The 69,246-nt window shown below is 41.8% G+C and overlaps 7 protein-coding genes across 9 annotated transcripts in view; 4 read left to right on the top strand and 3 right to left on the bottom strand.

The window, feature by feature from the left end:
- The window catches only part of LOC122821041, a 1,706-nt gene extending 32 nt beyond the window's left edge, over positions 1–1,674 (bottom strand). The window contains exons 1-2 of the mRNA XM_044098875.1: positions 1,030–1,674; positions 1–299 (exon numbers count right to left, since the gene is read on the bottom strand). The exon at positions 1–299 is cut by the window's left edge and continues 32 nt beyond it. Of these exons, the coding sequence (XP_043954810.1) occupies positions 76–299; positions 1,030–1,633 (828 nt within the window). The 5' untranslated portion in view covers positions 1,634–1,674 and the 3' untranslated portion in view covers positions 1–75. The remainder of the gene's footprint in view (positions 300–1,029) is intronic.
- A 2,268-nt stretch (positions 1,675–3,942) lies between these two features.
- LOC122821036 lies at positions 3,943–8,236 on the bottom strand. Its single transcript, XM_044098871.1, has 2 exons — positions 8,150–8,236; positions 3,943–7,448 (listed from the first exon to the last, which is right to left on the bottom strand). The coding sequence occupies exon 2, from the start codon at positions 5,039–5,041 to the stop codon at positions 4,154–4,156; it is 888 nt and encodes a 295-aa protein (XP_043954806.1). The 5' UTR covers positions 5,042–7,448; positions 8,150–8,236; the 3' UTR covers positions 3,943–4,153.
- Positions 8,237–11,528: 3,292 nt separating this feature from the next.
- LOC122821038 lies at positions 11,529–13,484 on the bottom strand. Its single transcript, XM_044098873.1, has 2 exons — positions 13,413–13,484; positions 11,529–12,662 (listed from the first exon to the last, which is right to left on the bottom strand). Exon 2 carries the CDS (start codon positions 12,633–12,635, stop codon positions 11,763–11,765), a length of 873 nt encoding a protein of 290 aa, XP_043954808.1. The 5' UTR covers positions 12,636–12,662; positions 13,413–13,484; the 3' UTR covers positions 11,529–11,762.
- A 2,644-nt stretch (positions 13,485–16,128) lies between these two features.
- On the top strand, positions 16,129–38,416 carry lratb.1 (lecithin retinol acyltransferase b, tandem duplicate 1). 2 transcript variants are annotated; one of them, XM_044098689.1, is made up of 21 exons: positions 16,129–16,563; positions 17,133–17,233; positions 17,815–17,884; positions 17,962–18,092; positions 18,176–18,264; positions 18,485–18,584; positions 19,505–19,548; positions 19,911–19,988; positions 20,465–20,661; positions 22,946–23,010; positions 23,104–23,210; positions 23,316–23,418; positions 24,171–24,270; positions 26,264–26,303; positions 26,381–26,432; positions 26,559–26,676; positions 27,389–27,472; positions 29,439–29,556; positions 31,207–31,297; positions 34,288–34,389; positions 36,319–38,414. In XM_044098689.1, the coding sequence occupies exons 1-20, from the start codon at positions 16,341–16,343 to the stop codon at positions 34,360–34,362; spliced, it is 1,986 nt and encodes a 661-aa protein (XP_043954624.1). In that variant the 5' UTR covers positions 16,129–16,340; the 3' UTR covers positions 34,363–34,389; positions 36,319–38,414. The 2 variants fall into 2 exon arrangements, with proteins under 2 accessions (XP_043954624.1, XP_043954623.1); XM_044098688.1 differs by having other exon boundaries at positions 34,288–38,416.
- A 4,140-nt stretch (positions 38,417–42,556) lies between these two features.
- Positions 42,557–48,141, top strand: LOC122821042 (lecithin retinol acyltransferase-like). The gene is made up of 2 exons (XM_044098876.1): positions 42,557–43,269; positions 47,397–48,141. Exons 1-2 carry the CDS (start codon positions 42,607–42,609, stop codon positions 47,547–47,549), a joined length of 816 nt encoding a protein of 271 aa, XP_043954811.1. The 5' UTR covers positions 42,557–42,606; the 3' UTR covers positions 47,550–48,141.
- Positions 48,142–48,888: 747 nt separating this feature from the next.
- lratb.2 (lecithin retinol acyltransferase b, tandem duplicate 2) lies at positions 48,889–52,534 on the top strand. Of its 2 annotated transcripts, XM_044098923.1 has the most exons (7): positions 48,889–49,025; positions 49,366–49,557; positions 49,665–49,886; positions 50,233–50,338; positions 50,812–50,886; positions 51,139–51,291; positions 52,250–52,534. In XM_044098923.1, exons 3-7 carry the CDS (start codon positions 49,693–49,695, stop codon positions 52,403–52,405), a joined length of 684 nt encoding a protein of 227 aa, XP_043954858.1. In that variant the 5' UTR covers positions 48,889–49,025; positions 49,366–49,557; positions 49,665–49,692; the 3' UTR covers positions 52,406–52,534. The 2 variants fall into 2 exon arrangements, with proteins under 2 accessions (XP_043954858.1, XP_043954857.1); XM_044098922.1 differs by having other exon boundaries at positions 49,366–49,886.
- A 988-nt stretch (positions 52,535–53,522) lies between these two features.
- On the top strand, positions 53,523–67,503 carry rbm46 (RNA binding motif protein 46). Its single transcript, XM_044098730.1, has 11 exons — positions 53,523–53,647; positions 55,309–55,491; positions 56,154–56,334; positions 56,412–56,568; positions 56,874–57,003; positions 57,907–58,004; positions 58,533–58,893; positions 62,578–62,777; positions 63,189–63,291; positions 65,974–66,229; positions 66,885–67,503. The coding sequence occupies exons 1-10, from the start codon at positions 53,629–53,631 to the stop codon at positions 66,225–66,227; spliced, it is 1,686 nt and encodes a 561-aa protein (XP_043954665.1). The 5' UTR covers positions 53,523–53,628; the 3' UTR covers positions 66,228–66,229; positions 66,885–67,503.
- The last annotated feature ends 1,743 nt before the right edge of the window (positions 67,504–69,246 follow it).

Genomic DNA, 69,246 nt, shown 5'->3' with positions numbered 1-69,246 from the left:
CTGGACTCTGAAGCGGCAGAGTCCGGCCCGCAGCAGAGACAGAGAGCAGGCGGACCAGTCAAAGCTCAGAGTGTTTTACACCATCCTGCTCATCCTGGCGGTGCTGCTGCAGAGTTTAGGCGGCTTGTCGGTCTGTGAAGCCGTTAAAAGGTCCGTGGTTAATGATGGAAACGCTGATTGCTTCTCGGCGCAGTGTGCAGAGCTGATGTCGCTGCCCAGCAGTTTTGTTCTTCCGCTCCTGTTTCTGCACCGAGAAGGAAAACTACCGAGCTGCAGGAACCGGAGCGACAAGCGAAGCCCTGAAACAGCACAGAACCAAAAGTCATTTTAACCAGTCAGACAACGTGAGTAAGGACAAGTAGACGTAGAAACTACTTTATCATTTTAGCAGTAATTACTGATCCAAACCAAAAATAATGATACTGTTATGGTCTTTGGAGCTGTGGGTCTCATAAATGTTTTTAAATGTGGCTCATAGACACATGGGATCGAACATCCGAAGTTTCCAACACATTTAACCTTTTAATGAACTGTAGAAACAGTGATTTATTCTCCCAGTCTGACTCTAAACCAGATTTGATCAAAATTTGATTTATTTGTTAAATGCCAGAAGAATTTAAGACTTTTTAACACTAACATGCTGTTTAAGGAACCTACATTCCTTACAGTCTGATTTGAGTCAAATGTTTTTCTTCCACAGAATTTTCCTCAGTTTGTCAGAGTTTTCTCCCCCAGACAGAACCGGTGAAACAAAGTCGGGTTTCTGGACCTGTTTGCTCACAGACTCCTTTATGCTTTATGGTCTCGTCTCAATAAATGGTTTTGTTGTCTTTAGGCCACTTTGTTGGTAATTTGGTGCCATCATTTCTGTCATTGACCAACTGGTGATGTTTATTTCTTGTTAATTTTACATCTATGTTATGAAGTGTGAAAGTTCCTCCTGCTGAGTTTTACAGGATTTACTGCAGGATGACAGAGCTGTGGTTTACTGTAATTTAATTTTAACACGTCAGACGTTTGTAACTCGACCTGCTGGGACTTTTCCGTCAGCCTCGCTCTTCTTCTGCCTCTCTTCGTCGCCGTGGTCGCTCTGGGCTGCCGGCGGCGGCCGGAGGTTTCGTCCGGTCAGTCGGACGTCTTCACGTACCACATGGTTGCCATGGAGATGGTTCAGGTCCTGGGGTGTGTCTACATAAGTATCGGCCAGCACGCTGACGTCCCCTGGGTAATATTTGAGGTCGTCACGATCTTCTTTTCCACGTTTTGTGTGAAAATCCAGTTCCACATGCTGACCTGCATGGAGCTGTTCGTCCCTGTGGTCCATCCGGTCGTTTACCTCGGGCTCAAATCCTCGGGCGGAGCCACGATCAGAAACCTTTCTGCAGCTGCTGTCTGGCTGCTCTACGTCATTATGGCGGTTCCGCTGTTGCTGGAGCAGCGAGACCTGCTGGTGGTTCTGTATTTCTTCCTCATAGTTCGCCCTGCTGGTTGTTTCCATCTGCTGCCTCTCGGTTCTCTGGACTCTGAAGCGTCCGGCGACGGGACGGCAAACCCGCGTGGACCAGTCAAAGCTCAGGGCCTTCCTCAGCATTGCAGCCATTATGGCGGCTCTGTGGTTGAGTTTGGGCGGCATTTTGGTTTGTGACGCGGTAGTGGCCTCAGCTGCTGAATGGACATGGTGGGTGCGTGTTGACCCAATAATCAATAATCTTCTTGCTATATTTAGCAACATATCAGAAAAAATTTGGTACCGGCCAAAAACATCAGGTTTTTTAAAGATCATCATCGCAGATCGGCCAGAAAACCTGGAATATTAAGGAATTATTGACTAAAAACCAGATAATGTATCTAGTTAGTTGTTTACAGTGTACTATCTGCACAGGAAACTGTCACACAAAGAATTCAGATTTTGTTTTTTGCAGTGAATGTAACATATCAGGATCATGACTGTTTCTCATTTGATCAATAAACTCCATTAAATACTAAAACAAAATGGCTGCCATTTTTACCAAGAGCTTCTTGTTAGCTTAGCATCAGTCCTGGGTTCAGAGAAACGCGACCAGCAGCCGTTTGGGTTGGAAATGATGTTTCATTTTTCCCAGGTTTATTTTAGAAATGCAGATTTTTCTTGTTCCTGTTTTTCTCTTCTTGTTGCTGCACAACTTGAATTTTATAAAACCTTTTGAAGAAACAAAACTGCAGTTCAGTCAAAAATTATTCAAGCTTTTGCACATTTGGGTTGGAAAATATATTTATTTCAACAAATGTGAATAAATTAAATGAAACATCAATCAAAACATTAGTAAAACACAAAAGGTGAATAAAAATGTATATTTTTAATTCACTATGGGATTAATCAAATTTAATTTTAGTTTTAATTTACATTGTGTGGCATCATTTATACCCTTCTTAATAATCAGTGTTAGATTTTTTTTTATTGTAATTATGGAAATCAAATTAATTAATAAAACCACCAAGCAGCTTTCTGGATGTTTTCTGATATTTTAACAATTTATCTTTGGTGAGCCTCTTTGCCATCACCCTAATTTCTAGCTTCCTCCAGATTCTCTATAAATAAATACATTTATATTCTTCCAGTCAGAATTAGCAGGTTTGTAAAATTAAAAGATTACTTTCAACATAAATCTGCAGCGTATGAATAATCTGGGCTTAAATGTTCATTTCTTCAGCACATTTAAATATATTAATCATATTTATTGCTTTATTTTCAGAAAAACCACAACCAAAGTAGAAACAAATCAGGTGTCGCTTCGCTTCGAAATGAAAAATGACTGAGATGTTTTTGCATTTTAAATTTGCATCAGACAGCTGCAGAGTGACAGAATGTGTAAATCTGCTGCTTTATGTGATAAATGACAACATAAAGAAATAAAACACTTTGTTTTTTCTTCTTATTTCTCAGTTATTGGATGTGTGGAATAAAATGTCATGAGATTTTATTTAATCTGATCAAGAGAGGCTGAAAACTTCTACATTATTGACAACAAAAATAAATAAATACATTTCAAATACATCATCAAACTCCATGTATGTGAATAAATGGATGATTATAACAATAATAATAATAAGACTAGCAGAATGCAACACACTGACTTTAAATCTTATATTTACTGATATATATTGTATTATTAGACCAAAACGCAGAATAAATACGGAGAGTTTGTTGGCGCAGTGTAAAGTGTAAAGGTCATGGGGTCGTTTGGTTTTCATTCCTGTTTCTGTTTCCTTGAATTTGTTCTAAATGTCTTGCCATAGTTTGGCTCTTTGTGTTCATTATCGTCACTAAGGTGTTGCCACATTCATTCATCCTTTGTGTTCAGGTTTTAGTTCATTCTTTTGTTCTGCTCCATTTCTTTCAGTTCAGTGTTTTTCACTTGATTTGTGGTTAATTAGTTAATTTGTGATTGCTAGTTTTCCTGTTAATTTCTCTCAGTTTCCTGTTGGTTTTCTCTCAGTTTCCTGTTAGTTTCTCTCAGTTTCCTGTTGGTTTTCTCTGAGTTTCCTGTTGGTTTTCTCTGAGTTTCCTGTTGGTTTTCTCTGAGTTTCCTGTTGGTTTTCTCTCAGTTTCCTGTTGGTTTTCTCTGAGTTTCCTGTTGGTTTTCTCTCAGTTTCCTGTTGGTTTTCTCTCAGTTTCCTGTTGGTTTTCTCTGAGTTTCCTGTTGGTTTTCTCTGAGTTTCCTGTTGGTTTTCTCTCAGTTTCCTGTTGGTTTTCTCTGAGTTTCCTGTTGGTTTTCTCTGAGTTTCCTGTTAGTTTCTCTCAGTTTCCTGTTGGTTTTCTCTCAGTTTCCTGTTAGTTTTCTCTCGGCTCTTTCTCATCTTAGTTCCTGGCCAACAGAAGGACTCCAAGGACATTCCCAAAATCTACTCATATTCACAGCAGAATAGATGTATAAATAAATATTGAAGTTACTAACTCTACTCTTTAATGTTTCTTCTACGTCACACAAACGATAATCTCTGGAACCAATTAGAGAAACAGAACTGAACTTTTCCTCTGTTTCTCTGTTGTTTTGTACATCTCCAGATTAAATAAAGTAAAATCATGATATTGAAGCTGAATGTCTGAGCAGAGCTGCTGCTCATGATGATGTTATTCTTACAGACACAGCAGACAACAACATTAGTTTTTGAATCATCCAGACTCATTGGTCTGGTTGCTGCAGGTCAGTTTTCCAGCTCTGCGCAAAAACAGCAATGGGAGAACCAGACTGCTGGGAACCGTCAGCCATATTCCCAAATCCACGAAGATGCAGAGAATGTTTGTGTCAAAAGTTTCGAGATCTACGACGCCCAACCAGAACAGGAGGCCGACGGAGCGTAAAATCAGCGCGCCTGTGATCGCCACCACCATTTGGAAAGCTCTCTTCTTGGATTGGTCGACGTTCTGCTGCTTGCCGCCTTCCTGGCCCGGGCCGGGCCGAACCAGCGCGCGGAGGACCGACACGCAGCAGAGCAGCATGACGAATATCGCCACACAGAGGAGGGAAAACATGGGAACAACGGGGTAGTCAGGGTAATACTGCCAAGCTACGCCCAAACCGCCGAAGGAAAACAGCCAGACAACAACAGAGCTGAAGTTCCTGATTCGCACCCGGACCGCGTCTCTCACATGCATGTATGCGATGGGGTGAACGACGGCCAGGTGGCGCTCCAGGCAGGTCAGCAGGTGAAGCAGAACCAGACCGAACATCGGAGGAGCAGACAAAACCACACCCAGCATCAGCGCTGGCTCTCCGGTGAAAAGGTTTCCTATGGTATACACGGCGGCGCCGAGGACGCCAAGCAGCTCCACAGCCACCACGTTGTAGGTGAAGAAGTCGGTGTTGCTCATCGCCGTCGCTGCAGGCGAGAGGCGCTGGAAACCCAGGATGAGGATCAGAGCGCAGAGCGGGCCGAGGATGACGATGACGAACGCGGTGTAGAGGCCGAAGAGGACGGTACTGCCAACCGACAGCTGGCACAGTTCGTACAGAGAGGACGAATAATTAGAGAGGGAAACTTCAGAGGAATTATCAGCCATGATCTGTCAAAAAAAACCAGAGGAAACCTTTAAATCTGCAACAGCTGATGGTCTCTGAGCCAGAAAAGTCCCTGAGTCACGCTTTATGCTGATGATGTTCATGTTTTCAGTGAAAGCTTGTTGGTTCTTCTGAATGAACTTTGGCCAAATGTATTTAACAGAACCGCTTTTATTCAGTCAAATATTCCCCGTGTCAGTTTTAATGTTTCAGTGTTAAAATAATACAATCAACCAGTTTTTTATAGACTCAACCAATTTAATCTTCTTCTGGGTTCAGTTGATGTTTCAACTGAACAATGAAACAAAACCCATAAAACTGCTTTCATCTTTACAGTCAAAACGACCAAAAACTTACATTTTTCTGCTGATTTACTCTGAAGTTTTAATTTTCTGAGAACAAGTCTGACTATTTCCACAAACTCAGAGCAATACTTTCTGAAAATAAGCACTTCAGTACATTTCTTATTGTTATTAAATGATGTTAAACCTGCTTTAAGTACCTTTACAGACGATTCCTCTGCGTATTCAAATTGATGATTGTGTTCCCGGTTTCCTCCTGACAGTGACTGATGAGCCTCCTGTCAGGACGCGTCATGTTAACATGCGAGGTTCTGGACTTAAACAAACATCTTTGCATGTTTGCACCAACAAAACACAAATCTGAACCCAGGGCTGGTCAGAACTGAGGGCCGGCTCGCTGCGGCTCCTTTCTGTTGTTTTAGTTTCCATTAAATGTTATCAGAGAGTCTGAACATCAGCAGGGAAATGAGACACACGTACAATAAACCTCTCATCTTTTTCAGCAACTCCTGAGAAAAGATTTTGGAAAATTTAAAACTAAAGGAGAAGTTAAACCTTTTCTGTGTCAATTTGACCATTTGGTTTGGAGATTCTCTGCCAGCAGCAGGTTCTGCAAAGTTGATGTTTCATTAAATTTCATCATTATGACCACAGTTGGGTGGTAACTATACATTTACTCAGCTACATTTATTTTAGTAACTTTTTTGAAGAAATGTACTTTTAAGACTATTTTTACTACATTAAACATTAATTAATTGTATTATGAAGTATTTTTACTCTTACTTGGGTAAAATTTCTGAATTTCTACCCACTGAATGAAAAACAAACATGTTTAAACCAAAAGTTCAACAGACAGACTCACACCTGCAGTTTCTGTTAAAGTTTCATCAGATTTTTACTGAAAGAAATGGATTTGAAAAAAAAAAAATATTTTGTCTAATTTTATTATTTGTTACTAATATGAAACATTTTGATCCAACTTTTCCACTTAACTTTATATTTTTGTCTGTCTGATTAGGTCATTTTAAAGTATTGATATTCTGATCAGTTAATGTTTTAACAAATACTTTTAACTTGAGTAGAAACATGTCGAAGTAGTGCTGCTCTCACTTCACTATAGCTTTTGTAGATTTTGCTCAGCTCTGATTCTAACGGTTTACTGGGTGTATATTTGTTTTTTGAGTCTTATTTTATAACATTTGAACCTCTCAGTCATTCTCAGAAACTCTCTAACTCTGGTGTTTTACTCTGCAGGTTTGATTCTGCTGCATGTCAGTTTTCCTGTCCTGTGCAGAAACAGCAGCGGTAAAACCAGACTGCTGGGGATCGTGAGCCACATTCCTGAGTCCATCACCGCACACAGATCCCCGCGCTCCATGGGAACCAGCTCACTCAGACCCAGACACACGGACAGGCCGCCGACCCGCAGCAGGAGCGCGCCTGTTATGGCCACTATCATGTGGAAAGCCTTCTGCTTTGACTGGTCCGCCTGCTGCTCGCCAGGTTTTGACCCAGTTAGAGCGCGAAGAACAGACAGGCAGCAAAACACCATAGCAGCAACGCAGAGGCCCAGCACAGAGAAGAAGGGGATTGTGGGAAATGAAGGACTGTACCACGCCGTGACTCCGGCCCAGCCGAAGCCCAGCAGCCAAACACAACCGGTGCTGAAGTTTCTGACTCTGAGTCCGAATGATTCTCTGAGGCGCATGTAGGTGACGGGGTGAACGACCGCCAGGTGGCGCTCCACGCTGGTCAGGACGTGAAACAGCGTCTGCGTCGGTAACGTGATGCTGAACAGATACAACCCCAGCATGAAGGTGGTGAAACTGTCGATGTACAGGCTGCAGGTGTTGAGCACCGATCCCAGCACATAGAAAACCTCCAGGATGATCATGTTGTGGGTGAAGAAGTCGGTGTGGCTCATCCTGAGGCGGCGCCTCCATCGCTGGAAGCCCCTGCAGAGGATGAGGATGTAGAGCGGCAGCAGGAGGAAGATGCTGAGGAGAGAGTACATGGTGTTGGTGGCTTTGCTTCCTGTGGAGTTCTGGCAGGCCAAATAAATCAGAATTTCAGAGGAGCTGGAGGAAGACGGGTCCGTAGACATGACCTGCAGAAAACAACAGCAGGAGGAACTTTACAGAGTTTCTCTGCTTGAGGATTTTGCAACATGTTTTGTTGGACAGATGGACTAATAAATATCTTTGTCATTGTTACCGGCACCAGATCTAAAGAACCTGAGCCGGTACCAAGTGGAGCACAGGCAGATGAATCCTGAGCTACCAAGACCTGTGGATCACAAGTAATGATCATTTTTTCAATTAAAGAAAAACAAATAATCAAATAACTAAAATTTATTTAGTTGTATTAAAATTCAATCAACAACAGCCAGAGTTTCCACAAAGAAATAAAACAAAACAAAATTCACAAATAAAATAACAGTAGCAAAAAAAAAAAAACAAAAAAAAAAAAGATTAAGAAAGAGTAATCTTAAATTAACATAACCAAACTGAACAAAACATTCATCTACAAAACACAGGAAACACCAACCTTGGGAAAGATCAAGCCAATCACAAATAAATACACTTTTATGAGAAATTAAAATATTACAACACTACAAAATATAAACACAACTTTGACTAATCAAACGATTTAAATAAATCCAAAATCCCGAGGCAACAAAAAGCAGCAGATCAACGCTAATATAAAACTGTCCAAATTACACACATAAGTTATACAAAACACTAAAAACTAATCTTTATATATTTACAGAACATTTTAAAACCGTATAAAAGTTTCCTTTTATCCTACCTGTGGATCTCAGAGGAACCAAGTTGAAGCAAATGTTACTCTGCCAAGAGCTCGTTTACTCTGAGCCGCGCATGCGCAGAGCCAGGAAACTCGTTCTCCCTGTTAGACCCACAGCGGCACGAGAGCGCCCCCTCTGGCAAGAAGATGCATGCACACAACAAACACAAACATGCACCTGCTTTTGATGCATCACTTTCTAAAAAAACTTGTAACTAACTTTACAGATACAGGAGATTGTTTTAAATCTATAATTTCTGACCATTGATGCAGTTCTTGCTCCACTGGTGGATTATTTCATATTAAGATGTTTTTCTCGTGTTTTAAGTGGAATATTCTGCCAGTGATATTAGTAAGACTTAGCGAAGGTCTTTGCAGCAAGACTTGATGTTTTTAAGGTCTTTCTCTGCTAAAAAACAACTTTAGAATGGATTAATGCACAAATATGGAAAATAAATGCTTTAACAGAACAATAATGGTATTATCTGGATTTTTCAGAAATGATTTAACCAAATCACCTGAAATATAAAACAGAATTTATCGAAGTAAAATAACATCACACATTTCCAATTAACTTCAACTAAACCTTTGGTGCTACTAGTGTAATTTTAAACTACGAATAAAACTATGAAGTGTTAAAAAACAAGATTTATGAAAATCAATAATGTTTAAATCATGTTTATGAATGTAGAGGAGAACAGAAATATCTATATATATTTACACACACATTGAAGCATTAAACTACAGAATGAGGTTAGAATCTTCTTATTTGTGGGTTTCTCATTCCCTTTTCTTCTAAAATGCTCAAAACTAGTTTGGATTCGAGTCCTGCTGTTCTGTTCCTTCTCATCCTGAAACTACAACTTTCCTGCTCTGTGCAGAAACAGCAGCGGTAAAACCAGATTGCTGGGCACCAGCAGCCAAACCCCCGAGTCCATCAGCATACACAGATATTCTGCATCAACTAAAATTAAATTCTTAACCCCGGCACAAAGCAGAATACCCAGCATCCTCAGGGCCAGAGTGACGGTTATGGCTAAAATCATGTTGAAGGCTCTTTTCTTTGACTGGTCGGGGTTCTGCTGGTTCCCACTAGCGCCCCCTGGCTTCGGACGCCTCAGGAAATGCAGGACAGACAAACAGCAGAACGACGTAACAATGAGGCAAATGGCCAAACAAGGCAGCAGAATGTTTGTTGCGATGTTTAGATACATCGTCATTAAAGCAGACAACCCAGAACTTGTCAGCCACACGGCCGCCGTGCTGATGTTCCTGACTCTCACTTTGACCGACTCCCTCAGGTTCATGTAGGCGATGGCATGAACCACGGCTGCGTAGCGCTCCACGCAGGTCAGGATGTGGGAAATGGTCTGATTGGGAAAAACGAAGCTTAGCAGATACACTCCCATCAGGAATGTTGTCTGGGATTCCAGGTAGTCTCCCAAAACGACCAGAGCTGATCCGAAGACATCAAAAATCCCAATGATCATCATCTGGTAGGTGAAGAAGTCGGAGTGGCTGATTGCTGCGCCTGCAGCAGCTGATGGCTGACGCCGCCATCGCTGGAAACCCAGGCAGAGGATGAAGACGTAGAGCAGGAGGAGCAGCAGGTTGGCGAAGGCGTACGCCCCGTAGATGACCTTGAATCCTTCATAAGACTTACATCCTGGCGAAAAGTGATTGACGGAGACATTGGACATGTTGAAGAGAGGAGGGACGACTGAATGGACAGACATAAAGATGAGGGACATGGTCTGTAAAAAAAATGGGAAAATAAACAGAAATAAAACAACAGAAATGTGGAAAAGACTTTTAATCAACAGTAAAAACCTCCAAGTTTGGTCCAAACCCAACAGGAAACTGGGTTGTATCTTAACACTGAGAATTAGACGTTAGAGACACAAATATTAATGTTACACATTAATGTTGATTACAGCGCTGTAAATTTAAACGAACTGCACGGTGACCTTCAGGGAGTCGAGTTGACCTCATAAACAAAACTCAGCAGGAGAAACCGACTCCTGATCCTCCAGCTGAGCTTCACTGAATGCAGAACAACATCGTTTCATCCAACAATTCACACGATTCATGAGTTTTATCTTCAAAGAAACTGAGTGGGAATCATCTTTCTTTTGCCTGAATTATTATTATTATTAGTTAATTTCCTATTTGTCTTTAAAACACCAATATTAATGTAATTGTTTCAAACCTACCCTGCAGTAAAACGTCCAATCAGATGAAAACCAATCTCTGCTCAGTCTGGCATGGTCTCGTTTCCTTCCTAACATTTATTGATAAAACAGGTTCAGCGACAAACAAAATCCTGGTTTTGCATGAAAACCACAAATGACCAACTCCTCAGCTGAGGTCTGAGTTTCTGAAGAGAAGATTTGAATATGGAGCAGAACCTCATTTCATTACTGCTGACCTGATAAATGTCAGAAATGTGGTTCCGTCTCCAGATTTAAATCTGGAGATTTAATCTAGTTAAATCTGGATCGGGTGAAGTTGATTTTTACTCGTCTCAGGCCGGATTGAGTCGGAAACTGGAAGCTGCTGACGACCAAAACATTTGAAGAAAGTGAAACGTGTGAAGCAGCTTCTGTCCACAGGGATGTCAAAGGATTATTGATGATGGATTTATGTTTGTGCAAAACATACAAGACATTTGCTTCTTTGCATGTTCCAATCATCTAATGGACAGAGACAGATTGACCTGCTTCTGATGCTATGAACTGATATTATTGTTATTCAAGAGTTCATCTCTGAAAATGAGGATTAAAACTCAGTAAAGTCTAATATTTAATAAAGATCCTGGCATGGAGGAGTAAAGATCTGCAGGACGTTGCAGGGAACGAGGGAACAGTCTGTGGATACGATTGGCTGTGCTGGTTGCTGAGCAACCGGATGAAGTTAGGATCTTTTAAGGCTGCAGTTTAATAAACAAACCGCTCACATCATGTTGACTGATGAGGAGAATGCAAAGCTAATGGCTAATAGCGATGTGATGAATGTTAGGCAGCTGGTTTACCTAATGAGTCTGAATGATGCTAAGGACAACCTGAAGCTGTGAGAGCAATTTACACTGAAGTTATAATCCTGTAAGAGGAGGGGCTGTTTGACGGGTTTGATCAATTTATCAAAAATTAACACGTTTTTTCCTTTTTCATCCCGATAAAAGAACAATGTTTCACTTTCTTCCAAAATGTCTCCTGCATTGTGGTTGTTTTCCAGCTCAGCTAGATTTACGCTTCCATTAAAGCTCACAGAAACTGTTTTAAAATCACTTTTTAAACAAGTTTTGAAGTTTCTATCTAATGAATGCAAACATGCGGATATTTGAAAAGTGTTAAGAAGTAATCCAGACAGTTTTATCCAGGTTGGCTTTATTTTCAAAGAAAAATAACAAACACAAAACATTGGCTGTTTCAGTCCTGCATTTATCCACCTCTCACATTCTGATCACTAACATTTGATTAGTAAAATAGGATTCATCCATCTACATTTCAATCTTTGCTTAATCATCTATTACAGACAAACCTGACATTATTTCTATGTTTATGCATAATTGTACAGAAGGACTCAGATTCCAGGGATTCGTTTCTTGAGACGTGACTCAAGGTCTGACGTTACATTCCTGACACGTTAGCTTCCCATTCCTGTGCAGAAACAGCAGCGGTGCAACCAGACTGCTTGGCAAACACAACCAGAACCCGATTAGAAATATTTCACAATAATTTTCTGCTATGTGGTTTGGATGCAGAATGGCCATGGATGCGCTCTGCCCAGATAACCTCAGCACCAGCGTGGCGGTTATGGCCAGGATGGTGTGGAAAATCCTCCATTTTGTCTGATCCGACTTCAGTCCAGAGCAGATCAGGACACAGAAGACAGCCAGGCTGCAGAAACTCACAGTCATGACAATGAAGGCGAAGCTGGAGAAGTACGCTATGGTGGGGAAGTGTGGGTAAAACATGGAAACTGAAATAAACATCCCGAAGCACAGCAGCCAGCCAAGAGCGATGCAGACGTTTCTGACTCTGGCTCCCTGTGACTTCTTCAGCTTCATGTAGATTATGGGGTGAACCACAGCCAGATAGCGCTCCACGCAGGTCAGGCAGTGAAACACAGTCTGTGCAGGCGCACCAAAGGAGACTAAGAAATAACCATACGTCATGATGGCGGTTCTGCAGGTTCCAATGCCGTAACTGAAAGTTAAAAACCCAAAAGAAGAGAGACCCTCTGTTACAGCCATCCAGTAGGTGAGGACGTCTGTGTGGCTGTTCTGTCCTGCAGCTGGCTTGTTGGAGCGCCATCTCTGGAAACCCATCCAGAGGATGAAGAGGTAGAGAGGGAGGATGAGGAGGAGGTCGACGAGGGTGAAGCAGTAGTAATGGATGAGATGGTTGATGTTGCTGAAGCAGGAAAAGGTGACAGGATGGAGGGAGGTGTTAAAGGAGCAGATGCTGGAAGAGGAGTTGGTCAGCATGGCGGAGGAAGAGAAGAAGTTTCCACCCTGGAGATAAAACAATAACGAGTTTTATTGACCCTTTGCACGTGACGTCACTCTCTCCAAAACTTAGTCTAAAACCAGACAGTCTAATATCGTTTTTATTTAGTAGACTTCACTTTAAAATGGTCGTAAGATGCTGCGCTGCGCTGCCAGAAACAGACCAGGATGAAAACCAAACCTGTGATTTTATTTTATAACTTTTATTGCGGAAAGATGCGGCGGCGATGGATATCAGCCGTCAATCACTATGACTGTCACCTCGGTTTAAACGTGGATGAACAGCGAACAAGGAAAGATTAATGTTAATATTCTTTATAAGCAAGTATGAAGATGATATCCAATATCGCATGATGGAGAAGGTACGCGTCTAACCATTGGTAACCATGGAGACAGTGCCGCACCGTCATGTAGCCTCTCATCTCGTCTTTTGTTCGGTTTTAATGCTGCTCGGGTTTAAGGGGAAACGCTGTTTAAGACATATTAATATAAATCAAGTGGCGTGAATTCAGGCAAAGTCGGTGATTTTATCAACTCCTAACGTGTCCTAACGACCCGTTTCTAGCTTGGAAACGGGTCAGTTTCTAAGCTAGCTGTTTCCAACTTTTGTAAATCCCGCCGTCTATGAGCCAACCAGATGTGTTACCTACACAGACAAATTAGCTCACCTCCGACAAGTAAAAGCCATTAATAAACTGGCAAAAACAACTTAGGAAAACAATTTCAGTCGCTCTGTTCAATACTCCCATCACTCACTTCCGACGTCCATCGTGGCGCCTCGAGTGATTCAGTGACGCAGTTGCAAAGGGTCAATATTTTTAAAATGCACTTTGGCAGAAGGAAGTAGTTTCAGTTGGGAGAAACAGAAAATATTTCTCCAGAGAGTAAAACCCTCGGTAATTTTCAAAGAAAAGTCCTGCCGTTCTATACATTATATAAATACATGGATTAAACAGACTGACCTGGTGAGCAGTGTTTGATTCCTTGCTGCTGGCTCAGTTCAGCAGACGTCCCGGTTGAATAACATGTTTAAGTTCATCAACAGGTTTTAACTAATGGGAGGGAAACTGACAGCTTATTTGCATGATGCAAACTTTGTGATTTATTGTAGCTTTTCTACGTATGTTTTTTCCAGGAATCATAAAAAGCACTGGTGAGTTATGAATTTGATTTATGTCTGTTTCTGGGCTTTATTTCATACCAACCTGTCAGGATGTTTGTCCATATGACGCTGTAAAAACAGCCTTAAATATGGCATGAAACGTGACTTTCTCTGAACTATAGCTTCATGAAGAATTACTTCCACAGTTTTTAGGTTTATCTTTACATTTACATCTTTACAATATCTATGAAGTTACTGATATAAAGTCACATCAAAACATTTATTACAGAAGTTATTATTAATAACTTTTCATAATAGAGTTTTTTTGCTGTGATAAACCAGATTAAGATGTACAACTTCATCAATGTGAGTGATGAAGTGAATTTCAGCATTAGTGAGGTAATCTCTTCTCTTCCCTGCCGCCCACAGGACATCCAGTAAAAAGTGATGAGCTTTAGGTTTTTGAAAGTCCAAAATAAACAGAAACTTTGCTGTTTATTGTATGCAAATTAGCAAAGATCCTCCATTTTGTTTTCAGTTCTGGAAAATCACTAGCCAAGATTAATTTAAGTTTGACATTAGTTTTTATGTTCTGTAACATTCTTAGATATTGTATTTATTTTTACAGCTGACTCTTAGACAAGACATGACTTGTATTCTCCACATTAGTGATATTCAATACCGTTGATTTCCTTTCTGATCCAATACTGAGTAGAGTTGAAGCTGGTATCAGCAGGAACTGTCTGATACTGATACAAAACTTTAGATCTTGCCTAAATGAGTCTCTTTTTAAGCTCTTGTTTAGTTATTTATTCAAGAATTGATCTTACAGGTCTGGTATCTGAAGTACCGATATTTCAGTATCAATCCGGACCTCACTGCGGTACATTCTTCCAGTTCCTCCTGAAACATGGCATCTTCCCGGCCTTGTGCAGGAACAGCAGAGGTAAAACCAAACTGCTGGGGACCGTCAGCCACAGCCCTGAACCCATAAACTGCACAGATGTTCTGGATCTATTGAAATCATGTCACCGAAAGACACAACATATCCAACTATTCTCAACAACAGTGTCACATTTATGGCCAGTATCATGTTGAAGGCCCGGAGCTTTGACTGGTCCACTCGCTCCCTCGGCCCGGGGCGCCAGGCAGCAGAGCGAGGTGATGAAAGGCAGGAAGGGCAGCAGAGGAGCGGAGGGGAATCAGGCAGGTAGAGCTTCAGTAAACCCAACCACCCGAAGCACAGCAGCCAGACGGACGTTCCTGACTCTGACTTTGATGGATTTGCTCCACTGGACGTACATGACAGTATGAACGACGGCCAGGTAGCGCTCCACAAAGGTCAGGACATGGAAGGAGCTCCGGCCGGGAAAAATGACGCAGAACAGAAACACCCCTAACTGGACCATTGCCTCATTCTCCATGTGGGTTCCCACAACATAAACCATGGAGCCCAGAACGCCAGTAACCTCCACCGCTGCCATCTGGAAGGCGAAGAAGTCGGAGTGGCCTGACGGCGCCAGGCGCTGACGCCTCCACTGCTGGAAACCCAAGAAGAGGACGAAGGCGGGAGGAAGGAAACGTTGATGAAGATGGTCATCCTCTCAGGAGAGATCAGGCACGCGACGCAGAAATCCTCAGCGGAGGAGTTGAAGGAGGCGAAGAGCCGAAGAACGACTGAATGGAGCGATGAAGAGTTGATGAACATCACCTCTGGAGGAAAAACTGAAAACATGGAAGGATTTAGTTCAATGTGGAAACAAAAAACTGCTAAGAAATATCAAAGTGTTTGGTATTTAAACCAAATTCATGCCTGAACAGCCTTTATAATTTCATAAGTTTCTAATTGTTTACAAACCCAGAAAATTCCCTTGAAACATAAAATAGCTTTAATTACCATCAGAAACATGTTTATGATGAAGATGGATCAAAATCTACAATATAAGGATCATGCTCAAAAAGGAAATAATGAAATTAAGAGAAAACAGTCATATTATGAGAATAAATTCACAATATTTTAATGATAAATTCAAAATATTACAAGAACAAAGTCGTACAGGAATATTGTCGTAATATTATCAGAATAAAATCATAATAGTAACAGAATAAGGTTGAAATATTACCATAATAAGGTCACCAAATTTGAGAATGAAGTCATTATATAATGAGAATAAAGTTGTAATATTTACCTTATTCTAGTAACATTATAACTTTATTCAGGTAATTTTATTTTTTATTGTCTTAGCATGGCTCTAATAATAATCAGCTCTGTCTGTAAAAGGAGTCTGGACTGGCCAGACATTGGTTTAGGACTATCTCATATTTTCCATTCATAAAGAAAGCAGCCAAGAGGTTTTAAGTGCATAACCGTTAGTTGTTGTGAAAAATCGCTTTTCTCCTGATAAAAAGGTCAGAATTATTGAAATAATATGAATCTACTCGGGAACGGAACCTTCGTGGTGCGTTTCCAATGGGACTGTTTTTGTTGACGCACCAGCGCACCTTGAACTCGTAGAGAGGCAGAAGTTTGGTCTTTTCTTCTGTTTTCTCGTCCCATGCTAAGCTAAGCCGTTTTCTGAAGCATGTCTGGGCTTCCTCGGTTCCTCCGCTTTTCGCCCTCAAACTCGGAGCGGTTATGGCGCAGAGGAAGCGCGGAGAAGTGCGTCAGTTTGTCTTCCAGAGCCAACTTTCTGCGCCCCGGTGTAGCCCACCCGGACGGCAGAGGCGGGTCCAGATGGTACAGCAGCTGCAAGCCGGTCCGGATCGGCTGCGCCTCCGGGTTCTGGGGGGACACGGCCACGTCGAGTAAGAACTGGGGGGATTTTACACCAGCGGAGGGTTCGGTGCCGCGGAACCGCTCAGCTGCGGGACATTTCCGGTTGATTTATAAACAGCAACCTGCTTTCTAATGGGTTCACAGAGCTCCAGTATAGCGGGTTCTTTAAGGATGCTTTCTGGTTTTTTGATGCTTTGCAGAAGTATTCATACCCTTGAACACAGTGGTTTACTGGGACTCTGTGACAAATTGATTTACTTTGACTAGGCCACCATAATGTATCTTCCATCAGCTCTGCTTTCCGGTAAAGGGAAAGCAGAGCTTTCCTCCTGTTTTCCTCCAGATAAAATCAAGCCAACGGATTCTTCCACCTGACCTCTGGATCTCTGCTTTTGGCTTCTGACCTCTTGTTGCCATGGCAACAGAGGCTTTGGGCCTGACACACGTACCAGCCTTCAAACAGCTCCTTTTTCACGTCTTGGTCCCTGTGACAGCATTTTAAAAAGCTCACAGCCGGAGCCAGTATGGCTGCCAGTGTTAACGTCCAGTGGTTCTGCTCGATCTGGACCCGCTGATCGGTTTCTCGTTCTGTTTTCAGCCCCTCAGCTGATCTACGGCGGGAAGCTGGACTTCCTGGTGTTCGACTACCTCAGTGAGATCACCATGTCTCTGCTCACCGCCGCCAGGACCAAGACGCCTGTGAGTCTCACCTGTTCAACACTCACACCTGACTCACACAAATATTTGTTTTATTATTAATATTATTAATGATGTTTGTATTTTCATACACTATAGATTTAATTAAAATGTATTAATTTCAGTATTTTAAATTTTTTTACTTTTCCTGAACAATTCTTAAAAAATTTTTATTCATTTTTTATTTTATTTTCTTTATAATTTTTGTATTCCTTGACATAATTTCAACTTTCAAAGTTATAAATTTGAGATACAGTCATAGTTATGAGATAGTCGGTTATTTGATTGAAAGTCATAATTTCAAAATTATAAGTAATAATTAAATTCAGTCATAATTTAAAAATGGAAATACATAATTTTTATTTTCTATTTCATAATTAGAACTTTTATTGCCACTTCAAAACTTTAATTTATAACTTCCTGTGGGGCTTTTATTTGTTTTTCATGGCAGTAATGAGTTCCTAAACTGAGCTCTGTAAAAATAGATCAACAGATGGAGCATGATTTTTATCTGCAGTTGCAGCTCGGCGCCTGCAGGTGGAGCTGTTGTCCCTGCTTTAAAACTGGTTCCCTCCTTCCTGCAGAACCTGGGCTTTGCTCCGGACTTCGTCCAGGTGGCTTTGGCTCCGTTCATCAACGACATCCACAGGAAAGGTGAGTCCGCCACCCAGCAGCGGCAGCCGGCCTCCGTCTCCATGGCAACGGCCAACGCAGGCCTCTCTGCTCGTCAGGTATCCGTGTCGTCAGCAACGCGGGCGGCGTGAACCCGCTGGCCTGCGCCGAGGCCATACAGGAAGTCATCAAAAAAGCGGGGCTGGACCTCAAGGTTGCCGTGGTGACCGGTGATGACCTCATGCCCAGTGTACGACCCCTCCTCTGATCTGACTACATGACCTCTGAGTTTTAAGTTGATCTGAGCTGATCTCCTTCTCTGGTTTCCTGCAGAGGAGCCTCCTGTCTGAAGTAAAGATGGCCGACGGCGGCAGCAGGCGGCCGCTGCCTAAAACGCTGCACAGCATGAACGCCTACCTGGGGTACGAACATGTAAATATACATATAAAGATGAACTGATATGTTAAAGTAAGAAAAATTTTACTTCTCTTTATTAATGTATTTTATTTATAGAATATTTTATTTTTGAATAAAAAGCCAATCAGCACAGAACAAAACTTGATTGAAATCATATAATTTTTTAACCATCAATGCCTTCAATTTACCGTAAATATCCTAATATGATCCCCTTCCTGTGTTCAGGGCCGAGCCGATACGCCGCTGCCTGGACCTGGGAGCCGACGTCGTGGTAACGGGGCGCTGCGTGGACAGCGCCGTGGCTCTGGGACCGCTCCTGCACACGGTACAGCTGACTGGCAGCATCTGTCCCTGCTGCTGCTGTCGAGGGGCTCAAACCTACAGATAGAGGATTTCTGCAGATGTTCAGGCTTTGGGAAGCGCAGAGAGCAACTAAAGAAAACCTGAGTCATGAAAACCATATGCAGAAAGATCAAAGGTCGGGATTTGAACCCAGGACCTGCTTGCTGCTAGGCAACTGTGCTAACAACTCCAGGTTTCCAGCACTGAGCTCCAGTTGTAGCTCATGTTTCTTTAACTGTTAGATCTCATAACTCAAAATGCTCTAGCATAGCATAGCATAGCACATCATAGCTGCAGTATATTGTAGCATAGCATGTGGTAGCATATAATTCTGTAGCACAACACATTCTAGCATTCTGTGGTATAGCATGTTGTAGCCTGGCATGCTGTAGCATAGCATTGCACTTTATAGCATGCTAAGTAGGATATTATAGCATAGCATGTTGTAGCCTATCACTCTGTAGCTTAGCATAGCACATCATAACATCAGTACATAGCTGAACATATTACATAGTATTTAGAAAATATTTCATTTATTTGTATAACATAGCATAGAATAACATCATGTTCCTAATCACACCCTAGCATAGCTTAGCATACTGTAGCATAACAAACAAGCAGGACATGATGTAACATAGCAGCATTACAAACAGCATTTTTTTAATGAAAATGTTGTTTTTTCACAGAAAATTTTAAAAACTGAGAAAAGCTTTTGGTGCTAAAAATGTAGACTTAGATGACTCAGTTGTTTTTCCAAAGTTTGGTTTCAAGTTGCCTCTGAACTATTTGTGGCTAAAAATTTATGTTGATGAGCTAAAATTGATTGGTTTCCATCGCAGGATATTATGGTTGTTTTAATCTGAACTTTCTTCACATGCAACTTAAAGTCTGTTTGTGTTGCAGTTTGGTTGGAAGAGAGACGATTACGACTTGCTTGCAGCAGGAAGGTAAAAAAAACACAAACACACTAAAAAACCAGCAAAATTTAAAAATAAATATATATTCTGTCTATATAAGTTTTTATTTCTTGCTGTGTAAATGCAGGTGGGTTTTTTGTACAGCTTAAAGCAACGAATAAATAAGATCAGACCAAAAACAATAAAAACAATCTTATGTTGCAAATGTTGCATTTTTGTTGTTGTTGTTTTTTGTTTTCAGAAGAACATTTAGAAATTTTAACTCATTAAACTGGTGGAAAAATTTTGAAAAAAACAATTGAAATGTCAATAACAGCATAAAATAACTGCTGAACCACAGAATGTTTTTGAAGCTCTCGTTGTTGTTGTTGTTGTTGTTGTTTGTGTTTCAGCCTTGCAGGTCATCTGATTGAGTGTGGAGCTCAGAGCACCGGAGGAATCTTCACCGACTGGCACCAAGTTCCCGACTGGTGAGTTTCAACGGATCACTAAAAACCTGATTTTCATTCATTGATTTCCTCTGAACTCAGAGCCAAGAGCTGAACTACAAACCTTAACAGGTTGATATGTTGGCTCCTGCTACCTACCTGGATCTGGAAAGGACTATTTAGCCAACCAAATATTTTTTCATAGCTACAGAATTTCTCGTCTTGTGAGAATAAAAAGGTTACTAGCAGTTAGTGCAATTTAAATTTGAACCTGCTAAATTGATTAAGTGTCGTTTGGCTTTAATTAGCTGCTATAGTTCCTGTAAGTAGTCATTAATCTGATTAGCTTTTAGCTGACTCGTTGTAATAGTTAGCTTGTCTCTTTGAATCTGTTAGCCTAGCTTGCTTTAGAGAACACAAACCTGTTTTCATTAGAATAGTAACGGTGTTTTGAGGAATCTTGTTTCCAGAGTAACGTTTGGCCCTTTGGTCACAGCTGCTCTCTGCTCCCCTGTCAGGGACAACATGGGCTTCCCGGTGGTTGAATGTTCCTCCGACGGATCCTTCGTTCTCTCCAAGCCTCCAAAAACCGGCGGCCTGGTTTCCTTCGGAACCGTCGCTGAGCAGCTGGTGTACGAGATCGGCGACCCGCGGAGATACCTGCTGCCGGACGTCATCTGTGATTTCAGCCAGGTGGCGATCCAGGAACTACCCGGTACCCACACACACACACACACACACACACACACACAGTCCTGAGGACATGACCACAGTTTGAACTGCTGACTGTTTTCATAACCCTGAAAAACTCCTAAACAAATGCATCTGGAGCTTCGTTTGGCCCCCTGACTGAACCCTTCACCCTCCTCTGAACCTCCATTAAACTCTCTATCAGCTATCAGTCACAGATTTTCCTTTTATAAACCTAAACATGGATCCATCAGCCCCTGCCTGAACCTTTGGGCAGCAGCGTCTAACCTTCCCTTGAACTCCAGAAACCTTCTGCTGAGCTCCTCCTCGCTGATAAAACGCCTCGTTTTCTGCCTGTTTGGTCATTAATTCAGGACTTTCTTGATTGATAGAGAGAAACTTCACTACTGTTGCCAGATTTCTGAAATTCCACCCTCAGGTCTCCCTCCCTCTGCTCAGCCTGAGTAAATAAGAGCTGTGTGTGCATTTTGGTTTCAGTACATCCAGAATATTTCACACATGTCTGTCAATGACCCAGTTACATTTCTGCAGATAAAAAACATGATTGTTTTAAAGAAATCTGTACATTTTATCCCTCAAAAGCAACAAGGTCCTGATGTCTGAATTTATACAGAGAAAAAATGTCCTGAAAGCTCAAGAGTCACAGAAGAAGTTTTCATTTCACGCCTGTAAATCAAAGTGGAACAGCGTTTCTGTTTCAGGCTGAGGACCATTTGCCCCTTTAACAAATTTGAAATTGCCCCTGAAATATCACAAGATCTTAATATATCCAACCTGAAATGAGAATATTAGTCTGTTAGCTCATCGTTTTTGTTCCTCCTCATGTGAAACGTGGCGTTGTTTTGTAAATGTGACGGGTCACAATAGAACCATGAACAAGTCGATTCTGGAAAAGCTTTCAGTTATTTATAGATTCTGAAAATAACTTTCCAATCATTGACAACATATGGAAACCAAAAACATGTCGTCTGCAATAATAATGTTTTAGGGCTGTTTGTGATTTAGAATATGAGTTGCTTTAGAAAAAACAAACATTTTCTTTCAGCCAGTAGATTTTGCAATATAATTTTATTTTAGGCGTTAAGATGCAGTTAGTCGGCGTGCGGCGCAGTGCTGCTCACCGCCCATTCAGCATGAGCGCATGCTGCATGCTATGTATCTTAATAATGTTCATAAACAAAAGTTCTGCAACTCTCCCTGAGAAACTTTCAGCCAGTATCTTCAGATTTTCTCCCTCGTTTTATTCATTTATCCATTATTATTAACACAAAACTTTGGTAAGCTAACTGTAGCATTGCACTTTGAGCTCACGTCAGCAAATAAACAGTTGTTTACATGCAGTACATTGTGGACCAGTAGAGGCGCCTGCGGACCACCGCTGGTCCGGGGACCACAGTTTGAGAAACGCTGATCTAAAAGGTAAAGAATAATAAAAGGTGGGAAGGATTTCCCTCCAGATGATGTCACCAAGAATCATTATTTAGTCGTAAAGATTAGAAAACACCGCAAACTAGAAGGTAGTGGCACTAAAGCTGAAGCGCTAATCATAAACATTAGCTAAGCTAATGCAACAGCGCTATATAATTCAGTGGAAGCTAATGCTAAACCGCTAGCTTCAGTTTAAACAGCACCAATTTGATTCAGTGTTTCTAACATGTAACGTTTTCACTTGACTTCACATTTATGCAATCCTTTGTGTTGCTTTATTAAATCAAATTCTAATAATAATAAACCAAGAAAAACCAAATGAAACCTAAACTATCTGTACATCTTTTCCTCATAAATCCAAGCCGTCAGAATCAGCCGTTAATGTTTGGGAACATTTCCAGCTGCTGCTGAGAAATGTAAATATTTCAGTCTGATTGAACCTGGCTGAACTCTCAGAGCCCGTTTGACCAGCAGCCGACCCGACTCCGTTTATCTCCGAACATTAACGAGGCGGGTCGGGGAACCCAAGACGGGTCAGTCTGCAGCTCGGTTCAAACCGCGGTGAACAAAATGCTGCGTGCCGTTCTCAGGCTGCAGGGGGAAACCGGAGGAGAGGCGGCGTCCAGAAACAGAGAGCAGGATGGGAAAAACAAGTTCCTCCGCTCCGAAAACAGAGAATAAAAATAGAAATTAAAAAATATTTAAAATGGACAAATGAAGAATTAAAAACTTAAATAGTTTAAATGGGTTTATTAAACATGTAAAATGATAAAATAATTTTAGGAAATAAAAAACATTAAGAAGTAGTGTGAATATAACTTTTGCTGTCTCAGTGATGTTGATGATAAATCGTGTTTCAGGTGTAGACGGAGGGGCCGTCAGAGTCACCGGCGCCAGAGGTTTGGCCCCCTCTCCTGACTACAAGGTAAATCAGCGGCGCCACCAGCAGAGGGCGCCACCAGGAGGAGAAGGGTCTCCATAGGAAAGGGTTAATGGTGATGTCACTGCTGGCGTCCAGGTGTGTGCCACCTACATGGACGGGTTCAGAGCGACGGCGGTGTGTCCGGTGGGCGGGCCCAGAGCGGCGGAGAAGGCCCGGCGGACCGCAGACAGCATCATCAAACGGTGCGTGGAGGAGAACCGACCCGGTTGGGATGGTTCCTCTCATTTTATTACTGTTCTCTGGGTTTTCAGTCAGTTAAATCGTCAGTGTTTGTTCTGTTGGATCAGGACCAGGAGGATGTTTCAGCAGTTGGGCCTGGAGGATTTTAACTCCGTTCATATTCAGGTTCTTGGAGCTGAAGACACTTACGGCCCAAACGCTCGCAGAAAAGTAAGAAAAACAAAACAGAACCTGATATTCTGTAGGTCCAGTAACGGTTGGTGTTGGGTTGGATTAGACCGCTAATTTAAATTTTTATTATTTTTCTCTTTCTACCAGAAACTGGATGACAAAAGTCTTCAGTCTGGCTCTTTGGTCTCAACCAGCTTTTATTTTGAAGGATAACTTTGTTTCCAGAGACTTCATAAGTAATTTTATTTGTTGTTTCTGTTGTTTTATTTATTTTAGACATTTAAAATGTCTTCCGGTTCCAGTGTTAAATGCTCATTAGAATTTAAAGTTTATTAATCTTTTGAGGAAATGTTCTTTCATTATTATGACCATGAACTGAGAATGGTCTCAAACTAAACGGTATTAAGTTTATTCACCTTAAGGAATGTGTTCCTGCATCATTAAGTGGTTATTATATTATCGTTTACCACAATATCTTCGACAATTTATCATCCAGGATCATTTGTTTTCGTGACTGGCCTGTTTCTACCAACGTATCTTTTGCATAATTGACCTAAAAGATGAATCTGTTTTGTTCTTTGCTGCGTCGTTCCTCTGTCTGCGCCTCGTGGTTGGACCAACTGGGTCAGGGTCAGAGCTAAGCCTGTTTCAAGCCTCTGAACTCCCTCTGTGTGTCTCTTGTTCTCCATTCGCCACAGACGCCGCTGTGAGCCTCGGCTGCCCTGCAGGGAGCCTCCAGTGGAGGCCGGCGGGTCGGAGCGGTTAAACCTGACTCTGTTCTCTGTGTTCAGGACTGCAGGGAGGCCGTGATCTGGATGGCCGTCCACCACCAGCAGAAGAAAGCTCTGGAGATCTTCTCCAGGGAGGTGGCTCCTGCAGGAACTGGCATGGGTAGGAAAACCGCTCCAAACACACCGGCTCCCCCTAGCAGCATGCAGAGGAACTGCATCCAAACGCCAAATATTTTGGTCTGGTTTCTAGTGCAAATGTCTTAGTACAATTTAAATAAGACAGAACGTTTCATCAACATGTAGGAGATTGTTTTAAAATAATTCCTTAATGTTGATGAAGAAAAACTAGATTATTTCACTCATGACTCAGTAAGTGAAATAATCTGACAGTGGATCTAGTTTCTTTATATCAATATTATTGACTTTAAACAAACTCCTATATCTTGCAGTAAAGCTACTTGTGACTTAGTTTTTTTTCTTAAAGGGACATGGAGCCATTTTATAGCAGTCTAACCATGTCAGCTTCAGTTGTTATAAAAACAGTTTTATATATATAAATATCAAATATGCCTTTAAAGAAATTTAGTTTTGTAATATAATGCCTTGAAATTGGGCCTCTGTCTCTTTAAGAACTCCTGCTCTTTCTGATCTCAGCCTTTATTAACACTTTAACAAAGTTTTAATCAGCGTTTCACTGAGAAGTCGCTCCTGTGATGAGCTCAGCAGCTCCTCCGGGTGTTTGCTAGCTGCTGCTGCTAGTCTGAAGGAGCTGAGTGTGGGAGTGACGGAGGAGGAGCTGCTCTGTGAGACAGAAGCTCTGAACCTAGAAACTGCAGGTCTGAGGAGGAGCTTCGTCTTCAAGGCGGGGCTCCGTCCACCCAGGTGTTTTGGACAGTTGAATGGTTGCCATGGAGATCTCAAACATGCGTGAAAGAATCAAAGCAACACTCCAGGTATATTTATGATGAGGGAATAACATGATACACAAGTCAGTTTTGCATAATACTGCTAAAGTATCTGCAGTAGAAACTGGACCATAGAAATGGAATTAACTGATGAAGTGAGGAAAAGACTCGTCTCCACTCTGTCTCCCTCAGATGGTGATTAGTGAATTTAAGAACAGCCTACAGTTTGTGTTTCTGGTCAATGAAGTGACGTAAAACTGAATCACGTCTCTGTCTGTCTGTCCTGTTGTCATGACGATCCTCTGAGGATCGTTTCTCTGATAAATTATTTGATCATTGGGGTAAAATCTGATAAAAATCCCTTAAAGTTCAGACGTGGGTCGATGTTTGGGTCTTTTCTGAGGCGGCTCCATTTTCCCCTGATGTTTCCTGAGCAGTGCAGCGCAGCGTCCACCACAACATGGAGTCCAACGCTTCCTGTAAAGTTTAGGATTGTGTTTTAATTTGCCTCCTTAAACTGAGATTCATCAAACTGGGATGTCCAGTTTGATGAAGTTACAGAGCAGCATCAGAAATCATCACTTTGGCTTCAGGAAGACGAGTTAAGTGAAATGCAGTCGCTCTGTTAAACTTCCCCCTGTACTTATTGTCACTCTTAAATTAATCCTTCATTGCAGCAGCGTAACATCCCACTGAGAAAAATTCTAAGTTAAATTGCAGCAGAGGAGCGATGTGACAGGCGGACCTGCAGTACCAGGTGTTACCAGCAGAGGCGCCACTAACTGTCGTCTATTTTTATGTGAAAACAATAAATATTTCTGAAGTGTGAATTCCACAGTGTTCCTCTGGCCATCGGTCTCAGACTGTACAGCTGATTATGTAATGGTGTTTATGAAGCAGAGCTCAGTGTTTGCATTTATTTATAAAACAGATCATGTAACCAATAGGAAGGATCCTCTGACTATCATTAATCTGCAGCAGAGTGAATCTGTGAGCCAAAGTTCATTCAGAAGTCTCTGGATGTTTCTCTGCAGTCGGTGAAGTCGCGCTGCCGTTAATTAATCCTGAGCGGTAAACAGACTGAGGTTTACTGACCCGCCGTCTTCCTCAGCTGGCTGCAGATAGCAGAGGTCACGACCTCCTGCGCCGCGTTCCGGTCGGACTTTTTCAACTCGGAGTGAACCCTGGCTGACTCCGGCCGGTTCCGACTCTCATCTTGTTTTCTCTGTTTTTATTTAAAACCTGCAGCTCCTGGACTCACCGGCATCGTGGGCGGACGCCCCAGAGTGTGAGTTATTCTCTGTTTCACATAGAAACCTGAGAGAATCGACGAGTTCAAGTCTGTTTTCTGGTTTAAACTCACAGGTCTCCAGTCCTGAAACCGTTTTTCTTCTTGCATCCTAAATCCCAGATAAAGGTCAGTTTATCTCTGGTCACCTGATGTCAGGAGTTCCTGAGTTTATGGGAAAACCGACACAACAAGAGTCGCAGGTTAGCTCTCCGGGTTTAATGGACTTTCACCTGAAGCTCCAACATTCAACAGGTGGACATCCACGTTGCTGGAGAACTGGTAGAGTCACTTGCTGAAGTGGAACCGGACTCACCTGAGCAGGTGCAGGATGAAGCTCCTCCCACCTCTGACCAGGATGCGCCGGACGCAGGTGAACAAACGTTTCATTTTCTCTCAGTAACTCAGGTTATTGTGTAAAATCTTCATCAGTTACGAGTTTAACTTCAGTATTGAAGTAGCTGATTTATTTTAATTCCAGCTAACTTTAAAAAACCTAAAGATGTGTATAAATAATTGTAAAAATGTAACCAATAATTAACCAGAATGTCAGAGTTGACCTTTTGATCCCTTCAGAGACATTCAGGGTTCTCTTTGTGGGAACAGAACAAGTGTTGCTGGTTCTGACCCATTCGCTCTTTTCAGTCGTTTTGTTCTGCAGAACTTCAGACTGTTAAGATGCTGCTCTGCTTTACAAACCAAACAGTTTAAACTCTGCAGCACTGACCACCTGCAGTCATTGGTGTTTATGTTTTTATGCATTCATTCATTTTCAGAAATTCATGATGACGTAGCTCCAGCTAAAGTGATTATAAAGCTCAAAGACGCCACTTGAAAAGATCACAGGTTTCTTGAGTCTTAATTGATTACAGATGTCTTTCTGCACTCCTGGTTTTTTCATAGATTCTTGACATTCTTAGCAACTTTTTACGAGCTTTCATGGTTTGTTGAGAGCCTTCAGCTTGGACTGAATGGGCTGCATGAGGACTGCAGGAAGCAAACAGCCAACAGGCTGAATGTGTGTTTGCCTCTGTTGTACCACAAGTTTCTGGGCCAAACACGCAGGTCTTTCTGGTTCCTTTCAGACCTGCCCAGTGGACCACACACCTACCGGCTGGAGGACCTGGCATTCACACGCAGCGGCGACAAAGGAGACTCAGCAAACATCGGTGAGAACTTGTAAACCTCAGCGCTGCATTTTAATGGAGCCAGAGACCCAGAGACAGAACGCTGAGGACAAGCTTTTAACGATCAACGAGCCGCAAAGAGAGAGATCTAAAAGGGATATATTAAAAAAAACAACAAGATAAAACGAAATACAGTCAATGAAATCCGTTTTTCATCTGCAGGTTTAAGATGTATTTTATCATGATTTCACTGCCACTCTTTAAATGGTAGTGAAATTTGATCTTTTACAGCTTCTGATCTTTCTACCTCTAAGAATAATTATACCAATCTGTAGCAGTTTAAACCAGGCTGTGCTGCCAGTATGAAGTCTGGCAGTGTCCCAGTCTGTCCCAGTCTATCCCAGTCTATCCCAGTCTATCCCAGTCTGTCCCAGTCTGCACCAGTCTGTCCCAGTCAGTCCCAGTCTGTCCCAGTCTGCACCAGTCTGTCCCAGTCTACCCCAGTCTATCCCAGTCTATCCCACTCTATCCCAGTCTGTCCCAGTCTGTCCCAGTCAGTCCCAGTCTGTCCCAGTCTGCACCAGTCTATCCCAGTCTATCCCAGTCTGCACCAGTCTATCCCAGTCTGTTCCAGTCTGTCCCAGTCTATCCCAGTCTGCACCAGTCTATCCCAGTCTGTTCCAGTCTGTTCCAGTCTGTCCCAGTCTATCCCAGTCTGTTCCAGTATGTTCCAGTCTATCCCAGTCTGTCCCAGTCTATCCCAGTCTGTTCCAGTCTGTTCCAGTCTATCCCAGTCTGCACCAGTCTGTCCCAGTCAGTCCCAGTCTGTCCCAGTCTGCACCAGTCTGTCCCAGTCAGTCCCAGTCTGTCCCAGTCTGTCCCAGTCTGCACCAGTCTGTCCCAGTCAGTCCCAGTCTGTCCCAGTCTGCACCAGTCTGTCCCAGTCAGTCCCAGTCTGTCCCAGTCTGCACCAGTCTGTTCCAGTCTGTCCCAGTCTATCCCAGTATGTCCCAGTATGTCCCAGTCTATCCCAGTCTGTCCCAGTATGTCCCAGTATGTCCCAGTCTATCCCAGTCTATCCCAGTCTATCCCAGTCTGTCCCAGTCTGCACCAGTATGCCAGTGTTTCTCAGACTGCTGACCATTTGCCCGTGACATCACGCTCTTTAAAACCCCGCCCACTCCGCCGTGACGGACAGGAAACAACCAGTTCAGGCTAAAATCACATTTAGTTGATTTACCTGAGAAATGATCACAGACAGACAGAGGAAACTTTTTACAGGGTTAAAACTCATATAGGTGATAAAAAATATGATTACACAGATATCAAATATAACTTTATGGAGAAGGTACGTCTAACCGTTGGTAACCATGGAGACGATGCCCACCGTCATGTAGCCTCTCATCTCGTCTTTAGTTTGGTTTTATAAAACATTATTAAGGGGAAACGCTGTTTATGACAGATGAATATAAATCATGAGGCGTGAATTCAGGAACAGTCTGTGATTTGATCAACACGTCAGGAGGGAGGCGGTTCGGGTCGGTACCTCCTCCCTCCGTCTACGAGCCCCAACCAGGTGAGTTACCTTCACAGACAAACTACCTCAACAGGAAAAAGTAAAAGCCATAAATCATCTGACAAAAACAGTTTCAGTTCCTCGCCTCCATCATGGCGCCTCCATGATTCAGTGATCCAGGTGCAAAGAGAGTTAACATCAGTTTGTTCCACTTTATTCTAGTTCTACCCATCAATCCCAGTCTGTCTCAGTCTATACTGGCCTGTAACCAGTTTACAACAAAACAAACTAAATCAGACAATCTGTTATACTGGCTGGACATTCTCTTCCAGGTCTTTTGTTGTCTGCGCCGCTCTGTTGACCCAAAGCACAAATTTATCTCTGCAGACGATCAGAGATGAATGAGTGCAGAAGAGAGGATGCTGTTAAACTTAATGCAGCATAAAACCTGAGAACATGAATCTAAAACCAATCCTTCCAATGTCTCTGTAGGAGTGATCGCTCGCCATCCTCTCTACTTCCCTTACCTGAAGAAGCACCTGACTTCTTCTGTGGTGGAGGACTACTTCTCTCACCTGATGGAGCCTGGAGTGCAGAGCGCCGTCACACGGTGAGTCCAGAGGGTCGTATGATGTGACGTTACGTAACAGGTTGAGTCATTAATGCAGGAAACCATAAAACCCTCTTCAGTGAGCGCTGAACAATTCCTGCTTGATGTGCAACATTTAAACGAAACGTTTCCCGTAATGTTGAGTTCCTGCAACAGAGAAATGTTTCAACATTTCAACAGGTTGGTTGGGTTGGTAGTTCTACTTTATATCTGTAGCAAAATGTGAAGAACGTTTTAACCCCACTGATGACGCACCGGACCGTCCTGGAGACAGAACCAGGAACCAGGAATCAAAACGCAACAGGAAAACTTCTGCAGAAACCAGGAAGCAGCAGAAACACCAAAGTGACTCCAGCAGAAAAAACCCAACAGAGAGCAGAAGTTCCCAGACGCTGTTTGTGCTCACAGCTTCCTCCTGCATGGACCAACTGTCTCTGTTCAGGACGGTTTAGAGAGTCCAGGCTGCGCAACAGAACCTTTTACTTCATTTAATTTAATAGTTTATTGACAGAGACGATCCACACAAACATGAACAGATCGTACAATCAATTTATCACTCAAAATACAGTAAGAATACATATTAAATATTCACCTATATAACATTACAACCTCCTAAATTCATATAATACATTTTCCTCCCTAAATATTCAAAAACAACTTTGTAAACTCCAAATTTCTATAAATATTCTTACACCTGCAGCCACTTTTTGTCTTCAATGTTTGACTCATCTGACTTCACTACAGAAATACAGAATCTAACCCAGAATCTCTGCCTGGTTTCTACAGTAAATATCTCTGTAAAGTTGATATAAGAGAAAATTGAATTACAAGCAGCTCATCAGAAACATATAGGAGCCTGTTTTATGTAAATATTTAATTAAAATTGATTTAAAAAGTGCCACTGGCAGATTATCGTAATTATTAATCATTATTAAGGAATTATTGACTTAAAACAAGCGAACATATCCTGCTGCCTCGTTTAACCAAGACCTTTGCAATAGAAACTTGACCAAAAATACTCGGTAAGGTTTTGTAGTTTTATGTTTGAGTAATTCCAGTTCTCAAAGTTTTTATATCAGATTAATAATCTGTTTAATGTAACTCTGGATGAATCTTCATCAAACTGATGTCGATCGATGCTTTCGACCCGCAGCTCCTAGTTTCTGTTTCTGCATGTTAGTCGGATAAACAACATGTTGTTCATGTAAAGTTACATTCACATAAATTCAGACACAATGAGAACCAGGTTACAACTTTCTGCTGCTCAAAGTTAACGAGTGTTTAATCTGGAGCTCAGCCTCAGAACACGGTGTGGTTCTGATTAGCCCAGTAAAGAGTTTCAGGCTGTAAACCCGACTGACCAGCGCCTCCTTTCACACCTCCAGCCGCCACAGAGGCTTCGTTAGCGCGCCTGCTGCTCGTTAGCGCTGCAGGCGGCCTCACCTGTAAACGCTTACAGACACACGCCGCTCTGTTTCTGAGGGTCGCAGTGCGCCGCCGTGCACACACACACGTGTTACACTGTAGTGGTGATTCAGCCGTTCATTCATCACACATGAACTTCTGGTAAGTCCCACAGCAGGTCCAAGACAAACACGCCCAGGCCTGACCGGGCTCTGGGTTCTCACTGGTGGGGGTTTGTGGTTCCAGATTCACTCTGCCGGGGATCCACGGCCTCAACTTTGTCCTGACGAGTTCCCTGGGAGGGGGAGGGGTGGCCTCGCTCCGCAGCGACCCCCAGGTAACACACACACACACACACACACACACACACTCTGTCAGAGCTTCAGAGAGTGACCCCGGTATCAAACCTTTACCTGAAGTTTTTCCTGTAAACCTGCAGACAGACGGCAACGTTCTGCTTGTCCAGCTGTTTTCTGACCGGTTTCTGTGTCCTGTCCTTGTTTTGACCACCTCTCCTCTCACATGAAAGGTCAAACGGGTCCAGATACCTGAAGGTCCACTCAGCAGTGAGGAATGTCAGGGAGCTGCAGATAAACAACAACAATAGAAAACCTGTTACCACTGATTTTCTACTGAACCTTTAAAATCTTATTAGTGCCTAAAACCTTAAAGGTGATTCTTTGAACAGGTCACAACATTGTCTATGGTCTACACAAAACACCTTCATTACTTTTCTGTACGTAATCATTCTTACAGGATGAGATTTGAGTCAGCTCCCTTTAGAATGAGCTGTTTTAGTGCTCTGTCACTTTAAATCCAAATAAGTTGCTGCTGGCCACGCCCCTCCGACTCAGAACGTTTACAGTCGCATGTAAAAATGGAGACAAACAGATGTGCAATTATACAACCATAAATCTGTGAAAAGCAGAAGTAGAGCCTCCTGCACAACCAATAAGAATTCAGCAAGTCTGGATGGTAGGTCAACAACAAAACACTTGTCTTTTCCAGCAGCCATTGTAACCAGCTGACCAAACATGCTGGAGCTCAACTTGGGTTGCTAGGTAACGGGGCAGTGCCTTGTGATTTGTGACGTTTTTTAAACGGTTCATTTTTCAGTTTCTGTCAGAAGTTGGTTGGGTGATTATTTTAAACGCTTGCTTTGTTTTTAGAAGCAGCAAAATGGGAATTTTTATAATCTCCTGAAACTTGGTTCTCTAAAGGGGCAAGAAAAGTTGTTTTATGAAACAATAACTTCAACATAAATGCAGGAACAAGACGGAGGATTTACTGCTTTCCATTAAATTTAATTTCAAAGTTTTAATTGTTGGTTTTCAGCTGATGGAAAATGATTCTGAAGCCCAGAATCATAATAATAATAATAATAATAATGAAGATTTATCACCTTTAAACGTTTTGAGGAAAACTTCCTTCTTTTTGTTTTTTACCTTCAGTTCTTCCAGCATGTTGGACAAAATCAAGTTAAAAACTCTTTATTGATCCCAGAGGGGAATTATTGACTTCACCTCCTTTAACTGGCATGTTGAGACACAATCTCTACTTATATTTTATTGTTTTACAATGAAATGTTCAGTCCAAGGTGAAACTTTGAAACACTCATTTTGTTTTATTTAAACAGCTTCAGTTTTATGTTCTGGTCTCAGACATCAGAATGTTTCTGCAGGACTCGGCGTTCCCAGTCAGACCACCCTGCTGGAGTTTAAACTCCCAGTAACTGCTGGTTCTGCTCTTACAGTCCAGCTCTTTATCAAATAGTCAGGAAATCCCTCTTTGTCTGAACAGGAGACAGTTGATCTGTTTTGAGACAGTAGCTGCATTGAAACGCTGTAAAATGTTTTTTACTGCGTTTGGTGGCTGTTTGTGTTTTATCCACATGTGGAAGGAAAAACGTGGAACCGGTTTATTATCAGGTTGATGTCCAGTTCAGCTCCGATCCTGACAAACACTCAACGTTCCTGAATGTTGTTCCACTTTGCTGAAAGCCGCAGTAACAAGAAAAGGATGTTGTTTTTCCTTTTGTTTGTTCCTTCGATGTCAGAAGCTGACATGGACTTTGATGAATCAGCCTTTAAACAATCAGTGAAACCCAGATGAGGATGTTGTGGCTTCGTCAGCTCCATTTGAACCTGTGGAGGTATTGTGGGAAAATCAGAAAAGAGAGTTCTGGACCTCCATCAGTCTGATTCCTCCGAGTTACTACCAGTTCATCTGTTCATATGAACAGCTTGAGAAGGAACTGTTCAGGTTCTGACTGAAATGAACTGGTTCATGTGTGAAAACCTCAGAAACCAAACAAAAGACTGTGAGAGACGGAGCTGAAAGGAAGAAGCCATGACTCCCAAAGCAGCATGAAATCAACCAATCAGGTTTATTAGTGTTGCTCGTTTCAGTTCAAAGTTCTTCACATCATGAAACACAAAAATAAAGTCATAAAACCAGAAACCAGTAACAAACATTACATTTTGTCAGGTCATCAAAACATGTCAAACGTGTTCAGTGTTTCATTCATTATGGATCAAAAGCAGCGATAACAGGCAGGTTTAGTCTAGACTGAAAGGAAATCAGCGTTTCGGCTGCTTTGCAGTTTTCTGGAGGTTTGTTCCAGAAATGTGTTGCATAGAAGCTGAAAATCCTGATTACAGTTTGGAAATTAACTCGGGAACAAAGGTTTCAGTTTTGGAGACGTCCTGCAGTCCGATGAATCTAAAACTGACGTTTCCATGGAGACCGGGGCTTTAAACAAGATCAAACCAAATCGATCAACATTTAAACATCAGGCATGTTGAGTTGATTTTAAATGATGTGATTAGCAGCATTTTGTGTTTATAGTAGGAAGTATTAATGGTGATGGAGGCAGAAATATGGCTGATGAATGTTGAACTCGGGTTGAGGTTTCTTCAATTCCCCAAAGGGAAATTTATGTTACAACAAATAAAAAAATACAGGACTATCCTGAGGTCTAAAGAAATTTAATAAATCATAAAAAGAAAGTCATGAGTTTGTGTTAAAATCAATCAAAATGCATCAAAATGAAGCATTATGTTTTGGTGCAGGAGGAACTGGTGAACATTTAAACTTTCTGAAGCTTTAATAAACCTTTATGACGGTGGAGTTAAATATGAGACGGTTTTCTGTAGAGGTAAAGAACAACGATTCAGTCTGGATTATTTCTCTGTATCTTTAACTGGAGCAGAGAAAAGCTGTGATAAAATGAATGAACACACAGATCAGACAGCCAAACACACACTGAGGCACATCAGAGTGTTAGCTGGGTTCCCACGCTGAGAGCTTGTTGTTTGGTCTTCCCAGGGAAAGGCCTTCGGTCAGATGCTGCTGGACCTGAAGCTGAAGGGACTGCCAGATCTAAAGTCCCTGGTGGACTGAACCAACGTCCCACTGAGAGACACGAAGGTGGACAGAAAACGTTTTACCTCAACAGGAACACAAATGATCATTTATTCCTGAAATGCAGCCTGGAAGTCACAAAAATCAGACTTTTGGTTTCTGACATGAAATTTGGCACAGATTGAGAAGACTTTGATCCACAGTGGAAACCAGAAGAAAAACTCCAGTGACATGGAGTCAGGTTGGCTCTGGATGACCATTGTTCAGCTCAGCTTCGTGGCAAATTATTTCTGCATCTGAAGCAAAGGAAAAATTTAAGGCCAAATTTACAAAGTTCAAAATATGTGAGTTGCTTTCTGCCTTATTGAAATTAGGGAGTAAACAAAAGCTTTAAAATAAATTAACTACACTGTCAAAAGAACTGAAGCGTCTAAAATCAAACCCAGCATTTATTTGAATTATTTTATTTCCACTGAGCTGCAGTCATTTCCCACCAGAGCGAACATTAAACCGGATCGAAGGCAGCCGTTGTTTCTGGAGGGAAAAATCAAACCTGTCATCAGCGAAAGTGAAAATTCACTCAGAATCAACATGGAGGAATCAAAAGCTTTGGGAATTCACAGGATATACAAGATCCTGAGTTATTACAAACATATTGACCCAGAAGATACTGATAAATCAGAGAACCTTTCCACACAAAAGCTGGTGGAGATAATAGCATGTTTAGCTAACTCTGATTTGCAGGTCAAGTCCAGATTTCCACATTTATCAAACAAAAAATTTTTATAATAATTTTTGTTCTGTCACAGCAGCTGATAAAAATGATATGTAGAATATTTTAGTCATAACGCCTCATCACTCTGAGCAACATGATTCAGTTCAGTGTCTGTTTCTGCTTTTCCTCAGAGCTGGGATGCTAACTGCCAACCTCTAACATTAGTTATCATGTAACTTTAATATTTTAAATGCAGAAACTGTAAAAGCCAATAAGTCATTGGACAGTAAGTGATGATACAGGGATACTGTACAGGGCCAAAGTTAAATAAATAAATGTAAAATTAAATATTTAAATAATTTAAAACAATATATCGAACATATTATTAAAATGCAAACTTATAATAGTGTGCAGATTATTTGTGTAACTCCAGTGACAAAAGTTAAACATTTATTTCCTGGTACATTTGGTTAAAGATTTAATGATGTATTTATTCATATAATTTTGGCCCTTTTGGCCCTCCATAGAATCCAGCCTTTGTTGTTTTGGAGGTGGAACACCGCTGGTATTTCCTTGTAACAGTTAAAAACATATTTAAAGTTAATTTTGACTAATAGTGGCTCTAAAATGTAAGAAGTGGTGAAAAATGTTGGGCTGAGGAAATTAATATTTAATTGGATTTAAAAAGTCTTGTTGTCATGGTTTCCTTTACATAAATAATATTTATATGTGACAAAGATGCATTTATTAGTTGTTCATGTGAAGAAAGCATCAGGATGTTTTTAAGAGAAAAACAGAAACAGTTTAACTTTCCTCCACCCTCAGTCTTGGTTTAGCTGCTGCCTTCTTAGCCGAGCTTTGCCTCGGGGGAGCTGACCTTTGACCCCAGCACTGGAGAGTTTTGGTTTGGGTTTCCTTGTAAGATGCTCCAGGCAGATATGAGAGGTGGCGCTCTCATCCGACAGGAACGTCGGTGTCTGGTTCACCTCGACCCGACCCGGCTCTGATGTTCAGCGCCCCGAAGGAATGTGGGTCTCTCTCTATCTGTCTCTCTCTCTTTCTCTCTCTCCGCTGCCAGACTCGCCGCAGTCCGTCTGTGTTGTCATAATTGCAACCAGACTGAATCTGGGACTCGGAGTCACTCTGCAGTTTAAACTGAATCATCTCCCAAAACTTCCTCCAACGTCTTCCTCTGTTTTCAGGGAACCTCTTCAGCTCCAGTTCTGTTTACATCTCACCAGAAAATCTGGAACATACACACACTTTGTTTTCTTTTTTAGAAAGTTTGGAGACTTGCACAGAGAAGGAGCCACACGGAGCAATAAATAAAGAGCGGCTCAGTAAACAGACTATCAAAGTCTGACAGTGGAACCAGAATAAATATCGACCCGTCAAACTCTTCAGACGGGATTCAGAGAGGCTGTAAATCAGTTCAGATCTGCCTGCATTGTTTCAGAGCAACACGACATGCAGAGCTGGGTGTCACAGTAAGATCTTTGAGTTCTTGTTCTTATAAACCACAGCCGTCACCACTTTGCATATGAAAACGCCTCATGACTGAAACGAGGTCTGGACTCACATCTGTCCCACGTTTTCCTTCCCAGGAAACAACAAGGCGTTCCACGGGATCTTCTGATTGGTTATTTGCTCACGTCGTTTTGTCATAATAAACTTTCCCAAGAGCCAGGATCTGGGTCGGGTCTCCAGTAATCTCAAACATCACACACACTTTGAGCGTGCCCACGTGTGTGTGTGTATGTGTGTGTGTGTGTGTGTGTGTGTGTGTGTGTGTGTGTGTGTGTGTGTGTGTGTGTGTGTGTCATCCCGTTCTCTCTCTGATCTAAAACACCTCCAGGGAATTTCTTCAGAACCGGCCCAAGCTTTTAACTGGAACAATAAATCTCTGCTGTTCAGTTATCTCAAACAGAAACCAGAAAATGATTATAAACTTAAACTTGACAGGTGAAGAAAAGCAAATATTGAAAGAGATCTTTTACAATTTGTCGTAATTGTATCTCTGGTTCCATATGTCACTGTAAAAATTAAGATCCTTTTTGTAATTTTATGGTTGGATCAGTTTTTCTGACAGAAAAAAAACCAAGGTCCAAGAACGGAGCCCTGTGGAACGCCATAAATATTTACCAAAATTAAGAGCTGCAGACAAACAGAACAAATAATCCACCTTAGAAACTTAGAAACACAAATCTTCTTTAGTTATTTATATTTCCTGCAGCTTATGAATTAAAGTTTCATTTCTGAATTTATTAAAAAGAGCAAAACTTACAGAAGAATTTTCAGTTCAAGTCAGAAATATGTTTTGTTTCTCTGAGGGAAATTAAATCCTGTCATAAGAATCTTTAGTCATTTTGATGGTGATGCTGTGGGAGAACCAGTAGCAGTCCGTGTTGAAACGGCTCTGTGTAGGCCTCTGACTGAAGACTCGCTGCACATCAGTCAGATAATCGTTATGACAAGCTAACAGGCAGCGCTGCCAATCAATCCACCTCATTTGTTCTTCTGATCAGCTGCTCCCAGTTGGAGGAAAACACTGCCTCGTTGCCACGGTTACGAAAGTAAACAGTAAGAGCAAAAAAAAATAAAAAATAAATTTTAATAATCGGCCAAACATTCAACGACGACGAACAGAAGAGGTCAGATCTCCAACATGTTGCCTCCAGGAGCAACTTTCCATCCAGGGCAACATTTTTATTGATTACAGATTGGAAAAGTTTTATAAAAACAATTCATTAGAGGAGGAGAGGTTTGGGTTTCCCTTACAGTGGATATTTATCTGTGTCAAACTTCATGATGGTCCAGGCCGCTGCCAGCACATCGCTGCCTTTCACAGGTTCTGATCCGATTAAAGGAGTGTTAATGAAATCAGAGTTTAAAAAATAATTTACGGTTCTGTTGAAAGACGTTGGTCGTGTAATTGATCGTTATATTTTTCAGTGTTTAGAAGGAATGTCATTTCCAGATTCCAGGGCAGTCGGAGATCTCAGCCCTGTGGAACACCAGAGACATTTTATTTCTTTTAATGAGATTTAATTCAACTGGACAAAACATTTCTTTTTGTTCCACATGAACTCAACCGACTGCCAGAGCTGCAGCACTTTATTCAACACGAGGCCTTCAGTAAAACTCTGCTTAACCTGACAAACCTGTGGTTTTATAATCAGTTTTATTAAACATCAGGTGATATTAAATGTGAAATCTAAGCATCATTTAAAGAAAATCAGATTCAGCCTCCTGCCTTTTTTATTTAATCAATGTAGAAATTAGATTTTGTTTCACAGCTTTTGACTGTTTAAATGCCTTTAATGCATGATGTATGAAAGTGATTTTGTAGATAAAATGATTAAATTAAAGATTTTACTACCAAAACTAAAGTTTCTTTAGTTTTTTTTTCCATTTAAACCTGAATGTGGTTTTAAACATAAAGTTCTGTAAAGCTGCGTCCTGCAGGTTGTTCAGTTTAATAATGAATAAATGAATCCAGCTGATCGTCTTTCACTGGTTTCTGCAGACAAACGTAACAAGCATCCATTCACTTCAAACAGGATTCCTGCCAACTTGTCCTGCTTATCGCCAAAAGTATTCGACGCTGGAAGCTTCCTTTATGGCGGCTGATTAATGGCCATCAGAAAGTCCCAAACGTGGAGATTTAGCTCCCAGATTCCTGGACAGAAATGTGTGGGATGTGCTGAAGGAACCGTTTGCTCCACTGTGATCCCTCCTGACCCGCCCCTTGTTTTATCCGCTGGTTTTACAGCAGCATGTCTGATTTGGTTTGAACACAAAAGAGCCAGACGCTCAGATTAATCAAACTTTTCTGTCACGGCGTCATGGCTGAGAAAAGGAGATAAATTACGTCTGGTCGCTCGTTTATCTTCCCTCTTTGTCCTCATTTCAGCCCCGTTTTGCCTTTGTGTCCAAACCTAAAACAGCCTCCAGGTTTTATTTGTCACCAAAGTTTGACTCCATGAAAAGGACCGAAGAAAACTTAAAGCTGAACAGATGAAGTTTCTAATGATTTACACATTATTGTTTTCTACATGTCAGAGCTTAATTAGCCTTTAGAACGTCTTTGTGAAAACTTTTAGGAATTCACAATGGAAACATCCCAGCCAGATTTATTTTATTACTTATTTTTAATGTTTTACATAAAGTTGGACCCCAAACTGTTTCTGCTTGAGTATTTTTCTGTGGAACCCGACTCCAAATTGATCAGCTATTAACATCATTTTTTCTTAAACTGAAAATATTCTAGAGAAAAAGCAGCTTTGGAAGTGCAATGCTACTTCACATGTTGACATTTTCAAACAGGCTACAAATAAAACCAAAAAAATATCAACATTTTCAACCAAAAACTTTCTGAGAACCTTGAAGGAGACATTAATCTGTTTAGATGGATTTATGAAACGATGCAAATGAAACAAAATGAATTTCTAAAGTAGACATGAAAGCGATTTAGTCAGACATTTTCTTGGCTTCCTGACTCTGTTTTTGGTTTCGTTTCTGGTGCAAAAATCTTAGGACAACTGAGACAAACTAACTTGAAAGAAACTTTTTCCTGTTGGTAGATAAAGTTCATTTATGAGGAAAATGTCTTGTTATAAATTAAATAATCTGACAGTAGTTCTGTTTCATCAATATTAAGGAATTACTGATTTAAAACAATCCCTATATTTTTGCTAAACTGCTGCTTGTCAGTTAGTTTTGTCTTATTTGAAGTTTGCTGAAATATTGGGACCATAAAGTGGACCAAAGTGTTTTTGCAGTGCAGCATGTCGGGTTAAATCCTGAAACCTGATCCGTCCTGCAGTGAGAGGATCAGCTGCCGTCTCTGAGGCGTCACTCGGCTCCTTTCGCCTCTTCACAGCCGCTCAGTCGGGGTCACATCAACACAACCATTCAACATTTCAGATCTCACCTCTCCTCACTCATTCAGCTGCAGTCGGAGGGGCGGGGGCTCTCTGCGTGAGTCCCGGTCCGTTTCCATAATCTTCCCCTAATCCTTCCAAATCCCCTTCTCCCCTTCGGAGGAAGACGGAAGAAAAGCTTTTGTAACAAAAATGAGAAGTGAATCACAAGTAGCTTTTAGCTAATCAGACGGTTTAACCCACCATGAACATAAAACTGAAATTTAAAACACAAAACTTGGTTTGTTCTCCGTTCTGGAGATGGATCAGAGAAAGAACCAAAACAAAGATCAGCTGAAAACTGAGTCTGTTTTCCTTCAAACCCAGATTCAGACATGAAGGTTTTCACTCATTCATTCAGATTTAGATTATTTTAGATCATTTAAACCTCACAAGGTTTTCTGAAGTATTTGAAATAACATATCCAAATTAAATTTTCTTTTTCTCAGTGATTACAAACTATTTCAATAATCTTGATATGAAAATAAAGCTAACATTTGAGGGACTCCATCAGAAGCATCACAGCAGGTTGCTTTAGTTTTGTTTTGTTGTTGTTTAGAACAGATTTTATGTCCTGACCAACCATCTGTGTCTTCCTGCTGAAACTCTTTGGACCAGCAGGATTTTTCTGTTGTTTCCTGATTTTGGTGAGTCTGTGTGATTTGTAGGACCTGATACTCCGTTACAGTCGCTTTGATTATGGATTATGGATTATGGACATTTGTTCCGTCTCCAGCTGCTGGTTCTCTTTCTCTCTGCTCTGACTCAAACCAACCAAACCCTTTGACCAGCCTGTTCCCCTCCTGGCCTGTGGGGGCGCTGCACCAAAAACCACTGAAGACACTGAGTGCAACTTCCTTCTTCACCAGATGGAAACAAAAATGGAGTGGCTTCAGGTTTTTGCATATTTTTCACTTTTGTTGTTGGTAAACGACAACAAGACGTCTCTCCCACAGCGCTAGGCTCTCTAGCTTTTGTTTTGGTTCTATTTACCCAGAATCCCCTGCACTGTAGTCCACTTCCTGCTTTTGGAGCGGACTGGGAATGCACCCCTATCTTTAGTCTCCTGTACTTAGTTGAGAGGAGAGGCATCTGCTGCTGTAGCTCATCTGCTCTGGTTCTGTCATCTGGAACCAGAACCAAATGGTTTTCAGTTCATTTTTTTATTTATTTTATGTTGGTTGTGTAAACCCCCCCCCCCCCCCAAAAAAAAAAACAGCTAAGATCAGCCGTTTGAGCAACTTAAACTTTTTTCTCCTTATCTTGATGCTCCATTGGAGCTTCAGCCTGAAGACCCGGAGTTTCTGCAACGCGATTGGCTGATTTGTGTTTGACGATAAAAACCTGAGAGGTGAGTTTGTTTACAGAGTTTTATTTTTATGGTTACCAGAACCGGGACTTTCTGTAAACCTGAGCTCTGTAATGTCATCATTGAATCATTCCTTCTCTTAATGAATCTTCCAACTCGGTTCAGTTCATTTAGTCAGCCCCAGTTCTCAGGATCAGCCCACCAACAGGTCCAGTTCATCAAACCAGTTTGTTCCAGTGAAGTCTGTTTCCAGTCGTTCTAATCCAGGACACTGTGCAGCCAGAAGGTCAGAGGTCATTGTGAGGTGTGAACGGCCCCGATAGGATGGTCCAGGATGTTCCAGGTGTGAACAGGAAGTGGACCTGCAGCGGCTCCTGGCCGACCCGGTTCACACAGAGCTGCTGACGACTCGGCGTCAACAACATTTGCTGCTCTGACTTGCGGCTCAGAAACGTTTGTTTGGCATCAGGCTGGGAGCGGAGGCGGTTCTGTTACAACCACAGCAGAACTCAGCGCCAGGTTCATGAACCTGGGAGCCCAGAGGAGCCAAAAAGAACCAGAACCAACTGAAACATGATAAACTCTTTATGAATGTAGCATTCCTGTTCTGCTTTTACTGCAGATCAAATCAATTATTTCTCCTGTTTTCATCTTTCGGTTTTTGTGATTTTTGATTCCAGAAATGCTGTGAAGAGGATTTTCAAGACATGGAGGCTGTGGAGGAGGAGCCGAGCATGAAGGCAGATTAAAACCTGCTGCCTTCAGGCCCCGCCCACACAGACACCAGGAAGGTAGTTCAGACTGGAAATCCACAGCCACCATTTTAAAAAGAAATTATTTTTTAAAAATGTCTGAAAAGTAGAAACATTTCAAAACGCCAGATTCGTTTCAGTGTTGACATGCGAGCCGTGTTTTTAAAACGCTGCCGCCACTCCGTCTCTGTCTGCCATTCTGTTTCTGTGGGAGAGTTACAGCGCCACCAACTGGCCTGGCAGACCAACTACACCGATTCTGTGGCTCTGCGTCCCGTTTTTAACTTGTTCTTTATAGTTTACAAGAATTTACCTTGTTCACCTCCGTGTGGGCGGAGCCTCAGAGCGGGTCTGAAGTCCATGTTTGACAGAATCTCATTGGTTTCTCCTGGTATGGATGGATGGATGGATGGATGGATGGATGGATGGATGGATGGATGGATGGATGGATGGATGGATGGATGGATGGATGGAAGGATGGATGGATGGATTGATGGATGGATAAACATCAGGTTGTCGGTTAACTGGTTTAACTGGGTTTAGTGGTCTCTGGTATCCCATCTCCTCCCTCTCCCTGTGACACACATGGGGCGCGCTCCGCTCCCGCACGCCCCCGCAGTAAAAGCGGGCTTCCCGCGGGGAGCCGCTCAGACTCGGAGCCGGACGGACCCGCATCCTGCCGCCGCCATGCTGGACATCCTCACCTTCCTCCTGGAGCGCCTCTTCCTCCTCGCCCACATCAAGCTGTCCAGCCTGCTGCCCCCGCAGCTGGCCCGCAGCTGTGACCGGGAGGACCCGCTCCCGCAGCCCCCCGCAGCAGCAGCGGCAGCCCCGCACAGGTTCCAGCGCGGGGACCTGCTGGAGGTCCCCCGGACCCTCTTCACGCACTTCGGGATCTACCTGGGCGACAACCGGGTGGCGCACCTGATCCCGGACATCCTGCCGGTGCTGAGCTCCGACAGCCGGCAGATCCAGCAGATGGTGACCAACAGCCGGCTGCTGCTCGGCGTGCTGTCCAAGCGCGCCAGCATCCGCGTGGACTCGGTGGAGGACTTCGCGTACGGAGCCGGGATCCTGCTGAACGCCATGGACCGGGCGGTGCCGCACAGCCCGCTGCCCGGGGAGGAGGTGGCCCGGCGGGCCGAGCGGCTGGTCGGCGGGGTGTCCTACAGCCTGCTGTGGAACAACTGCGAGCATTTCGTCACCTACTGCCGCTACGGGGCCGCGCAGAGCCTGCAGACCGACCAGGTGAGCTGCCCTTTGACCCCACCAAGGCGTCCACCGGTTCATTTACCGAACTACTGTCTGCATCGAAAAACTGTTTAAATACATTAATTGGACCTAATTTTATTAAGTAGCATGGAAAGCCATTACTGCCAAAAATCACAATTTATGGAATATAGAAATAATTGAATAGTCATGTTTAAATAAAAAAAAGCAAAAATAAAATCCTTTAATGCCTAAAATGCATTTCTACAGCAGATGATGCTAAAACTTTACCAAATACATCCAGAGTCTTAATGCAACACGTAGATATTTTTCTACAGTTTTGTTTATTTTTCTCAATCAAATGATCTTTTTTGAGTTTGTATACTCCAGTTAATGATTAATTGATTACTAAATTAGTTAACAATTATTTGAATAATTGATCAATCCAGTTAATTATTTCAGCCCTGACAGACACACACACACACACCCACACACACACACACACACCCACACACACACACACACTAATTTTTATGGCTTTATTTGGGTTTCATGCTTTGATTATTGAACATGACTCTGAACACGACTGATTCTCTGCAGACACAGGTAAAATCTCTTTTACAAGCATCTTTGTGGCGCTTCATGTTTCTGTTTTGCAGCATGTTAACAGAGGAGATCACGCATCAAACGGTCTGATGCCTGGAACCAAACCCAGAACTCCACCCACTAAACCACCGTCGCTCCTAAAACATTTCCTCGTAATCTTTTATAGCTTCTTTAAAAGTTAAATCATGAATTCTACATCATTTGTTTGCGCTGATATTTATGGTTAATGGCTTGCCATACTGGCCTGTCGCTGAAAGTCTGCAGAAGTTTCCTGCACACAGGAATCCCTGTTTTATTGGACACGACGTCCTGCAGCAGGAGACCACATGTGTTCACGCATGTTTGACTTTGCAGCCTCATAAAACGCTGAAGGTTTTAGTGAAACAACTTCATCCCACTCTGCATGCAGACCTTAACGACAGAGGACTCCTTTTTTTAAATGTTTCCATCCAGACGTCTAACCTGCCGTTCATCAGCGGCTCCCAACACTTTGTTGTGATCTGTGAGTGATTCAGGTTTTACTCTGAATCTCTGCTGGATTTGACTCTTTTATCTGCTGATTTGTTTGTTATTTTGCACACAAAGCTGCTGCTTTGGGCTGAAATGCAGCAGCAGAAAATCTCTGGACCCTGTTTGTTCTGGATAAACTCAAAGATGCTGGAAGAGAAAATCTGCTCACTGGAGCAAAAACTGAGTTGAGACAGATATTCATACGGCATTTTTAATGCATTCGATTGTAAGGAAGGACAAACTATGATGAAGTGCAACATTTATTTCTTTACTTATATTAAAATGAATGGTTTATCCTTCATGATGCCCTTTTTGAACATGTCTCATATTTATCTCTAAAATGAGCAGCATAAAAACCAGCTCATTTTTTACATAGATGCCGATAAGATTAATTCCTCCATCTGACCATCTCATACAGTCTTTCCAGAAAAATCTTCCTGATCAATGAAACTAACTTTAACTTTAACTTTAACTTTACTTTAACTTGTAAGTGGCTCAGCGAAGCGACAGAAACGCTCCATGTGAAGGATAAACCTCACTGTGAACCAGGAGGACTGAACAGTAAAGGATGGAAATAATGGCTCATGGAGGTTTAACAGCCAATCAGAACATCCGTCCTCTTCTACTGGAGCCGGTTTTCACGGAGCAGGAAAATCTGGGCCGCTCCTCGGAAAAGTCCAGAGAACAAGAGCCGCATTGAGAGCTGAGCCGCCTGCCAGCAGCAGAGAGTCACTCAGTCTGCGCTGTGGATGCTGATGATGATGGACGGCGGCCGTACCGGCCCTTTAAATCAGGACCACGCCTCTCTGCGGTCGGTCCAGGACGAGTTTCACTGAGATGACAGCGTGACATTTCTCCAGCTGGATTTGAGAAAACTTCACTCATCTCTGCTGCTGTAAATCAAATGAAGGTTCATTTTTCACATCCTGTTCGAGTCTTTATTACTCAGCCTGACACTAAAACTGTTGTTAAATAGGAATTTTAATGACTGCCATGGTTTTGAAGGTACTGAAAAGTTCTTAGCCCCCTAACCCATAAATAAAATATTAATATATGTATTTATATAAAACTTTTGTTTGGAAAAGTGTTTCTAATCCCAGGTCATTCAATGAGTGTTTGGTGTTTATGTAGGTTGTGTGTTTTGAGGAATGTGGGATGTTTTGGATCTGCTCTATGAAAAATCTAAATAAGTGGATCAGAAAATACTGAATTGATGATACACAGGGTTCAAATGTAAATGGGAATTTGGCAAGAATGTTGCTCCCTATTGATTAATTTACTGTAGCTGCTAACTTCTCTGAATATTGCTGTGTTGAATAATTGAGTATAAAGTATGTCAGTCAATGTATTTTCAAATCTGTAGATACTGCAGTGCAGACTTTTTAAGTTAGCCGATTAAATTAAAACTTTAGTGAAAGAGAGACGGAGTTGTTTTAATTCTGAGTTATGGAAACTATGCAAAAGTAATAAAACATTCATATTTCCTTTCTAACTAACATGAAGACGTTAGAAAACACAACTGTGGCACAACCTACACATAACTTTTGTAGTATAAGTTTGCGTGTCGCCCCTGAGGATGTGCCGCCCTGGCTGGTGAGCCTTGTTGCCTATAAATAAAAAAGCACGACTGAATGCAACACAATCTTCTGTAGCTGCTTAAAGCTACTAGCATGTTTTCTTTGTCAGTGTGATTATTTTAAGCCAACTGAAACATCCAGACTCAGAGTTTAGTTTTATAAAAGTTGAATAATAATTTTATGACTAACATCCATGTGAATAAAGGTGATGAATATTTACCTTTTTGCTGCTTCGTGGCTACAACGGACGCTGTTTTTCAGTTTCACACAATCAAACTACATCAGACGTCAGAACGGTGGTACATTCTTTACATTTTGAAAACAGACCTGAGCTGAAGCTCAGCCTGATCAGACCTCTGAGCAGAGCGGCGGCATGCTGACCCCTGGTAGCAGAGGGTAATCCAACCTGATGTTTACTTAACGCTGGGGCCCTCTGAGGCTCCTTTAAGAGCTCCTGTTGGCCCTCGGCCCCCGTTCCTTAAACCTTTACAGGCTTCTCTCCGAGGCGGCACACAGGTCAGATGTTTGGGTTGGAAATTACAGGAAGTGAAACTTGATGCAGGGAAAAGTCTGTCAGCAGCAGCAGGAGGGAAACCGCAGTCTGCCTTTTATTAAGGCTGTAATTAGCATTTCAAATGTCATTTACTTACAAATATGGGAATAATTTGTAGCCTCTCTAAAGCCTCTGTGGGGTTTTGTGTTGCTGGTGTTTCTGTATTGTTTTGTGTTTCTAAACATAGTTTGAAAAGCAGAAAGTTTGGTAAAAATATTGGTTCACGTGTTGCAACCTCACAGTTCAATGTATTTTATTGATTTTTTTATGTTACCTGATTAGTTCCTACCAGCTTCCTTATTCCATGCTGAAGAAATGTTTCCCCTTAGCATGATGCTGCCGCTACCATGTTTCACTGGAGGGTAAAATACATGGAAGTTTTGTGATTTTAGTGTGGAAAAATATGAAAAGAAAACTTATAAAAAATCAATACAAGTGGAAAAGCAGCGTTTTATATCAAGTCCAAAAGTATCAGAAGTGCTAAAATTCTTTGTTCAGACAGCAGTCTTTGTTTTTCCTTTAAAATAAATAAATATTTAGGCACTGCATTAATAAAAAACATGCTTGCTAACATTTATGAACATTAGTTAAATGTGGATTAGAAAAGCCGGATTTCAGTTCAGCACTGTTTGTTTATTTTTTCATTTTCATAGATGAAGGTTTTCCTGTAAATGATTTTACAATCAAAGACTTTCTGCTACTTTAGTGAGATTTTCTGTGGCAGGTGGGATGGGAGGATTTGTCCATTTTAACAGGAAGTGTGACCTTTTATGGAGAGCAGGATGGTGAAGGTGTGTCTAATGTGGTTCCATAATTATCCAAATGAAAATGCAGCCCACACTTTTCAGATTTGTATAAGTTATGTGTTTATTAATGTGAAAAATGTGAACGTTTTCTCTGTTCTGTGTGTTTTTCTGCAGTTCTGTGAGTGGCTGAAGTCTCTGATCCGGGACCAGCGCAGCGTGGTTCTGACCGGCCTGCTGGGCCTCCTGTCCGTGGCGTGTTTGGGCGTATCCCCCGGCACCGCCCTGCCCTCCGCCCTCATCCCCTTCACCCTGTGGATGGCCAGCTAAGAGGCCAGAACAAACCCAGAGACTCTGTTCCTGAAGACGGAAAACATCTGGCCTTTAACTAGACCGTTTGGGTTTTAGAGACGGAAACTGTCGCCCTGTCTGATTGATCTGGAAGTGAAAACATTTTCTGCTACTTTGGACACTTTGATATTATGGTTTCTTCTGTTATTGTTTTTATTTTCTCTCCTGCTGAATAGAAACTTCATTTGATGATTATCAGCCAATCAGGAGACAGAAAGGAACCAAAACAGCCGACTGAACATTTTAGTTCAGATTTTAAAGATTTCTTCACAGATAAAAATCTCACGTTGACTCTGTTCTGGTTCTAATTTTTATCTTTGGCCGGTGGATCTGTTTAAACATTTGCTCTTCCCTCCAGTCTGCTCTTGTTCTTCATCATGTTTGGCTCCATTTCTACTCAGTACGTCAGGAATCTGTTTGGTTTTTGTTTCAGCGCTGTAACCTGGTGAAGATGTAAATATTGTAAATATTCTTCTCGACCTGATTGTTTCCTAACAGTCACAAACTTTTTTTTACCGTTTTATAACTTGTTATATTGTGTTTTAATGTGTAAATAAAGGAAATGGAAGGAGAGTGGATTTTTTCTCATTTGTTACATTTATTATAACAAATTTACCCAACTATTATTTTATTCTATAAATCTTTCATTTATTTTCAATTTCTTCAAAATTATTACTGAGACGGATTAAAACAAAGTCATTAAAATAAAATAAAAAACTGTGTCAGCACTTTTCTTTCAAAATAATTTAACTGAAAATTTCTTGAAGTTTTTTTAATCTCCTGTTTTATCTCTTTGTATCTCTCACTGAACTCATTTTGAGTTTAGCTGCTCAGCTGTTATCAGGGTCTGGTTGCTGTAATGAAAGATTATTTCCTCTGGCTGCTGAGAAAAGTGGAAACAGTTGTTGACCTGCCAGATTCAATCAAATGAAAACAAAAACAGATTTTCTTCAAATCAAATATTCTTTTACTTCACTGTGTGAGAAGAAATGAATGGAAACTATTTTAATCTGCCGTGTTTATTCATTTTATTTATGTTTATTGGTTCTGCAGGTCTTTGGTCGCTTAAGCCTGTTAACTTTTGTTCATTATAATAATTTTGAAGTGTAAATAAACCTGATGACCTCAGTAATGTGAGGTTATTTTATAAGCAGAATTTATTTTAAAAACTTTAACTTTATAAACTCTATAAGCAGTTTAAAAACAGACAGAAAACTCACCTGTTTATAATAATGAAGTTGTGAGTTTTTATATTATTTATTTGGCCTGATTCTTTCCGTTGGGCTCCTTAGAGTCTGCCGCCCCCTGCTGGCTGGCTTGGAGACTGCAGACCCAGAACAGTGTTGGGTCAGTGATGAAGACGTCCGGTTCTTCATCTGTAGAGCCTGAAACGCTGTCAGCCCAACCCGGCAGAAGAAGCAGTTTCAGATCTCCAGGAAAGACTTTCCATAAAGTGTAGGAGTTTCTTTGTGGAAATTATTGACTGTTGTCAACATCAGTGAGGTCAGACACTGATGTTGGATGAGAAAACTTGCAGTTTCTAATTCCTAACTGAAGTGTTTTTGTTCATTATGTCTTTTATGTGTATTTTATGACTTTATGCCAGAAAAAAGTTCTCATCTCGCTTTACCTTTTTAATTGTTTAATATTTTTGCTTTATCTTATTTTTAATTGTTTTTTTGTTTTTTTTTTTTGTTTCAACACTTACAAAAAAATCCCACGAAATTCACATGTAAGGAAATTTTTCAGATTTTAGATGTTTCATTGTTTTGCTTCTGTTTGCTTGTTTTGCTAGTGTTTCTGGTTGCCATGGAGACCCTGGCTCACCTTCTTCCAGGTGTTACTGTGTCATATTGATCTATCTGGAATGTTTTTAAACATCTGTTGAGGAGGTATTTTATATGTTTTCATATCAATAATGTTTGGTCAGTTTTCCTCCTGTTTGAATCTTTTTGGACCCGGGAAGTCAGAGCTGAGACCTCTGAAGGTAAAGGAAACAGCGCCCCCTGTCTGCGGTGAATTCCTCTGATTTCCTGTCAGAATCGGACTCTAATCTCCTCTCTGTTCCTCCCACCGGCTGGATAAAACCTCCAGTTTCTCTGCGACCCGCGTCTCCTGCGCCATGTTTTCGCTGCGGCTCCTCGCTTTGATCTTCGTCTCCTCGGCAACAGTTGACCCTTCACCTGAGGAGAAGAAGAAGAAGGGTGACGATGAGGAGGAGAAGAACAGGTATGACCTGATGTTCATGAGGGGAGACCTGCTGGAAGTCCCCCGGACTCTCTTCACTCATTTTGGGATTTACCTGGGAGGAGGCAGGTGAGTCTGACGCTGCGCTCTGATTGGTCAGGAGGTAAAAATGTTGAAAATATTAGAATATTTCTTATTTTGTCACGTTGCTCCTTTCTGATGTGTGACGTCATTCTACCCTTCAAAAATATTCTTCTCCTTTCCTCCTTTTCATCTTACATTTCTGTCTATCTACCATTTGTTTTACTTTCTTGATTTGTCTTTTTTATAATTTACTTTTAACTTTTTAAAATGTTCCCGTCAATCCATTTATATTCATTTTTGACATTTATTTTCCATTCCTTTAATTTTTTTTCTGCCTGACTCTTTTGTCTCTGTGTTATTTTATTAATTTTTATCTCCATTTTCCCTCCAGAGTGGCTCATTTCATCCCCGATATCATGCCAGTCGTCTCCACTAACCAGTTTCGGATCAAGCAGATAGTCACCAACACCAGACTCATACTGGGAGTACTGGCTAAGGTGACATGGACTCTTCTCTGTCTGGTCCTTCATTATTTTCTGAAGCTAGAAGGATCTATGAGAGATTACAGAGAATTTTAAAAATATTTTATCATTCACAGCAACACTAGCAGCATCAAACCTTTCCTTTGTTTAAAGTTCATTGTGCAGTTTCCTTTGTGACCTGTGGATGGCAGTGTTGCACAACAAAAACACTCCTACAGCTTAGTGTCTGTTTCATAAACACATCAGCCTGTTTTATTGTGTTCAGACCCCATAAGGCCCTTAAATATGATTTAATTTGTTGTCCTCGTTGTGTGTTTGGCTCTAAACTCTGGGCTTTGTCAAAATCAATTGGTTTTGCATAGAGTGATCTGGTGGACCCGACCGACCAGAACAGATGACATCAGTCGAGTTAGCTGCTAACTCTTATAGCAATGTCTTGTAATGTCTTTAAGTGAAAGGAGGAACTGAGCCTAATTGTTCCTGTGCAGTGTGGCAGCGTGAGGGTGGACTCAGTGGAAGACTTCGCCTACGGAGCCGAGATAATCGTCAACCCCATGGACAAGGTGACCCTGGTTCAACTTCCTGATTCAGTATTTAAAGCTCTGAAATCATTCATACAGTAGAAAACAAGGGGTTTATGTTAGTTATCCATGAGTCCAGCTGACTGTCTGACTGAACATAAACCAAGGATACTTAAAGGTACAAGGAGTTCTGGGTTCTGGGAAGGCTCCATGTTGGATTATTCCTGGTCATTTTGAATGAATCTGGAGCTCTCTTTATGGTGTTAATCCAGGTTTTATGTGTTCTCCCCTCAGATGTGCAGCTGTGCAGCTCTGCAGGGGGAGGAGGTGGCCCGGCGGGCCGAGAAGCTGCTGGGAGACGTGGCCTACAGCCTGCTGTGGTACAACTGCGAACACTTCGTCATGTACTGCCGATACGGCACCGTCATGAGCTTCCAGACCTTCCAGGTGACGCTACACAGGAAACCCCCACAGCACAGTCCAAATTCAGCCACTCTCCAACTGGGAATTACAAACCCAGGTGGAGAATAAAAGCCACTCACTTTTGTGGGTTCTCAGGTTTTCCAGCAACACTTTAACCTTCAGCTGCAACCTTTGCTCCCTGTGGCAGATTAACAGCGATCACCGATCAGACCAGCCTCTTTCTCTGGCTGGGTTGAGCTTTGCATTGCAGCAACCATTCGTCTGTGAAAGCTCCATTGTTTCAGCAGATTTTCTGTGTGATTAGGAGGTTGAGAGTTGAGAAGGAATTAAGAAGGAGCTAACCAGGCTGCATGGAGCTGGAGAAACTGCATCAGTGGAGCTGCAGAGAAGGAAAATCACGTCAGGATTACACAACCATTCATTTAGTGGATGTCAAGAACATAATGTTCAGACCTGCTGCAACCAGAGAGGATAATCTTCATGACCCATACCATAGGAACAACATTCTCTTGGTTTTCTTTGAGTGTGGCTGGAGAACTCAGGAACGCTCGGAGGAAGTTTCATTCACTTGTTTCTATCCAACTGTCATGTGGTGAAAAAAAAAGTGGGAAATGCCAATCAGACGTGTTTCTATCAGCTGGTTTGGAGAAAATCTAAATAAACAACTGAATGATCTCTGGCGTCAGATCCAGCACGATGCAATGGCGCCATCTAGTGGCTGTTTTATGCAGCGTGGATTTATGTGATACAATTGTGCAATTAAATAGTCTTGAACTGTTTACTATCATTCCTCCCTTCAGGAATAATATTCAACTTCACTTTAAACTTGTTGAAATTTGTTAAATGTTTTTTTTCTGGCACCAGAAGCAAGCAGAAGTGAGACAGAAGAAAAGAAAGAATGAAGAAAAACATTCAGATCATAGAAAACAGCAGAGGAAAGCAAAATGGCGGCGCTGACGGTTCTCTGGTTTGTTTCCATCAGTTCTGTAAGACGGCGAGGAAGCTGTTGCTGAGTCGAGGCGTTGCCAAGGTTACTGCAGTGCTGGCTGCTTGTCTGCTGGTCTACCTGCGGGTTATGAACACATGGTCAGTCCTGCTGACGGTTCTGCTGCCTTTCCTCCTCTGGATGGCCTCCTGATTGGACACACTGACCCGGACCCTGACCCGGATCCTCAGAGATGATTTATTTTGACCAGCAATCCAATCTGAAGCTCAAATTAGTCCTGACTGTTTTCATCACAGAATCTTTCATTGTTTATGATTTATAATTAATTTCAAACATATCCTGTTAAATAAAAGTTTATTTATTTAAATTTGTTCAGTGTTTAGATGTCTTAACGGATGGATTTTGCCAGAACATTCTCATAAATCCTGCTCCTTCAGATTGCAGTTGTTCTAAACATTATAACTCTTATAGCAATGTCTTTAAGTGAAAGGAGGAACTGAGCCTAATTGTTCCTGTGCAGTGTGGCATTGTTTCTTACAATATTCTTTTCACATTTTTTGCAAAATAATTTTGATAACATGATTTATTCTTGAGCGATCAACATCCTTGATTCATATCTTTCTCAAACACATAATATAAAACTACAATTGAACAAAACTGTTCCAACTTTATGTGCAAAAAATGTTTTATTAACTTAAGATTTGATTCCCCTCATGTTTTTGTTTACATTTTTTATTTGGTGTAAGATTTTAAATTTATATTCTTCCTCAACTTTCAGTTAATCTAAGTATTCAACAGATTAAATAATTTTGTGTTTTTAGCTTTATATAGTGAGACTTAAAGTTTAATTTCGTTTTACTTTGTTTATTTTTTTTTGTTTAAAGGGAAAATAATTCAGTAAATAATTAAGTAATTACATTTTCTTATTATTATTTGCTTACTTACTGCATTTCGCCCTCCACACCTCGAAGCAAACCCAATTTAATTTAATTTAAAGTCAAATCAAGTCAAATTAGTTTTAGAGTGGACAAAAAACAGGTGTAAAGCAAATGAAAAAACTTAATTGAAAGGAAACACTGATTTTATTTTATTTTATTTTATTTTATTTTATTTTATTTTATTTTATTTTATTTTATTTTATTTTATTTTATTTTATTTTATTTTATTTTATTTTATTTTATTTTATTGTCGCATCTATCTGATCCCGGCTTCCGCACTGAAAAGCTAATCTCTGATTGGCTAAACGTAAGTCGCGTAAGGATCCGCTTCCTCGAACGGCTCTGAACTGCTCTCACCGTTGCCAGGCAACCTTCCTTCTCTTCCCGGCGAAGTTTTGACCCAAGACCGGAGCTCTGCTCGTCTCTCCTGAGGTTTTATTACCGCAAAGAAGGCGAATAATTCACTCAGAGGGGAGAATGCCACAGCACAGAGGCGGTAAGAGTTTAATTTAAGTCGTTTTCTAAAGTTTTTTTAAATATTCTGACTTGTTTAACAAACTTAAATTTTCGGAACGTCACATCTTTATATTGATGAGCCGCTAGCATGTTTAGCTAACTTTTAATGGCTGTTTATGTCAATTTAGCTGCTGAAAATGTTGCTAATTTGACGATAACGATGCTGAAAGATTATGTAATTGTGATAAAAATTTGAATTTGAACATTTTGAAGTTTCAGATAAACTATTTTAGCCATCATTACTAGGCATTTTTCCAATTCCAAGCTTGATAAACTTTAATGAATTTAAGGATAGCAGTTGATATTTCTTTGTATAATAAATGAGGGTGTGGCCTAAAGAGGTTAACACCCTCTATCAAGGTGTGTGTCTGGAGCAAGAAACACTTATAGCAGGGGTCTCAAACTCCAGTCCTCAAGGGCCGCTCTCCTGCAGGTTTTAGATGTGGCACAGGTACAAAACACTGTATTGAAATGGCTTCATTACCTCCTCCTTGTGTAGATCAGTTCTCCAGAGCCTTGACAATGACCTGATTATTTTATTCAGCTGTGGTGCAGCAGAGTCACATCTAAAGTTTGCAGGACAGTGGCCCTCGAAGACTGGACCTTTTCAGGTTGAAGATGGAGTCAAAATAAACTCCAGACCTTCTGCCAGTTTTTAGACACTTTCTTCCATCAATGATTCAGGACGAAGTCTTCCAAAACGATTCCTCCTCTCGCTAAAAAATAAATGTGTAAAAGAAGCAAAACTGATAGCATGGGCCTTCCTCACCTGAACTGAACCCAATTAGACCCACTGGTGGGTGGGTCATAAATGGGAGATTTCCAGTGAAGGAAACCAGTCCAGCTCTCTGGGAGACAGGAGCTGACAAACTCTGAATGGAAGCCAATCGCTGTTATTGAAAAGAAGGGCGGCCATATTGGTCACTGGTTGTTTTGTTTTTTTAATGGCAGAAATGTTTATATGAAAGTTTTGAGTTAATATTAATTGAAAATAATGAAAATGCCAAAGTCAGGTGTGAAAATGTGAGTTTTCCTTTTAGTTGCCCAATAGTTGCTCACATATAGATATTTTCCTAAGAAAGCTAAAACTCATGGTTATTTCCTTAAACATCCATGTTTGAGGTTTATTCATATTTTTGGATTAACTAAAGATCCAAAAATAAAGAGAACTGCAGATGGTGAGTAATATAATAACAACAATAATAATAGTATTATTTTAACCCTGTTACAGATTCTTTAAAGCACAAACTCTGTAAATAATGTTTTGTTATATTTTTATCAAGCAGCCTCTCTTAGTTTGGCCAGTGAAACCAGAACTGGATTATTATGCACTGAAAAATACAACTGGTGATTTATGAAAACATTACTAAGTTTGTAATGTTTTAAAACACAACATGTTTGTGTAAAAGCACAAGCATGTTGATTTAATGTATTTTTGTATTTCTGTAAATGATCTAAGGTCATTTCAACAAGAAGTTGAACTGTAGTCTCAAGTATTCGTCTGCACTCCAGTTCATTGGGAAGAGTTCTTGTCTTTTTCTTGTAATGATTTGACTTTCCTGTAACATTTAATATGACAGTCAGGCTGCACAGCATCAGGTGAGCTGCAGAATGCTAACCACGGTGCTTCTGATTGGACAGACGGGGACAGGTCGTCCGACGAGGACCTGGACGGGGACTCTGGGGACGTGGACCTGCCGGCGAACAGAGACGACTTCAGGGTGTCGTGTGCCAAGGAGATGGCTCTGCTGGCTCTGATGGAGAAGACAGGATACAACATGGTGCAGGAGAACGGCCAGAGGAAGTACGGCGGCCCGCCGCCAGGTAAACCAGAGTCCAAACAGGAAATAAGACACCATGAGATTAAAGCTTCCCTCTACTGCTCTGAGGTTTTCAACATCTTAACACCAAACAACAACAAACTTTAATTCATTTTATTGGGATTTATAAACAAAGTTTTCAGTTTTCCAAAACAAGAAATTTATGACGATAAATGATACGATAAACACTCACGGCTGAAGTCCAGCAGCCATTTGTGTCACTTCCACACACACATTTCAAATTTTAATGTATTTCTAATATTGTATAAAATTAAGTGGTTTTATGAAAAATCAGCAGAATCTGCCAAATTTTTACCTGGCCGATTGAAGATTGAATAATTGATCAATCGTCTAAATTCTTCAATTATTTGTCACAATATTTGAGTAATCATCAGAGTAATTGATTAGCTATATGAATATTAGAATAATAGTCAGAAAACTTGTTTAATTGTCAGGATAATCAATTAATCATCAGAATATTAAAATAATAGTCAGAATATTTGATTAATTGCATAATCAAATACCTTTAGTGGCAGTGATTCAGCTTAGCAGGGTGCTGCAGGTTTGTATCTATTTAATAGAAGGTACTTTGGTGACCTCTGACATTTGCACATTTAAACTGTGAGCCGTGGTAGACGAGCCTCTGACCCTGGTTGTGCGGTCCAGGTTGGGAGGGCCCGGCGCCGCCGCGGGGCTGCGAGGTCTTCGTGGGGAAGATCCCCAGAGACATGTTCGAGGACGAGCTGGTGCCGCTGTTCGAGAAGGCCGGCAAGATCTACGAGTTCCGCCTCATGATGGAGTTCAGCGGAGAGAACCGCGGCTACGCCTTCGTCATGTACACCAACAGGTGGCGCTCCGTGACTGCGTCGGTCCCGCCAGGTGAGCTGAGCAGATTAGTGAATGACGCTGTCGGTTCCGGTCCAGAGAAGCAGCTCAGCGGGCCATCCAGATGCTGGACAACTGCGAGGTCCGACCCGGGAAGTTCATCGGCGTCTGCGTGAGTCTGGACAACTGCCGCCTCTTCATCGGCTCCATCCCCAAAGACAAGAAGAAGGAGGAGATCATGGAGGAGATGAAGAAGGTGGGGAACGCGCGGCGTTTCTCTTTACTTAATTCAAACTAAATGTGTCCAGCTTCTCTTGGACCTGGGCTATTTCTTTAAATCCTCCTCCTATCATAGTGTTACAATAAAACTTTCATAAAACCTGAATGTGAACGCCACCTGATCAGCCAATCAGTGGCTCACCTGTCCAGGTTGTTTCATGTTCTGCTGCTTCTCTCCCATCAGTCCAGCTGCTGCTGTGTGTCTGGATTTAAAGTGGCAGCTTGTCCTCATGAGTCAGAGTGTGTGTGTGTGTGTGTGTGTGTGTTTGTGCGCGCTCCCAGGTGACGGACGGCGTGGTGGACGTCATCGTTTACCCCAGCTCCATGGATAAGAGCCGCAACCGAGGCTTCGCCTTCGTGGAGTACGAGTCCCACAAAGCAGCCGCCATGGCCCGCAGGACGCTCATACCCGGTACCGTCTCCACACCGCCCCTGTCACTTCCTGTCTGCGTCCAGCAGGGGGAGGCACAGCATAGCGACACACTGTTGTGATCTGCTTTTTAAGAACAGGATGATGAAGCAGGTGAGTCATGGAGTTTGAGATCAGTCTGAGTTAAAGAAGTCATCCTGATCCAGAGGGAATCTACTTCCTGTTCCGTTATCTTCCCCAGTTAGTGAGGAGAAACTCAGAATTCCTGGAGTCAGTGAATGCAGCGCAGTAAAGACTTAAATAGGTCAAATCCCTAAATCAGAGTTCTCAGCATCAGCGCTGTAGACACTGAATAAACACTTAAATTAACGTCCAGACAGGCTGTAAAACAAGACCACGTTAAATATAATATAATATAATATAATATAATATAATATAATATAATATAATATAATATAATATAATATAATATAATATAAATCACAGAGCTTTATGTTTACATTTATTACCAATAACTCCTCAGGGTTTGATGCATCAGGATGTAATAAACGGATCTGAAATGATCAAAAACAACAGAAGAAACTTGAAGCCAACATGAGAGACTGATGTGTTAAAAAGTAAGTACACCCCATCATCCAACAGCTTATTGTTTTTCATCTGACTTCGTCAGCCTCTTGGATCATTGTGGAGAACCTTTGGGACAAACTGGGTTTGGGTTCAACACCAGCATGGATCCATTTGGATCCAGCAGGTGGCTTCACCTGGACTGGAGCCCCGCCCACACCACAGCGCTTCCAGAAAAACCTTCTTAATCTGATTTATTGGACTTTTATTCTGGAAAACAGCTGAGAGAACCAGAGCGGCTCCTTATTTCCACTGGCAGAGTTCACTGTGTTCTGCTTGTGAACTGGTTCTGGTTGTGAACTGGTTCTGTTGTTCCTGCAGGAACCTTCCAGCTGTGGGGTCACTCCATCCAGGTGGACTGGGCGGAGCCGGAGAAGGATGTGGATGAGGAGGTGATGCAGCGCGTTCGGGTCCTCTACGTACGTACCCCATCCTGCTAACACCACGGCAACATTAGTCAAATATTGAGCCTGGATTCCACCAGAAAACTGCAGTTTGGATTTATTTGAGAAAAATCACCATAAACTCAAATATTTTACAGAGTTTTTGTTCTTGTTCTTGTTCTTGAAAGTCATTGAAAGGTACAGAAAATCTTTAAACTCCTTAATTATCCTGGCCCACGTGCCGGTGGGGAGTGAATTTAAGCTCCGGATCAGAGCGGTGTTTAAGGCTGAAGATCCGGCCTGGAGAGACTCCCACTGCTGCTGCTGTTTGAAATGCTGCTCAGATGAGCTTTAAGTGGAAACAATTAGAGGCCTGGAGACGTGAGTCATTGAATTTCCTCTGAGCAGCTCAGCAGGGTGATGCATCTCCCTACGGTCAAATTAACACACACACACACACACACACACACACAGCCTGACAGTCATTACAGAGAACACCAGGAGTGGTTCTGAAGTGTGACCCCCACCTGTTGCCTGCTGACCCCGTCTGTCCTCCTGCTGCAGGTGCGTAACCTGATGATGGACACGACGGAGGAAACGCTCCACCGGGAGTTCTCCAGCTTCAAACCCGGCTCCGTGGAGCGCGTCAAGAAGCTCACCGACTACGCCTTCATCCACTACCGCAGCCGCAGCGACGCCATCGCCGCCCTCACCCTGATGAACGGCGCCCAGATCGACGGCGCCACCGTGGAGGTCACCCTGGCCAAACCGGCCGGGATCAAGGACGGGAGCGCCGCCGGGCGGAGGTACAACACCAGGGGTTACCTAGGAAACACGGCCACAGGGGGCGTCGGCGACGGCCGCTGCTCACTCAGAGCCACGCCCCTGCAGACTCGCCTGGGAAACCCCTATTACAACGGAGGAGGTGAGGATGGCTTGAACACAACCTGAAACACTAGAGACATGATTGGATTTCACATCTGCAGCTTCGTTTCTCTTTATTGTTCAAACTCTTTTCGTTTTATTGAACATAATCACACAAACACCTGTTTACCTCTGCGCCAGAGCCCCGCCCACAAACACCTGTTCACCTCTGCGCCAGAGCCCCGCCCCCAAACACCTGTTTACCTCTGCAGCGGAGCCCCGCCCACAAACACCTGTTTACCTCTGCAGCGGAGCCCCGCCCACAAACACCTGTTTACCTCTGCAGCGGAGCCCCGCCCCCATGTCTAGTCAAAGTTCAGCCTTTCAGCATTTTCTCTGCAACGTGACGCCAAATTATTCACTGAAAATTCACCTAATCACGTTTTCATATAGTACATCTAAAATGCAGCTTGGGAAAGTGAAACACTTGACACACCACAGGCTGGCCAATCCAGGAGTCGCATTTAATTTGCTTAGCGCTGATTGGTTGAGCCACCAAAAGCAGAGATCGCGATGCTAGCTTCCGCAGCTTTAAGACATATTTCTTTTTTAACATCTCAAACAGCCCCTCTGTCACTTCAAAACTTTATTTTACAGCCTAAATCTGCTTTTATGTCAGATAAAAACAAACGAGGACAGATTTGATCTTGTAGTTGGAGGAGTTGAATTCTCTGGCTTCAGATCAGATCCTGACCTTTGTGTTTCTGAGCAGTTTGGTAAGAGGCCTCTCTAAACACCCTAGGCTTCCCTTCAGCCTGACCACACGGACGTCCATACTTCCTCTCCTGAGAGCCCAGTCGTGCTCTGTGTTGCTTCTCCGGTATTAAAACCTTCTTCTCCCTCAAGGTGCCTCTGGAGAGCCCTCCTCAAACATCCACTTTGTCTTTAAATGCAGGCTGTGGTTTCCAGGATAAAGGTTACAAACCTTTATTAATCCAACTGTGAAGCTACAATCCTTTTTCACGACGCCTGCAGATATTTCCTGTAAATAAAAGTTTTAAAATGAGCTCTCCCACAAATGATCCATGAATGATTTATGGCAGGATGTGGGTAGAGCACATATAGCAGGAAGGAGAGATGGAATAGTGATGAGTGATTACAAAAACACTGAAAGAAAAGATCTTTTTTACAATAAATTTGGTATGCAGGTCGTTGCAAGTGGAACTCAGCAACTCCAGAATGAGAAAAACAATCAGGACAATTTTTTTATTGTCCACAAAAATAGAATAGAATAGAATAGAATAGAATAGAAGTACTTTATTCATCCCAGCAGGGAAATTACTTCGCAGTTGCAGCATAAAGACAAGACACAGTAACAACTAGTTGTAGATAAAATAAAATAAATATAAAATATTAAATGCAACTTAAGAGCAGTCCTTGCAGAGATTCAAAAAATGCAGATATGTAAATGTAAATATATGTACAGTAAGTGTGTCACAGTGCAGTTGTGCAAAATTGGGCTGATTAGTGCAGAACAATGATTGATCTTTTATTGTACAGTGAGATTTCATGTGGCAGGAAGGATTTCCTGTATCTGTCTCTACGACAGCAGAGCTGCAGCAGTCTATGTGAGAAGGTTCTCCTCTGTCTGTCCACTATGTGGTGGAGAGGGTTCTGTTTATTGTCCATGATAGACAGAACCTTCCTCAGTGTCCTCCTCTCCACCACAGTTTCCAGGGACTCCAGCCTTAGTCCCAGTACAGAACCAGCTTTCCTGATGATTCTGTCCAGTCTAATAGAGTCGCTGGCTCTGATGCTGCTTCCCAACACACAGCAGCAAGATGGTACAGCAGGGGAGCAAGGGCTGGACGATTGATTCGACAGTTTTACTTCCAGGCTCAAGGCGCCTCACAAACCATGGAGCCAAACATAAACAAACAACATGGCTGCCGGGGCAGGAAGTGAGTGAATAGTTGCTTAATCAGCTCTAAACAACGACAGTGAGAGACTGTCTCACCCATTAAACACGTGAACCCGTCCACGTCCTGTTGTCCTGGAGATGAACCCTCTACGGAGAGTAATGTGGGACATAATTACCCAAACAACTTCAAAGCGTTTCTCAAACAAACACTCATCATTTGTTGCACAACAACTTGAACACTAATTAGTTTCATAAATAAGAGCAAAGCAGAGAGCAGCATTCATGTCCATTTAATCAGGACCATTAAAGTGTTTTACACTGAAGGGGCTGATCAGCAACACTTAGTTATGTTTTGTCTCCTAACAGCTAATAGTGATAATTCAGGACATCAGGTTCAGTTACCAGAGAGCATTGTGGGTGATCTGGGCGTCTAGGCTGCTGAGCTAAGGTTTTCTGGGGTAAAACCCTCTAAAGAGGAAGTCAGTCACTCCATTATGGTGTCTTAATGAAGAGACGAGATGAGATGATGAAGAGCGTCGTTAATCAGAGGAGCTGTAGCTTCAACACACTCTTAGAGTCAGAGACGAATCAAAGCAACGTCACAAACATCAGGACAGAAAAGACTCGCATCACTCCGGCTTCAGGGCCACTCAGGGGTTTTGTACCTTTTATTTTTATATTTTCTACCAGAAAAAAGTCATAAAATTATTATTTATAGCTGTTTAGCATATAAATTGCTCTGGTCTCATTCAGATGATTAGAAAGACTGTAAATGTGTCCTGCAGCTTCATTGCTTTAAGCTGTCCGACATAAAAGTCAGTCATAGCAAGGGCAGCGACATATTCACTGATACTCATACAATCACTAGCTTAGCTCAGTGTGTCCAGGTTACAGTAAGGCAGTAAATCAACGGGTCGGTTCTGGTTCCAGTTCATCCACAGTTCCCCTCCCACTGCTGTGTACGACAGCTCTAGATCCTCTGAGCTTCTCCTACAAAATACAAAACAAAATGTCTGAGTTTTTTGAGAACAGCATGGAGCAAATGATGAAAGGTTGCAACAAGCTCCTGGCTCTGGGTTTAATGATCAGCCCAGTGCAGAATCGGGTCGTCAGGCTCTCAGTGTGGCTTTATGACACGTTGGACAGAAATGAGACGTTCTGGACAACAAGACACACATTCAGCTGCTGCTGCTTAGAAATCTCTGCTCTGTTGTTGTTTGTTTTTTGTAAGTTGTCTCGAGATGATGTGCTGCATAAATAAACTGAGTTAAAACAAGCTGCTAGCTCTACAGCTGACATTAACTTACATTTTTTATACTAAGATTATTTTACAACCAGCGTTAACACTAATTTATTAGCGTTCGTTAAAACTGTTAGAAGATGTGACATCACTCCAAGTATGTGAAAGAGTGTTTACCATAATTTATTTTTAAATGTTACTCTGTTTACGTTTATAACCCTGTGTAGCATCATTTTTGACTGTTTTATAAAATTGGATAAAACTCAAAAAATACTGGACAAAACTACAAAACTGGATTCAACTGCATGAGGTTGGATAAAACTGGACCAAGCTGGTTATAATTTGACAGGAAACCTCTACTATGATCTAGTCAGCCTTCTTGTTATCTGCCGACGTTTCCATGGAAACCAGTTTCCTCCAGTCTGACTCCATTTTGAAGACGTAAAGAAAATGAAACTGACTTTTGATTCTTCAACAAACTTACCAGTTTGTTGTTGTTAGTGTGACCTGGATGTTTTACTCTAATAATCAGATTTAAATAGATGATGTGTGCGTGCGTGTGTGTGTGTGTGTGTGTGGTTCAGAGGACCCGGAGCGCTTCATGTTCCCCCTGCTGCCCTGCACCCCCCTGACGCCCATCAGTCTGCTCGCCCTGAAGCAGAGCCAGATCGGCTCGGCCGTCAGCCTGCTGGAGTACCACTGCCACAAGAACTGCTGGTCTCCACCCGAGTACCACCTGTACTCCACCCCGGGACAGGACGGGAAGCTGCTGCTCATCTACAAGGTCCACACACACACACACACACACACACACACACACACACACACACACACACACACGCTGAGCTGGTAGCCTCTCTCACACCTTGATATTTACACAGCAGCCTGTAGTTCATGACCCACTAATTGTAGAAGTAACATCTTGAACTGAACCGTATCTTTAATGGTCAGCTGTTCTAAAGCATTAGGATCCCACAGAGCAGCTGTTCAGCGCTGTGAAACAGAAACATCTGGTTTCGCTTCACCTGCTTCACCTCTGGCTGCTCAGAGCCTCAGGAAGCTTCACTTTGACAGAAACAAGCAGCAGCAGAACCTGACAACACCGACCTTCACAACAGCAACCCGAGGCCACATTCTTCATTCCTCTCTCTCTCTCTCTCTCTCTCTCTCTGTGTGTGTGTGTGTGTGTGTGTAGGTGGTCCTGCCGTCCACGCGAGCCACCTACATCCCTGATAAGCTGTGTGTGCTGCTGGACGACGCCAAGGAGCTGGCTGCCCAGACCACACTGTGGAACCTGGGTAACGTCTCACTCACACCGCAGTCTGCAGGAAAACGGCGTCCATGTTGGGCTACTGACATGGAGCCGCCTGATTGGTTGGGAAATCTGAGACACAAACAGGAAGGAAATGTAAATATTCGATGGGGAGGACAGAAACATTTATTTACTGAACCAGTTTTTGTCCTGTTTATATTAGTTTTAGAGAGAACGTGGAATAAAAGAGAAGTTAAATTATATAGATTTTGTTCAGTGAGAGGCTTCTAGAGTTACGTTGTAATACAGACTGCTATAGGAGCCTTGTCCTGTCCACAGCCATCAGTGTCTACAACAACTCTGAATAATATGACTTTGAATTTTCGTCTGGGATCAATAAACTAGTTTTGAATTGAGCCGATTCCTGCTGGCCAGCAGTTTGGCTGATCTCTGCTTTCATCAAACATTTCTTCCTGATTTGATTGAAAATCTGGTTAAAATGACATAAATGTTTGAAACGACAGAAACCCTTTGGTTCCATTATTCCTCCCACTGAAATCTGATTCTGCTGCTGGTCCATCTGAACTGGTTTCTTCTGAGCTTTGGAGTCAGAGTTGATCAGTGAGTCCTGGATTCCAGTCTGCGGCTGTGTTGAACGTAACTCTGGCTGCTCCCCACGCGTCACTTCCTCCAGTTTGTTAAAAGGTCAGCAGGGCGTGGCTGAGAAATGTATGCAGAGATCTGCAGCTTGTGTCTGACAGCAGCTGCATGTTTTATGGATGGAGTTGAGCGTCGTAAACAATGACCCTTTAGTTTTAATGATGAGGCGATGACAACCTGCAGCACGACTCCACTCACACAATCAAAACTCACTGCTGCTGCTGCTGCTGCTGGAGTTTCAGCCGCCATCATCTGTTTATGTCCCAGCAGCTCAGACAGGAACATTGATTTATTAGATCACACCGCAAATCGTCTGAACCCTGAAGGAACGACGAGGCTGGAAGAGAAACGCCTTGATAGTCTGGAGAGCAGCGGCCATGTTGGCGGCGGCCATGTTGGCGGCGGCCATGTTGGCGGCGGCCATGTTGGCGGCGGCCATGTTGGCGGCGGCCATGTTGGCGGCGGCCATGTTGGCGGCGGCCATGTTGGCGGCGGCCATGTTGGCGGCGGCCATGTTGGCGGCGGCCATGTTGGCGCCCAGTGGAGCGGCTGCAGCTCCGCCTCAGACAAAAACTCTGACAGTCGGAGCCAGTTATTTATTCCAGATGTTTTAATGATTCATTTTAAATATTCCAGATGTTTTAATGATCCTCATCTGGAAGCTTTGGGACGTTTCAGACGTCCAGTGTTGCTTCTTTAACTACATCAGCAGGAGACTGCTCTGAACTTGTTGGTTTCTGTTTGGAGGCAGCATCTGTTTGGGTTTATGTGGTAACCGTTGGTAACCGTTGGTAACCAGCGCTACTTCCTGTCTGGCAGCTCTGAGGATTAAGAACGAAAATGATTTTTGGAAGATTTTCACAGAAAACTTTTCCATTCAGCTCAATAATCTAAATGACATTTTCCATTTCACTGAAACTTTGGCTTTTCTGCAATTCAGAGCGAATTCATCATTAAAGCAGTTTGTAACAAAACGTCAATATTGATTTAAATATCTTCAGTCTAGTCAAAGACTGAAGGCCTGCAACTTGTACGACTTTTATGGTTTAATTAGTGTTGGGACAGAATTCAAATTTTGAATTGAGGTAATTGCATTGTCTTTAATTAATTGAATTGTATTAAAAAACTGCATTATAGATATTTTATTTTAAATGTTAAAACTAAGTACCAAGTTATTTTGTCAACAAAAATAGTTCAAAAATGTTTTTTTCTGTTTTGTTTGTCTTCCTGAACCAGCAGGTCTGAAAGATTTGGTCAAATCTCTTAGATTTTTATTTCTTTGAACGACATTTTCCTGTAAATAAATCAGACTTTGGTGTTTCTGTGACGGAGCCGGACCGGTCCATTAATCTAGAACCAAAGAAGTTCAGACGTCAGCATGAAATGGAAAAAGAGACAAAGTGGTACAATGGGTCAGAGCTGGAGAAAGCTGCTCCTATCTAAAGAGTTTAGAGCATCTCATTCTGGACCAGAACCAGCTTAATTAAAGCAGAGGGAAGAGAGGAGAGCAGCAGGAGTTTCATCCACTGGAGGATTTTTTTATTAAACTCTCAAACTGCATGAATTTTTGATCCCCTCTCTGCTCCACAGGAGCCTGAATATCTTTGGTTCTGATAAAAAATATCCTCATAGGGTTTATTTTAAATCTGTTTATTTCTGCTTCATCTTTTCTTCTTAATGTCTTCATGTCTGAATCCTCCTGCTGCTGCAGAAGAAGAAGAATCTCTCCTGAGGAAAACGGTTTCATCTGGATTTTGTTCTCACTAAACTGTTTGTTTCTTTCCGTTTGTTATTGTCACATCGATTAATGAAAAACATTTCAGCAACAAGGAAGTTTTTACATCATAAAAGCTTTGAGCAAAAACAAATCAAATATGTTGATAAATGTTTCATTTACCTCTAATCAAAAGTAAATCTAACTGTCTTGATTTAAAGGAACTCAGTGTTTCAGCAGTTTTTCAGTTTTCTGGAAGTTGATCATTCCACATTGATGAAAAGTTATTAATGTGGTGAACCTCAGATGGTTTAAACTTGCGTCTCATTCCCAACCTCCTCTGTTTCCGTCCAGATTCGTCCATCCTGACTGGACCTTCCTTTGATTCTCCCAGCAGCCTCTCTCCTCCGCTCGCCATGTCGCCGTCCGACTGCAGCCCCAGCCTCCTGAGCTGCGGCGGCCGCACCTTCACGCCCTGCCTGCCCGCTCCTCCTCCTCCGCCGCCGTCGCCCTTCCCCATCTCCCCCCTGCCCTCTCTCTCCGCCTTCTCCCCCGCTGCGTCCCAAGCCCAGCGGCTCTACTTCAACTCCCAGTCTCCGTTCTACTGACGGTGAGGCTGAAACTCATCTCACCTCAAGCTAATGTGTTTTCACATCCATCCGTAGACAATGGAAACAAGAGATTATTTTTGTTAAGCTACGTTCACAGAGCAGGTCTTATGGTTAGGGCCACTGATAAAAATAATAATTCAGACATTTTTTCATTCAGAATTCTGACTTTTGATCTCAGGAGATAAAAATCAGGATCTGAGAAAAAAGGTTGAAATTCTGGGAAAAAGTTTTGGTCAAACTTGGAATTAGAAACTCTTCCACCTCTACGGCTCTTATGAATATATGGAGTAGAAGAAGAAAATAAAGAGAACGTGGATGAAAAGCAGCAGTAATGAGAAACGAGGTCAGCTGTAACTTTATTAATTGAGAATTTAAAACGGTTCCCAGAGAGTTCCTTGGTTTTTTCTATTAGATTTTCCTTCGTGGAGCTTTTACTGATTGCTGATGCCTTTCCTTCTTGGCATTGTGTTAACACAAAGCGCTGCTCCAGTAGAGGAGCCTCACTCATCATGATGAGGATGATGATGGTGGTGGTCAGTTTAACCTTTGATGAAGGTCTGTCCTTCACCCTGTTGCCATGGAAACCTTCTTTTCTTACCTCTGTTTGACACAATGTGTAGAAAAGTGTTTGGTTTTGTCTTTTCCTGATTGCAGGGAATCGTTTGTCGCCCAGGGAGCGAGCTGCGTCGCCAGAGGAAGAGGAGGGTGAGGAAGAGGAGGGTGTCCATGCAGGTTCCCAGCCGCTCACTCTCTTCTCTCCGTCTGATAATGAGTTAACGCAGCGGTTCTCTGGTTTTCCTGACGTTTGTCAGATTTCAGAACGTCCTCTCATCTTCCCGTCTCTCCGTCCTCGTCTCCTCATCATGTCCCACCGAGTCCAGAACCGGCCCGGTCTGACCTCCTGCCCTCAGATCCGGTTGCATAAACAGCAGCAGAGCTCGTCTTTCTCCACAGATTCAACTTCTGAAGCCTTTCAGGAAACGTTGGCGCTCAGGACTGAGACGGAGCGGGGATAACATGGCCGCCTCCTCTCGTCCTCCAGAGTCGCTCTCAGCTGCAGAAAACAGATTCATCTCCCTGATTGTAGCTGCTGACTCCTGTCATGTAACCCAGGAGCTTCTCCAAGCAAAACAAAACTCATTTTATGATTTTTAAGGCTTCAACTGCTTAGAAAAAAAGGTGTAAAAAAGCAGATTTAATAATTATAAATAGACTGTAGTGTTTAAATGTCAAGCAGGAATAAAACTGTTTAGTTTTAAGCCATAGAAACTAATCAGGTTTGTTTGTGTTTCCTCTGCAGATTCAGATAAAATATGGAGATAATTCACTGTTAATATTCACTATGATTAACAGACATGGTGACGTTTTCCAAACATTTCAACTAAATATTTAGGAGAATTTAGCCGACCTACAGAAAGCCGTTTTAGTCACTAATAATGATATAATAGTAATAACACAACATGGCTGTAAAACAATTCTAAAGGACAATAATAAAGTAAATATCAACACATACATTATAATTTAATGAAAATAAAAATGAACATTTTCTTACCTTAGGCCGGCGTTTCTCACTTTTATTGGTTCAAAATAGTATTTAAGGAATATTATTACATTTTATATGCACCGTTTTCAAAACACCTTTTTGTTTTAATTATTAAGACTACTTATTTAAAATGTCTTTTTTTAAAGTTTATTTATCAATAAGTTCATTTATTCATTTTCTCAGATCTTCCACTTTCAAATGTTTTACTTTTTTTAACTTTTATTTTGAAGCTACATTTATTTCAGGAGATAATGATTTTTTGTTAAATATTTTTTATTTATGCTTGGAAACAAAATACTAAATATTTCTAAAACATTTTATAAATTGGAGTTTTATTTTGAAATGTTTAATTTATTAACATAAAGTCATTAAATGCGTTTCAGGAGTTAAACTTTAATTAATTAAGGATTTTCTGGAACAAATAAATTAGTCTTTATGAAATCTTCATTTAAATGTTTTTCGTTATGATTATGTTTAAATGATGTTTTTGTATTTAATATAATGGCCAAAATGGCTTTCCATACGAAGCAGAGATGCATTTGGATTCATTTGTTGACGGGCAGATTTCAGGACGTTCCTGCGTTTGTAGAGAAGCCGGTTTTAACATTCTGAGGAAAAACGAGCCGCTGTTTTTCTAACCTGTTGGTGAGTGAGAGGAGATGAGGATGAGGAGGACGAGGAGGAAGAGGGAAAGTTTCTGCACAGAAGACGAGAGGACCGTCTGAAGGAACTGAAGTTTCATTCAGAGCAAACAGAAACGTTGAAACGTTTGTGGCTCTGAATGTGTTTTATTGTTCTGAGCCTGAGTTTTATTGTTTTGGCTCAAATGTTTTATTCTCATTGATCCGTTCAGGCTGAGCAGCTCAGAAATGTTCTTTATTTTTTTTATTCTTTTTTTTGTTCCCCGACACAGAAAGTCGATATTCATGTTTGTTTCACTGGTGGTTTGTTTGTCGTTGTTGGAGTTAATTTAGTGTGTAATCTGCAGCCAAACAGCCGTTTTGAATCTGAGTTTGTCCCGACGCTGTGAATGAACAACCACAAATATATGTTTTTAATCTGACTTTCAAATCGCCTTGATTATCAGAACAATCTAAACCTGAGCAAAGAAATATTTAACAGTCCAAAGACTAAAGGGAAATCACAAATCAGGCGCGCAGCTCTGGAGTTTGAAAAGTCTGTGCAAAGTAAATTATTCATTTGTGTGAAGGTAACCCTATTTATTAAAACAGATAAAATATGAAGTGTTTTCAGCTGCTGTGAAACAAATGAAGGCTTTGATTGCTGATGATCAATCTAGCTGAAGATGAAATGTTTTGTGCTTAAATGTTGAAACGGTTTCGTTGCTCCGGCCAAAACAAACAGATGCTGGTGAGTCTTTAAATAAAACTCATTTATTTACCGAACATTTTAACTTCTCCAGTCTGTTCGCACCACAACGCCTCCACATCTGCATCAGCGGGTTATTTCACT

The sequence above is a fragment of the Gambusia affinis genome, linkage group LG18 (assembly GCF_019740435.1).
Source record: "Gambusia affinis linkage group LG18, SWU_Gaff_1.0, whole genome shotgun sequence".
Classification (NCBI taxonomy): Eukaryota; Metazoa; Chordata; class Actinopteri; order Cyprinodontiformes; family Poeciliidae; genus Gambusia; species Gambusia affinis.
This window is presented reverse-complemented; position numbering and strand designations above follow the sequence as displayed.

Bases quoted from the DNA above. Each gene is read 5' to 3' on its own strand.
- LOC122821036 (XM_044098871.1), bottom strand. From the start codon at position 5,041: ATGGCTGATAATTCCTCTGAAGTTTCCCTCTCTAATTATTCGTCCTCT.
- LOC122821038 (XM_044098873.1), bottom strand. From the start codon at position 12,635: ATGCTGACCAACTCCTCTTCCAGCATCTGCTCCTTTAACACCTCCCTC.
- lratb.1 (XM_044098688.1), top strand. From the start codon at position 16,341: ATGTCTGGGCTTCCTCGGTTCCTCCGCTTTTCGCCCTCAAACTCGGAG. The intron at 18,585-19,504 runs GTACAGCTGACT...TTTGTGTTGCAG, and splicing joins TGGGACCGCTCCTGCACACG to TTTGGTTGGAAGAGAGACGA. The intron at 19,989-20,464 runs GTGAGTTTCAAC...CTCCCCTGTCAG, and splicing joins TGGCACCAAGTTCCCGACTG to GGACAACATGGGCTTCCCGG.
- LOC122821042 (XM_044098876.1), top strand. From the start codon at position 42,607: ATGGGGCGCGCTCCGCTCCCGCACGCCCCCGCAGTAAAAGCGGGCTTC. The intron at 43,270-47,396 runs GTGAGCTGCCCT...GTTTTTCTGCAG, and splicing joins AGAGCCTGCAGACCGACCAG to TTCTGTGAGTGGCTGAAGTC.
- lratb.2 (XM_044098923.1), top strand. From the start codon at position 49,693: ATGTTTTCGCTGCGGCTCCTCGCTTTGATCTTCGTCTCCTCGGCAACA. The intron at 49,887-50,232 runs GTGAGTCTGACG...TTTTCCCTCCAG, and splicing joins ATTTACCTGGGAGGAGGCAG to AGTGGCTCATTTCATCCCCG. The intron at 51,292-52,249 runs GTGACGCTACAC...TGTTTCCATCAG, and splicing joins TGAGCTTCCAGACCTTCCAG to TTCTGTAAGACGGCGAGGAA.
- rbm46 (XM_044098730.1), top strand. The intron at 55,492-56,153 runs GTAAACCAGAGT...TGTGCGGTCCAG, and splicing joins GTACGGCGGCCCGCCGCCAG to GTTGGGAGGGCCCGGCGCCG. The intron at 56,335-56,411 runs GTGGCGCTCCGT...GTTCCGGTCCAG, and splicing joins TTCGTCATGTACACCAACAG to AGAAGCAGCTCAGCGGGCCA.